Source organism: Castor canadensis, chromosome 6, assembly GCF_047511655.1.
Source record: "Castor canadensis chromosome 6, mCasCan1.hap1v2, whole genome shotgun sequence".
NCBI lineage: Eukaryota > Metazoa > Chordata > Mammalia > Rodentia > Castoridae > Castor > Castor canadensis.
The window spans coordinates 50,856,745-50,928,833 of record NC_133391.1 but is presented as its reverse complement, the minus strand read 5'-3'; positions in this window follow the sequence as shown (position 1 = coordinate 50,928,833).

The window sequence follows — 72,089 nt, the reverse complement described above, 5'->3', positions numbered from 1 at the left end:
GGAAGTATTCCCTTCAAACACAAATTCAATTCTCACAGGGAAAAAAATGTGCTAGATGCTGCCTCTTGCAACATCAATGGTGTCTGTTGGAGAGACACATGTGTTTCTTTATCTGAGCCGACAATGCCTGGTAGGATCCAACAGGGTGTATATATAGCTTGGGACACCTGAGTTGCATTGAGGATTCCTTTCAAAACTACCTCGATTCTCACAGTAAAAGAATGTGCAAGATGCTCCTGCATCTAACAATGAAGGATTTCCTTGGGAGATACATGTGTTTCATCACCTCCCCTGAATAGGCTGATTTCGAGCACAATGAGCCTTTCTCCACTTTTTAAACATTGGTTTGCAGGATATATTCCTTTCAAAACATAACGCAAGTCTCACGTGGAAAAAAAGTGTTAGATGCTCCTCCTTCTAACACAATAGTTTTCTTTTGAAGGCTATCTGTGTTCCTTCAACTTAGCTGAATAGGCCTATTTGCAACCAAATGAATCTTTCTCCACCTTGAAAACTGTGGTTTGCAGCAAGTCTTCCTTTCAAAACTAATTCAATTCTCAGAGGGAGAAAATGCGTTAGATGCTGCACCTTCTATCATAGACGGTTTTCTTTGCAATGATACGTGTGTTCCCTCCCCTCAGTAGAATAGACATATTTGGATCTAAAAGTGCCCATGTCCACCTTCAATCACCTAATTATCAGGAAGCATTTCTTTCAAAAACTACCTCAACTCTCACAGAGAAACAATGTGTTACTTGCTTCCGCTTCGGCCACAGATGTATTTCCGTCGAGAGATACAAGTGTTTCTTCAACTTAGCTGAATAGGCCTATTTGGCGCAAACAGAGCCTATTTCCACCTTGAAAATCCGTGGATGCAGGCACTATTCCTTTCCCAAACTAATGCAATTCTGGCAGGAAAACAATCTGCTAGATGCTCCTGGTGCAAACACGGATGGTTTTCTTTTGAGAAACATCTGTGTTTCATCAACTTAGCTGAATAGGGCTCTTTGCAATAAAATGAGCCTAACCAACCTTGCACTTGGGATATGCAGGAATGACTCATTTCAAAAACCTTTTCTACTCTCAGAGAGGAACAATGTCCTTGATGCTACAACTTCTAGCATACATGCTTTTCTTTGTAGATGTATATGTATATCTTCAACTCAGCTGAATAGCCGTAATTGAGCAAACGCAGCCTATCTCCCCTTTAAAACACCTGAGAATGAGGATGTATTACTTTCCGTACTAAAACAATTCTCACATGAAAACAGTGTGCTTCTAACATGAATCGTTTTCTTTTGAAAAATACATGTTTCTTCATCTTAGCTGGATAGGGGTATTTGGAACAAGGTGAGTCTCTTCTACTTTGAAAATTGAGATTTGCAGGGTGTATTCCTTTCACAAACAAACTGAATTCTCACAGGGACACACTGTGCTAGATGTGGCCGCTACAATAATAGATGGATTTCTTCGGAGATATACATGTGGATCTTCAACTCAGCTCAATAGGCCTATTAAGAGTAAGCACAGACTATCTCCAGCTTGAAACACCTTAGTTGTAGGAAGTATTCCTTTCAAGAAATAACTGAAGTCTCACAGTGCTCACAATCTCACAATGTGCTAAATGCACCTGCTTCCAACACAGATGTTTCCTTTCCAGATATGAACGTGTTACATCTACTGAGGGGAATAGTCCTATTTGAAACCAAATGATCCTTTCTCCACATTGAAAACTATGATGTGCAGGAAGTATTCCTTTCAAAAAGTGAGTCAAGTCTCTCATGGAAACAGTGTACTTGAATCCCGTACCTCTCACACGGATGGTTTTCTTTCTAGCAATGCATGTGTTTCTTCAACTTAGGTGAATAGGCCCACTTGGAACACAATGAGCCCATCTCCAACTTGAGACCTATGCTAGGCAGGAAGTATTCCTTTCAAAAACCGACTCAGTTCTCCAAGGGAAACAATGTGCTAGAAGCGGCAGCTTACAACATAAATGGTTTCTTTGCAGGCATGCATGGATTTCTTCAACTCACCTCAATAGGCCTAATTTGTGGACACACAGTCTACCTGCACGTTGACACACCTAAGTTGCAGGAAATACTATGTTCAAAAATTCACTCAACTTTCACAAGAAACAAGGTGCTAAATGCTGCAGCTTGTAGCATACATGGTTTTCGGTGGGGAGGAAAATCTGGTACTTCAACGGAGCTGAATAGGTGTATTTGCCACAAACACAGCCTACTCCACCTGGAAACTGCAAAGTTGCAGGAAGCATACCTTTCCAAAAGGGACACAGTTCAAACTGGAAATCGATGTGCTAGATGATACTGCTTCTCACACGGATGATTTAGTTTGAAGACATACATGTGTTTCTTCAGTTTAGCTGAGTAGGCCTATTGGGAAGAAAATGAGCCTTTTTCCATCTTGAAAGTTGTGATTTCCAAGAAGTATTCCTTTGAAAAAGTAACTCAGTTGTCACAGGGCAAGAGGTTCTAAATGCTGCAGACCCTCACATAGACTCTTTTGTTTGGAGAGATCCATGTGTTTCTTCAAATCCACTGAAGAGACCTATTTAGAGAAAACACCACCTATCTCCACCTTGGAACGCCTCTGTTGCAGGAAGTATTTCTTTCAAAAACTAACTCAATTCTCACAGGGAAACAATGTGCTACATGCTGAAGCTTTTATCATAGATTGTTTTCTTTGGAGAGACACATGTGTCTCTTTAACACTGCTCAAAAAGCATATTTGCAGCAAAGAGAGTCAAACTCCATCCTGAAAGAACTTAGTTGCAGGAAGCATTGCATTCAAAAACTAACTCAATACTCACAGGGAATGAATATTCTAGATGCTCCTGCATCTAATATCCGTGGATTTCTTTGAGAGACACACGTGTTCCTTCCACTTGGCTGAATAGGCCTAATTGGAACAAAATGAGCTTTTCTCCACTGTGAAAACTATGATTTTCAGGAAGTATTCCTTTCAAAAACTAACTCAATTCTCACAGGAAAGAAGATGCTAAATGCTGCAGCTTCTAACATAGATGGCGTTCTTTGGTGCGATACATGGGTTGCTTCTACTCAGCGGAATATACCTGAAGGGAGCAAACAGTGTCTATCTCCACCTTGAACCACCTAAGTTCCAGGAAGTATTATTTGAAAAAACTAAGCGAATTGTACAGGGAAACAATGTGGTGGAAGCTCTTGGTTCTAAGACCGATGGTTTTCTTTCGAGGGATACATGTGCTTCTTCAACTTAGCTGAAGAGACCTTTGGAACAAAATCAGACTTTCTCCACCTACAAAATTCTGACTCACAGGAAGTATTCCCTTCAAACACAAATTCAATTCTCACAGGGAAAAAAATGTGCTAGATGCTGCCTCTTGCAACATCAATGGTGTCTGTTGGAGAGACACATGTGTTTCTTTATCTGAGCCGACAATGCCTGGTAGGATCCAACATTGTGTATATATAGCTTGGGACACCTGAGTTGCATTGAGGATTCCTTTCAAAACTACCTCGATTCTCACAGTAAAAGAATGTGCAAGATGCTCCTGCATCTAACAATGAAGGATTTCCTTGGGAGATACATGTGTTTCATCACCTCCCCTGAATAGGCTGATTTCGAGCACAATGAGCCTTTCTCCACTTTTTAAACATTGGTTTGCAGGATATATTCCTTTCAAAACATAACGCAAGTCTCACGTGGAAAAAAAGTGTTAGATGCTCCTCCTTCTAACACAATAGTTTTCTTTTGAAGGCTATCTGTGTTCCTTCAACTTAGCTGAATAGGCCTATTTGCAACCAAATGAACCTTTCTCCACCTTGAAAACTGTGGTTTGCAGCAAGTCTTCCTTTCAAAACTAATTCAATTCTCAGAGGGAGAAAATGCGTTAGATGCTGCACCTTCTATCATAGACGGTTTTCTTTGCAATGATACGTGTGTTCCCTCCCCTCAGTAGAATAGACATATTTGGATCTAAAAGTGCCCATGTCCACCTTCAATCACCTAATTATCAGGAAGCATTTCTTTCAAAAACTACCTCAACTCTCACAGAGAAACAATGTGTTACTTGCTTCCGCTTCGGCCACAGATGTATTTCCGTCGAGAGATACAAGTGTTTCTTCAACTTAGCTGAATAGGCCTATTTGGCGCAAACAGTGCCTATTTCCACCTTGAAAATCCGTGGATGCAGGCACTATTCCTTTCCCAAACTAATGCAATTCTGGCAGGAAAACAATCTGCTAGATGCTCCTGGTGCAAACACGGATGGTTTTCTTTTGAGAAACATCTGTGTTTCATCAACTTAGCTGAATAGGGCTCTTTGCAATAAAATGAGCCTAACCAACCTTGCACTTGGGATATGCAGGAATGACTCATTTCAAAAACCTTTTCTACTCTCAGAGAGGAACAATGTCCTTGATGCTACAACTTCTAGCATACATGCTTTTCTTTGTAGATGTATATGTATATCTTCAACTCAGCTGAATAGCCGTAATTGAGCAAACGCAGCCTATCTCCCCTTTAAAACACCTGAGAATGAGGATGTATTACTTTCCGTACTAAAACAATTCTCACATGAAAACAGTGTGCTTCTAACATGAATCGTTTTCTTTTGAAAAATACATGTTTCTTCATCTTAGCTGGATAGGGGTATTTGGAACAAGGTGAGTCTCTTCTACTTTGAAAATTGAGATTTGCAGGGTGTATTCCTTTCACAAACAAACTGAATTCTCACAGGGACACACTGTGCTAGATGTGGCCGCTACAATAATAGATGGATTTCTTCGGAGATATACATGTGGATCTTCAACTCAGCTCAATAGGCCTATTAAGAGTAAGCACAGACTATCTCCAGCTTGAAACACCTTAGTTGTAGGAAGTATTCCTTTCAAGAAATAACTGAAGTCTCACAGTGCTCACAATCTCACAATGTGCTAAATGCACCTGCTTCCAACACAGATGTTTCCTTTCCAGATATGAACGTGTTACATCTACTGAGGGGAATAGTCCTATTTGAAACCAAATGATCCTTTCTCCACATTGAAAACTATGATGTGCAGGAAGTATTCCTTTCAAAAAGTGAGTCAAGTCTCTCATGGAAACAGTGTACTTGAATCCCGTACCTCTCACACGGATGGTTTTCTTTCTAGCAATGCATGTGTTTCTTCAACTTAGGTGAATAGGCCCACTTGGAACACAATGAGCCCATCTCCAGCTTGAGACCTATGCTAGGCAGGAAGTATTCCTTTCAAAAACCGACTCAGTTCTCCAAGGGAAACAATGTGCTAGAAGCGGCAGCTTACAACATAAATGGTTTCTTTGCAGGCATGCATGGATTTCTTCAACTCACCTCAATAGGCCTAATTTGTGGACACACAGTCTACCTGCACGTTGACACACCTAAGTTGCAGGAAATACTATGTTCAAAAATTCACTCAACTTTCACAAGAAACAAGGTGCTAAATGCTGCAGCTTGTAGCATACATGGTTTTCGGTGGGGAGGAAAATCTGGTACTTCAACGGAGCTGAATAGGTGTATTTGCCACAAACACAGCCTACTCCACCTGGAAACTGCAAAGTTGCAGGAAGCATACCTTTCCAAAAGGGACACAGTTCAAACTGGAAATCGATGTGCTAGATGATACTGCTTCTCACACGGATGATTTAGTTTGAAGACATACATGTGTTTCTTCAGTTTAGCTGAGTAGGCCTATTGGGAAGAAAATGAGCCTTTTTCCATCTTGAAAGTTGTGATTTCCAAGAAGTATTCCTTTGAAAAAGTAACTCAGTTGTCACAGGGCAAGAGGTTCTAAATGCTGCAGACCCTCACATAGACTCTTTTGTTTGGAGAGATCCATGTGTTTCTTCAAATCCACTGAAGAGACCTATTTAGAGAAAACACCACCTATCTCCACCTTGGAACGCCTCTGTTGCAGGAAGTATTTCTTTCAAAAACTAACTCAATTCTCACAGGGAAACAATGTGCTACATGCTGAAGCTTTTATCATAGATTGTTTTCTTTGGAGAGACACATGTGTCTCTTTAACACTGCTCAAAAGGCATATTTGCAGCAAAGAGAGTCAAACTCCATCCTGAAAGAACTTAGTTGCAGGAAGCATTGCATTCAAAAACTAACTCAATACTCACAGGGAATGAATATTCTAGATGCTCCTGCATCTAATATCCGTGGATTTCTTTGAGAGACACACGTGTTCCTTCCACTTGGCTGAATAGGCCTAATTGGAACAAAATGAGCTTTTCTCCACTGTGAAAACTATGATTTTCAGGAAGTATTCCTTTCAAAAACTAACTCAATTCTCACAGGAAAGAAGATGCTAAATGCTGCAGCTTCTAACATAGATGGCGTTCTTTGGTGCGATACATGGGTTGCTTCTACTCAGCGGAATATACCTGAAGGGAGCAAACAGTGTCTATCTCCACCTTGAACCACCTAAGTTCCAGGAAGTATTATTTGAAAAAACTAAGCGAATTGTACAGGGAAACAATGTGGTGGAAGCTCTTGGTTCTAAGACCGATGGTTTTCTTTCGAGGGATACATGTGCTTCTTCAACTTAGCTGAAGAGACCTTTGGAACAAAATCAGACTTTCTCCACCTACAAAATTCTGACTCACAGGAAGTATTCCCTTCAAACACAAATTCAATTCTCACAGGGAAAAAAATGTGCTAGATGCTGCCTCTTGCAACATCAATGGTGTCTGTTGGAGAGACACATGTGTTTCTTTATCTGAGCCGACAATGCCTGGTAGGATCCAACATTGTGTATATATAGCTTGGGACACCTGAGTTGCATTGAGGATTCCTTTCAAAACTACCTCGATTCTCACAGTAAAAGAATGTGCAAGATGCTCCTGCATCTAACAATGAAGGATTTCCTTGGGAGATACATGTGTTTCATCACCTCCCCTGAATAGGCTGATTTCGAGCACAATGAGCCTTTCTCCACTTTTTAAACATTGGTTTGCAGGATATATTCCTTTCAAAACATAACGCAAGTCTCACGTGGAAAAAAAGTGTTAGATGCTCCTCCTTCTAACACAATAGTTTTCTTTTGAAGGCTATCTGTGTTCCTTCAACTTAGCTGAATAGGCCTATTTGCAACCAAATGAACCTTTCTCCACCTTGAAAACTGTGGTTTGCAGCAAGTCTTCCTTTCAAAACTAATTCAATTCTCAGAGGGAGAAAATGCGTTAGATGCTGCACCTTCTATCATAGACGGTTTTCTTTGCAATGATACGTGTGTTCCCTCCCCTCAGTAGAATAGACATATTTGGATCTAAAAGTGCCCATGTCCACCTTCAATCACCTAATTATCAGGAAGCATTTCTTTCAAAAACTACCTCAACTCTCACAGAGAAACAATGTGTTACTTGCTTCCGCTTCGGCCACAGATGTATTTCCGTCGAGAGATACAAGTGTTTCTTCAACTTAGCTGAATAGGCCTATTTGGCGCAAACAGAGCCTATTTCCACCTTGAAAATCCGTGGATGCAGGCACTATTCCTTTCCCAAACTAATGCAATTCTGGCAGGAAAACAATCTGCTAGATGCTCCTGGTGCAAACACGGATGGTTTTCTTTTGAGAAACATCTGTGTTTCATCAACTTAGCTGAATAGGGCTCTTTGCAATAAAATGAGCCTAACCAACCTTGCACTTGGGATATGCAGGAATGACTCATTTCAAAAACCTTTTCTACTCTCAGAGAGGAACAATGTCCTTGATGCTACAACTTCTAGCATACATGCTTTTCTTTGTAGATGTATATGTATATCTTCAACTCAGCTGAATAGCCGTAATTGAGCAAACGCAGCCTATCTCCCCTTTAAAACACCTGAGAATGAGGATGTATTACTTTCCGTACTAAAACAATTCTCACATGAAAACAGTGTGCTTCTAACATGAATCGTTTTCTTTTGAAAAATACATGTTTCTTCATCTTAGCTGGATAGGGGTATTTGGAACAAGGTGAGTCTCTTCTACTTTGAAAATTGAGATTTGCAGGGTGTATTCCTTTCACAAACAAACTGAATTCTCACAGGGACACACTGTGCTAGATGTGGCCGCTACAATAATAGATGGATTTCTTCGGAGATATACATGTGAATCTTCAACTCAGCTGAATAGGCCTATTAAGAGTAAGCACAGACTATCTCCAGCTTGAAACACCTTAGTTGTAGGAAGTATTCCTTTCAAGAAATAACTGAAGTCTCACAGTGCTCACAATCTCACAATGTGCTAAATGCACCTGCTTCCAACACAGATGTTTCCGTTCCAGATATGAACGTGTTACATCTACTGAGGGGAATAGTCCTATTTGAAACCAAATGATCCTTTCTCCACATTGAAAACTATGATGTGCAGGAAGTATTCCTTTCAAAAAGTGAGTCAAGTCTCTCATGGAAACAGTGTACTTGAATCCCGTACCTCTCACACGGATGGTTTTCTTTCTAGCAATGCATGTGTTTCTTCAACTTAGGTGAATAGGCCCACTTGGAACACAATGAGCCCATCTCCAGCTTGAGACCTATGCTAGGCAGGAAGTATTCCTTTCAAAAACCGACTCAGTTCTCCAAGGGAAACAATGTGCTAGAAGCGGCAGCTTACAACATAAATGGTTTCTTTGCAGGCATGCATGGATTTCTTCAACTCACCTCAATAGGCCTAATTTGTGGACACACAGTCTACCTGCACGTTGACACACCTAAGTTGCAGGAAATACTCCGTTCAAAAATTCACTCAACTTTCACAAGAAACAAGGTGCTAAATGCTGCAGCTTGTAGCATACATGGTTTTCGGTGGGGAGGAAAATCTGGTACTTCAACGGAGCTGAATAGGTGTATTTGATACAAACACAGCCTACTCCACCTGGAAACTGCAAAGTTGCAGGAAGCATACCTTTCTAAAAGGGACACAGTTCAAACTGGAAATCGATGTGCTAGATGATACTGCTTCTCACACGGATGATTTAGTTTGAAGACATACATGTGTTTCTTCAGTTTAGCTGAGTAGGCCTATTGGGAAGAAAATGAGCCTTTTTCCATCTTGAAAGTTGTGATTTCCAAGAAGTATTCCTTTGAAAAAGTAACTCAGTTGTCGCAGGGCAAGAGGTTCTAAATGCTGCAGACCCTCACATAGACTCTTTTGTTTGGAGAGATCCATGTGTTTCTTCAAATCCACTGAAGAGACCTATTTAGAGAAAACACCACCTATCTCCACCTTGGAACGCCTCTGTTGCAGGAAGTATTTCTTTCAAAAACTAACTCAATTCTCACAGGGAAACAATGTGCTACATGCTGAAGCTTTTATCATAGATTGTTTTCATTGGAGAGACACATGTGTCTCTTTAACACTGCTCAAAAGGCATATTTGGAGCAAAGAGAGTCAAACTCCATCCTGAAAGAACTTAGTTGCAGGAAGCATTGCATTCAAAAACTAACTCAATACTCACAGGGAATGAATATTCTAGATGCTCCTGCATCTAATATCCGTGGATTTCTTTGAGAGACACACGTGTTCCTTCCACTTGGCTGAATAGGCCTAATTGGAACAAAATGAGCTTTTCTCCACTGTGAAAACTATGATTTTCAGGAAGTATTCCTTTCAAAAACTAACTCAATTCTCACAGGAAAGAAGATGCTAAATGCTGCAGCTTCTAACATAGATGGCGTTCTTTGGTGCGATACATGGGTAGGTTCTACTCAGCGGAATATACCTGAAGGGAGCAAACAGTGTCTATCTCCACCTTGAACCACCTAAGTTCCAGGAAGTATTATTTGAAAAAACTAAGCGAATTGTACAGGGAAACAATGTGGTGGAAGCTCTTGGTTCTAAGACCGATGGTTTTCTTTCGAGGGATACATGTGCTTCTTCAACTTAGCTGAAGAGACCTTTGGAACAAAATCAGACTTTCTCCACCTACAAAATTCTGACTCGCAGGAAGTATTCCCTTCAAACACAAATTCAATTCTCACAGGGAAAAAAATGTGCTAGATGCTGCCTCTTGCAACATCAATGGTGTCTGTTGGAGAGACACATGTGTTTCTTTATCTGAGCCGACAATGCCTGGTAGGATCCAACAGGGTGTATATATAGCTTGGAACACCTGAGTTGCATTGAGGATTCCTTTCAAAACTACCTCGATTCTCACAGTAAAAGAATGTGCAAGATGCTCCTGCATCTAACAATGAAGGATTTCCTTGGGAGATACATGTGTTTCATCACCTCCCCTGAATAGGCTGATTTCGAGCACAATGAGCCTTTCTCCACTTTTTAAACATTGGTTTGCAGGATATATTCCTTTCAAAACATAACGCAAGTCTCACGTGGAAAAAAAGTGTTAGATGCTCCTCCTTCTAACACAATAGTTTTCTTTTGAAGGCTATCTGTGTTCCTTCAACTTAGCTGAATAGGCCTATTTGCAACCAAATGAACCTTTCTCCACCTTGAAAACTGTGGTTTGCAGCAAGTCTTCCTTTCAAAACTAATTCAATTCTCAGAGGGAGAAAATGCGTTAGATGCTGCACCTTCTATCATAGACGGTTTTCTTTGCAATGATACGTGTGTTCCCTCCCCTCAGTAGAATAGACATATTTGGATCTAAAAGTGCCCATGTCCACCTTCAATCACCTAATTATCAGGAAGCATTTCTTTCAAAAACTACCTCAACTCTCACAGAGAAACAATGTGTTACTTGCTTCCGCTTCGGCCACAGATGTATTTCCGTCGAGAGATACAAGTGTTTCTTCAACTTAGCTGAATAGGCCTATTTGGCGCAAACAGAGCCTATTTCCACCTTGAAAATCCGTGGATGCAGGCACTATTCCTTTCCCAAACTAATGCAATTCTGGCAGGAAAACAATCTGCTAGATGCTCCTGGTGCAAACACGGATGGTTTTCTTTTGAGAAACATCTGTGTTTCATCAACTTAGCTGAATAGGGCTCTTTGCAATAAAATGAGCCTAACCAACCTTGCACTTGGGATATGCAGGAATGACTCATTTCAAAAACCTTTTCTACTCTCAGAGAGGAACAATGTCCTTGATGCTACAACTTCTAGCATACATGCTTTTCTTTGTAGATGTATATGTATATCTTCAACTCAGCTGAATAGCCGTAATTGAGCAAACGCAGCCTATCTCCCCTTTAAAACACCTGAGAATGAGGATGTATTACTTTCCGTACTAAAACAATTCTCACATGAAAACAGTGTGCTTCTAACATGAATCGTTTTCTTTTGAAAAATACATGTTTCTTCATCTTAGCTGGATAGGGGTATTTGGAACAAGGTGAGTCTCTTCTACTTTGAAAATTGAGATTTGCAGGGTGTATTCCTTTCACAAACAAACTGAATTCTCACAGGGACACACTGTGCTAGATGTGGCCGCTACAATAATAGATGGATTTCTTCGGAGATATACATGTGGATCTTCAACTCAGCTCAATAGGCCTATTAAGAGTAAGCACAGACTATCTCCAGCTTGAAACACCTTAGTTGTAGGAAGTATTCCTTTCAAGAAATAACTGAAGTCTCACAGTGCTCACAATCTCACAATGTGCTAAATGCACCTGCTTCCAACACAGATGTTTCCTTTCCAGATATGAACGTGTTACATCTACTGAGGGGAATAGTCCTATTTGAAACCAAATGATCCTTTCTCCACATTGAAAACTATGATGTGCAGGAAGTATTCCTTTCAAAAAGTGAGTCAAGTCTCTCATGGAAACAGTGTACTTGAATCCCGTACCTCTCACACGGATGGTTTTCTTTCTAGCAATGCATGTGTTTCTTCAACTTAGGTGAATAGGCCCACTTGGAACACAATGAGCCCATCTCCAGCTTGAGACCTATGCTAGGCAGGAAGTATTCCTTTCAAAAACCGACTCAGTTCTCCAAGGGAAACAATGTGCTAGAAGCGGCAGCTTACAACATAAATGGTTTCTTTGCAGGCATGCATGGATTTCTTCAACTCACCTCAATAGGCCTAAATTGTGGACACACAGTCTACCTGCACGTTGACACACCTAAGTTGCAGGAAATACTCCGTTCAAAAATTCACTCAACTTTCACAAGAAACAAGGTGCTAAATGCTGCAGCTTGTAGCATACATGGTTTTCAGTGGGGAGGAAAATCTGGTACTTCAACGGAGCTGAATAGGTGTATTTGCCACAAACACAGCCTACTCCACCTGGAAACTGCAAAGTTGCAGGAAGCATACCTTTCCAAAAGGGACACAGTTCAAACTGGAAATCGATGTGCTAGATGATACTGCTTCTCACACGGATGATTTAGTTTGAAGACATACATGTGTTTCTTCAGTTTAGCTGAGTAGGCCTATTGGGAAGAAAATGAGCCTTTTTCCATCTTGAAAGTTGTGATTTCCAAGAAGTATTCCTTTGAAAAAGTAACTCAGTTGTCACAGGGCAAGAGGTTCTAAATGCTGCAGACCCTCACATAGACTCTTTTGTTTGGAGAGATCCATGTGTTTCTTCAAATCCACTGAAGAGACCTATTTAGAGAAAACACCACCTATCTCCACCTTGGAACGCCTCTGTTGCAGGAAGTATTTCTTTCAAAAACTAACTCAATTCTCACAGGGAAACAATGTGCTACATGCTGAAGCTTTTATCATAGATTGTTTTCTTTGGAGAGACACATGTGTCTCTTTAACACTGCTCAAAAGGCATATTTGCAGCAAAGAGAGTCAAACTCCATCCTGAAAGAACTTAGTTGCAGGAAGCATTGCATTCAAAAACTAACTCAATACTCACAGGGAATGAATATTCTAGATGCTCCTGCATCTAATATCCGTGGATTTCTTTGAGAGACACACGTGTTCCTTCCACTTGGCTGAATAGGCCTAATTGGAACAAAATGAGCTTTTCTCCACTGTGAAAACTATGATTTTCAGGAAGTATTCCTTTCAAAAACTAACTCAATTCTCACAGGAAAGAAGATGCTAAATGCTGCAGCTTCTAACATAGATGGCGTTCTTTGGTGCGATACATGGGTTGCTTCTACTCAGCGGAATATACCTGAAGGGAGCAAACAGTGTCTATCTCCACCTTGAACCACCTAAGTTCCAGGAAGTATTATTTGAAAAAACTAAGCGAATTGTACAGGGAAACAATGTGGTGGAAGCTCTTGGTTCTAAGACCGATGGTTTTCTTTCGAGGGATACATGTGCTTCTTCAACTTAGCTGAAGAGACCTTTGGAACAAAATCAGACTTTCTCCACCTACAAAATTCTGACTCACAGGAAGTATTCCCTTCAAACACAAATTCAATTCTCACAGGGAAAAAAATGTGCTAGATGCTGCCTCTTGCAACATCAATGGTGTCTGTTGGAGAGACACATGTGTTTCTTTATCTGAGCCGACAATGCCTGGTAGGATCCAACAGGGTGTATATATAGCTTGGGACACCTGAGTTGCATTGAGGATTCCTTTCAAAACTACCTCGATTCTCACAGTAAAAGAATGTGCAAGATGCTCCTGCATCTAACAATGAAGGATTTCCTTGGGAGATACATGTGTTTCATCACCTCCCCTGAATAGGCTGATTTCGAGCACAATGAGCCTTTCTCCACTTTTTAAACATTGGTTTGCAGGATATATTCCTTTCAAAACATAACGCAAGTCTCACGTGGAAAAAAAGTGTTAGATGCTCCTCCTTCTAACACAATAGTTTTCTTTTGAAGGCTATCTGTGTTCCTTCAACTTAGCTGAATAGGCCTATTTGCAACCAAATGAACCTTTCTCCACCTTGAAAACTGTGGTTTGCAGCAAGTCTTCCTTTCAAAACTAATTCAATTCTCAGAGGGAGAAAATGCGTTAGATGCTGCACCTTCTATCATAGACGGTTTTCTTTGCAATGATACGTGTGTTCCCTCCCCTCAGTAGAATAGACATATTTGGATCTAAAAGTGCCCATGTCCACCTTCAATCACCTAATTATCAGGAAGCATTTCTTTCAAAAACTACCTCAACTCTCACAGAGAAACAATGTGTTACTTGCTTCCGCTTCGGCCACAGATGTATTTCCGTCGAGAGATACAAGTGTTTCTTCAACTTAGCTGAATAGGCCTATTTGGCGCAAACAGAGCCTATTTCCACCTTGAAAATCCGTGGATGCAGGCACTATTCCTTTCCCAAACTAATGCAATTCTGGCAGGAAAACAATCTGCTAGATGCTCCTGGTGCAAACACGGATGGTTTTCTTTTGAGAAACATCTGTGTTTCATCAACTTAGCTGAATAGGGCTCTTTGCAATAAAATGAGCCTAACCAACCTTGCACTTGGGATATGCAGGAATGACTCATTTCAAAAACCTTTTCTACTCTCAGAGAGGAACAATGTCCTTGATGCTACAACTTCTAGCATACATGCTTTTCTTTGTAGATGTATATGTATATCTTCAACTCAGCTGAATAGCCGTAATTGAGCAAACGCAGCCTATCTCCCCTTTAAAACACCTGAGAATGAGGATGTATTACTTTCCGTACTAAAACAATTCTCACATGAAAACAGTGTGCTTCTAACATGAATCGTTTTCTTTTGAAAAATACATGTTTCTTCATCTTAGCTGGATAGGGGTATTTGGAACAAGGTGAGTCTCTTCTACTTTGAAAATTGAGATTTGCAGGGTGTATTCCTTTCACAAACAAACTGAATTCTCACAGGGACACACTGTGCTAGATGTGGCCGCTACAATAATAGATGGATTTCTTCGGAGATATACATGTGAATCTTCAACTCAGCTGAATAGGCCTATTAAGAGTAAGCACAGACTATCTCCAGCTTGAAACACCTTAGTTGTAGGAAGTATTCCTTTCAAGAAATAACTGAAGTCTCACAGTGCTCACAATCTCACAATGTGCTAAATGCACCTGCTTCCAACACAGATGTTTCCGTTCCAGATATGAACGTGTTACATCTACTGAGGGGAATAGTCCTATTTGAAACCAAATGATCCTTTCTCCACATTGAAAACTATGATGTGCAGGAAGTATTCCTTTCAAAAAGTGAGTCAAGTCTCTCATGGAAACAGTGTACTTGAATCCCGTACCTCTCACACGGATGGTTTTCTTTCTAGCAATGCATGTGTTTCTTCAACTTAGGTGAATAGGCCCACTTGGAACACAATGAGCCCATCTCCAGCTTGAGACCTATGCTAGGCAGGAAGTATTCCTTTCAAAAACCGACTCAGTTCTCCAAGGGAAACAATGTGCTAGAAGCGGCAGCTTACAACATAAATGGTTTCTTTGCAGGCATGCATGGATTTCTTCAACTCACCTCAATAGGCCTAATTTGTGGACACACAGTCTACCTGCACGTTGACACACCTAAGTTGCAGGAAATACTCCGTTCAAAAATTCACTCAACTTTCACAAGAAACAAGGTGCTAAATGCTGCAGCTTGTAGCATACATGGTTTTCGGTGGGGAGGAAAATCTGGTACTTCAACGGAGCTGAATAGGTGTATTTGATACAAACACAGCCTACTCCACCTGGAAACTGCAAAGTTGCAGGAAGCATACCTTTCTAAAAGGGACACAGTTCAAACTGGAAATCGATGTGCTAGATGATACTGCTTCTCACACGGATGATTTAGTTTGAAGACATACATGTGTTTCTTCAGTTTAGCTGAGTAGGCCTATTGGGAAGAAAATGAGCCTTTTTCCATCTTGAAAGTTGTGATTTCCAAGAAGTATTCCTTTGAAAAAGTAACTCAGTTGTCGCAGGGCAAGAGGTTCTAAATGCTGCAGACCCTCACATAGACTCTTTTGTTTGGAGAGATCCATGTGTTTCTTCAAATCCACTGAAGAGACCTATTTAGAGAAAACACCACCTATCTCCACCTTGGAACGCCTCTGTTGCAGGAAGTATTTCTTTCAAAAACTAACTCAATTCTCACAGGGAAACAATGTGCTACATGCTGAAGCTTTTATCATAGATTGTTTTCATTGGAGAGACACATGTGTCTCTTTAACACTGCTCAAAAGGCATATTTGGAGCAAAGAGAGTCAAACTCCATCCTGAAAGAACTTAGTTGCAGGAAGCATTGCATTCAAAAACTAACTCAATACTCACAGGGAATGAATATTCTAGATGCTCCTGCATCTAATATCCGTGGATTTCTTTGAGAGACACACGTGTTCCTTCCACTTGGCTGAATAGGCCTAATTGGAACAAAATGAGCTTTTCTCCACTGTGAAAACTATGATTTTCAGGAAGTATTCCTTTCAAAAACTAACTCAATTCTCACAGGAAAGAAGATGCTAAATGCTGCAGCTTCTAACATAGATGGCGTTCTTTGGTGCGATACATGGGTAGGTTCTACTCAGCGGAATATACCTGAAGGGAGCAAACAGTGTCTATCTCCACCTTGAACCACCTAAGTTCCAGGAAGTATTATTTGAAAAAACTAAGCGAATTGTACAGGGAAACAATGTGGTGGAAGCTCTTGGTTCTAAGACCGATGGTTTTCTTTCGAGGGATACATGTGCTTCTTCAACTTAGCTGAAGAGACCTTTGGAACAAAATCAGACTTTCTCCACCTACAAAATTCTGACTCGCAGGAAGTATTCCCTTCAAACACAAATTCAATTCTCACAGGGAAAAAAATGTGCTAGATGCTGCCTCTTGCAACATCAATGGTGTCTGTTGGAGAGACACATGTGTTTCTTTATCTGAGCCGACAATGCCTGGTAGGATCCAACAGGGTGTATATATAGCTTGGAACACCTGAGTTGCATTGAGGATTCCTTTCAAAACTACCTCGATTCTCACAGTAAAAGAATGTGCAAGATGCTCCTGCATCTAACAATGAAGGATTTCCTTGGGAGATACATGTGTTTCATCACCTCCCCTGAATAGGCTGATTTCGAGCACAATGAGCCTTTCTCCACTTTTTAAACATTGGTTTGCAGGATATATTCCTTTCAAAACATAACGCAAGTCTCACGTGGAAAAAAAGTGTTAGATGCTCCTCCTTCTAACACAATAGTTTTCTTTTGAAGGCTATCTGTGTTCCTTCAACTTAGCTGAATAGGCCTATTTGCAACCAAATGAACCTTTCTCCACCTTGAAAACTGTGGTTTGCAGCAAGTCTTCCTTTCAAAACTAATTCAATTCTCAGAGGGAGAAAATGCGTTAGATGCTGCACCTTCTATCATAGACGGTTTTCTTTGCAATGATACGTGTGTTCCCTCCCCTCAGTAGAATAGACATATTTGGATCTAAAAGTGCCCATGTCCACCTTCAATCACCTAATTATCAGGAAGCATTTCTTTCAAAAACTACCTCAACTCTCACAGAGAAACAATGTGTTACTTGCTTCCGCTTCGGCCACAGATGTATTTCCGTCGAGAGATACAAGTGTTTCTTCAACTTAGCTGAATAGGCCTATTTGGCGCAAACAGAGCCTATTTCCACCTTGAAAATCCGTGGATGCAGGCACTATTCCTTTCCCAAACTAATGCAATTCTGGCAGGAAAACAATCTGCTAGATGCTCCTGGTGCAAACACGGATGGTTTTCTTTTGAGAAACATCTGTGTTTCATCAACTTAGCTGAATAGGGCTCTTTGCAATAAAATGAGCCTAACCAACCTTGCACTTGGGATATGCAGGAATGACTCATTTCAAAAACCTTTTCTACTCTCAGAGAGGAACAATGTCCTTGATGCTACAACTTCTAGCATACATGCTTTTCTTTGTAGATGTATATGTATATCTTCAACTCAGCTGAATAGCCGTAATTGAGCAAACGCAGCCTATCTCCCCTTTAAAACACCTGAGAATGAGGATGTATTACTTTCCGTACTAAAACAATTCTCACATGAAAACAGTGTGCTTCTAACATGAATCGTTTTCTTTTGAAAAATACATGTTTCTTCATCTTAGCTGGATAGGGGTATTTGGAACAAGGTGAGTCTCTTCTACTTTGAAAATTGAGATTTGCAGGGTGTATTCCTTTCACAAACAAACTGAATTCTCACAGGGACACACTGTGCTAGATGTGGCCGCTACAATAATAGATGGATTTCTTCGGAGATATACATGTGGATCTTCAACTCAGCTCAATAGGCCTATTAAGAGTAAGCACAGACTATCTCCAGCTTGAAACACCTTAGTTGTAGGAAGTATTCCTTTCAAGAAATAACTGAAGTCTCACAGTGCTCACAATCTCACAATGTGCTAAATGCACCTGCTTCCAACACAGATGTTTCCTTTCCAGATATGAACGTGTTACATCTACTGAGGGGAATAGTCCTATTTGAAACCAAATGATCCTTTCTCCACATTGAAAACTATGATGTGCAGGAAGTATTCCTTTCAAAAAGTGAGTCAAGTCTCTCATGGAAACAGTGTACTTGAATCCCGTACCTCTCACACGGATGGTTTTCTTTCTAGCAATGCATGTGTTTCTTCAACTTAGGTGAATAGGCCCACTTGGAACACAATGAGCCCATCTCCAGCTTGAGACCTATGCTAGGCAGGAAGTATTCCTTTCAAAAACCGACTCAGTTCTCCAAGGGAAACAATGTGCTAGAAGCGGCAGCTTACAACATAAATGGTTTCTTTGCAGGCATGCATGGATTTCTTCAACTCACCTCAATAGGCCTAAATTGTGGACACACAGTCTACCTGCACGTTGACACACCTAAGTTGCAGGAAATACTCCGTTCAAAAATTCACTCAACTTTCACAAGAAACAAGGTGCTAAATGCTGCAGCTTGTAGCATACATGGTTTTCAGTGGGGAGGAAAATCTGGTACTTCAACGGAGCTGAATAGGTGTATTTGCCACAAACACAGCCTACTCCACCTGGAAACTGCAAAGTTGCAGGAAGCATACCTTTCCAAAAGGGACACAGTTCAAACTGGAAATCGATGTGCTAGATGATACTGCTTCTCACACGGATGATTTAGTTTGAAGACATACATGTGTTTCTTCAGTTTAGCTGAGTAGGCCTATTGGGAAGAAAATGAGCCTTTTTCCATCTTGAAAGTTGTGATTTCCAAGAAGTATTCCTTTGAAAAAGTAACTCAGTTGTCACAGGGCAAGAGGTTCTAAATGCTGCAGACCCTCACATAGACTCTTTTGTTTGGAGAGATCCATGTGTTTCTTCAAATCCACTGAAGAGACCTATTTAGAGAAAACACCACCTATCTCCACCTTGGAACGCCTCTGTTGCAGGAAGTATTTCTTTCAAAAACTAACTCAATTCTCACAGGGAAACAATGTGCTACATGCTGAAGCTTTTATCATAGATTGTTTTCTTTGGAGAGACACATGTGTCTCTTTAACACTGCTCAAAAGGCATATTTGGAGCAAAGAGAGTCAAACTCCATCCTGAAAGAACTTAGTTGCAGGAAGCATTGCATTCAAAAACTAACTCAATACTCACAGGGAATGAATATTCTAGATGCTCCTGCATCTAATATCCGTGGATTTCTTTGAGAGACACACGTGTTCCTTCCACTTGGCTGAATAGGCCTAATTGGAACAAAATGAGCTTTTCTCCACTGTGAAAACTATGATTTTCAGGAAGTATTCCTTTCAAAAACTAACTCAATTCTCACAGGAAAGAAGATGCTAAATGCTGCAGCTTCTAACATAGATGGCGTTCTTTGGTGCGATACATGGGTAGCTTCTACTCAGCGGAATATACCTGAAGGGAGCAAACAGTGTCTATCTCCACCTTGAACCACCTAAGTTCCAGGAAGTATTATTTGAAAAAACTAAGCGAATTGTACAGGGAAACAATGTGGTGGAAGCTCTTGGTTCTAACCGATGGTTTTCTTTCGAGGGATACATGTGCTTCTTCAACTTAGCTGAAGAGACCTTTGGAACAAAATCAGACTTTCTCCACCTACAAAATTCTGACTCGCAGGAAGTATTCCCTTCAAACACAAATTCAATTCTCACAGGGAAAAAAATGTGCTAGATGCTGCCTCTTGCAACATCAATGGTGTCTGTTGGAGAGACACATGTGTTTCTTTATCTGAGCCGACAATGCCTGGTAGGATCCAACAGGGTGTATATATAGCTTGGAACACCTGAGTTGCGTTGAGGATTCCTTTCAAAACTACCTCGATTCTCACAGTAAAAGAATGTGCAAGATGCTCCTGCATCTAACAATGAAGGATTTCCTTGGGAGATACATGTGTTTCATCACCTCCCCTGAATAGGCTGATTTCGAGCACAATGAGCCTTTCTCCACTTTTTAAACATTGGTTTGCAGGATATATTCCTTTCAAAACATAACGCAAGTCTCACGTGGAAAAAAGTGTTAGATGCTCCTCCTTCTAACACAATAGTTTTCTTTTGAAGGCTATCTGTGTTCCTTCAACTTAGCTGAATAGGCCTATTTGCAACCAAATGAACCTTTCTCCACCTTGAAAACTGTGGTTTGCAGCAAGTCTTCCTTTCAAAACTAATTCAATTCTCAGAGGGAGAAAATGCGTTAGATGCTGCACCTTCTATCATAGACGGTTTTCTTTGCAATGATACGTGTGTTCCCTCCCCTCAGTAGAATAGACATATTTGGATCTAAAAGTGCCCATGTCCACCTTCAATCACCTAATTATCAGGAAGCATTTCTTTCAAAAACTACCTCAACTCTCACAGAGAAACAATGTGTTACTTGCTTCCGCTTCGGCCACAGATGTATTTCCGTCGAGAGATACAAGTGTTTCTTCAACATAGCTGAATAGGCCTATTTGGCGCAAACAGAGCCTATTTCCACCTTGAAAATCCGTGGATGCAGGCACTATTCCTTTCCCAAACTAATGCAATTCTGGCAGGAAAACAATCTGCTAGATGCTCCTGGTGCAAACACGGATGGTTTTCTTTTGAGAAACATCTGTGTTTCATCAACTTAGCTGAATAGGGCTCTTTGCAATAAAATGAGCCTAACCAACCTTGCACTTGGGATATGCAGGAATGACTCATTTCAAAAACCTTTTCTACTCTCAGAGAGGAACAATGTCCTTGATGCTACAACTTCTAGCATACATGCTTTTCTTTGTAGATGTATATGTATATCTTCAACTCAGCTGAATAGCCGTAATTGAGCAAACGCAGCCTATCTCCCCTTTAAAACACCTGAGAATGAGGATGTATTACTTTCCGTACTAAAACAATTCTCACATGAAAACAGTGTGCTTCTAACATGAATCGTTTTCTTTTGAAAAATACATGTTTCTTCATCTTAGCTGGATAGGGGTATTTGGAACAAGGTGAGTCTCTTCTACTTTGAAAATTGAGATTTGCAGGGTGTATTCCTTTCACAAACAAACTGAATTCTCACAGGGACACACTGTGCTAGATGTGGCCGCTACAATAATAGATGGATTTCTTCGGAGATATACATGTGGATCTTCAACTCAGCTCAATAGGCCTATTAAGAGTAAGCACAGACTATCTCCAGCTTGAAACACCTTAGTTGTAGGAAGTATTCCTTTCAAGAAATAACTGAAGTCTCACAGTGCTCACAATCTCACAATGTGCTAAATGCACCTGCTTCCCACACAGATGTTTCCTTTCCAGATATGAACGTGTTACATCTACTGAGGGGAATAGTCCTATTTGAAACCAAATGATCCTTTCTCCACATTGTAAACTATGATGTGCAGGAAGTATTCCTTTCAAAAAGTGAGTCAAGTCTCTCATGGAAACAGTGTACTTGAATCCCGTACCTCTCACACGGATGGTTTTCTTTCTAGCAATGCATGTGTTTCTTCAACTTAGGTGAATAGGCCCACTTGGAACACAATGAGCCCATCTCCAGCTTGAGACCTATGCTAGGCAGGAAGTATTCCTTTCAAAAACCGACTCAGTTCTCCAAGGGAAACAATGTGCTAGAAGCGGCAGCTTACAACATAAATGGTTTCTTTGCAGGCATGCATGGATTTCTTCAACTCACCTCAATAGGCCTAAATTGTGGACACACAGTCTACCTGCACGTTGACACACCTAAGTTGCAGGAAATACTCCGTTCAAAAATTCACTCAACTTTCACAAGAAACAAGGTGCTAAATGCTGCAGCTTGTAGCATACATGGTTTTCAGTGGGGAGGAAAATCTGGTACTTCAACGGAGCTGAATAGGTGTATTTGCCACAAACACAGCCTACTCCACCTGGAAACTGCAAAGTTGCAGGAAGCATACCTTTCCAAAAGGGACACAGTTCAAACTGGAAATCGATGTGCTAGATGATACTGCTTCTCACACGGATGATTTAGTTTGAAGACATACATGTGTTTCTTCAGTTTAGCTGAGTAGGCCTATTGGGAAGAAAATGAGCCTTTTTCCATCTTGAAAGTTGTGATTTCCAAGAAGTATTCCTTTGAAAAAGTAACTCAGTTGTCACAGGGCAAGAGGTTCTAAATGCTGCAGACCCTCACATAGACTCTTTTGTTTGGAGAGATCCATGTGTTTCTTCAAATCCACTGAAGAGACCTATTTAGAGAAAACACCACCTATCTCCACCTTGGAACGCCTCTGTTGCAGGAAGTATTTCTTTCAAAAACTAACTCAATTCTCACAGGGAAACAATGTGCTACATGCTGAAGCTTTTATCATAGATTGTTTTCTTTGGAGAGACACATGTGTCTCTTTAACACTGCTCAAAAGGCATATTTGGAGCAAAGAGAGTCAAACTCCATCCTGAAAGAACTTAGTTGCAGGAAGCATTGCATTCAAAAACTAACTCAATACTCACAGGGAATGAATATTCTAGATGCTCCTGCATCTAATATCCGTGGATTTCTTTGAGAGACACACGTGTTCCTTCCACTTGGCTGAATAGGCCTAATTGGAACAAAATGAGCTTTTCTCCACTGTGAAAACTATGATTTTCAGGAAGTATTCCTTTCAAAAACTAACTCAATTCTCACAGGAAAGAAGATGCTAAATGCTGCAGCTTCTAACATAGATGGCGTTCTTTGGTGCGATACATGGGTAGCTTCTACTCAGCGGAATATACCTGAAGGGAGCAAACAGTGTCTATCTCCACCTTGAACCACCTAAGTTCCAGGAAGTATTATTTGAAAAAACTAAGCGAATTGTACAGGGAAACAATGTGGTGGAAGCTCTTGGTTCTAACCGATGGTTTTCTTTCGAGGGATACATGTGCTTCTTCAACTTAGCTGAAGAGACCTTTGGAACAAAATCAGACTTTCTCCACCTACAAAATTCTGACTCGCAGGAAGTATTCCCTTCAAACACAAATTCAATTCTCACAGGGAAAAAAATGTGCTAGATGCTGCCTCTTGCAACATCAATGGTGTCTGTTGGAGAGACACATGTGTTTCTTTATCTGAGCCGACAATGCCTGGTAGGATCCAACAGGGTGTATATATAGCTTGGAACACCTGAGTTGCGTTGAGGATTCCTTTCAAAACTACCTCGATTCTCACAGTAAAAGAATGTGCAAGATGCTCCTGCATCTAACAATGAAGGATTTCCTTGGGAGATACATGTGTTTCATCACCTCCCCTGAATAGGCTGATTTCGAGCACAATGAGCCTTTCTCCACTTTTTAAACATTGGTTTGCAGGATATATTCCTTTCAAAACATAACGCAAGTCTCACGTGGAAAAAAAGTGTTAGATGCTCCTCCTTCTAACACAATAGTTTTCTTTTGAAGGCTATCTGTGTTCCTTCAACTTAGCTGAATAGGCCTATTTGCAACCAAATGAACCTTTCTCCACCTTGAAAACTGTGGTTTGCAGCAAGTCTTCCTTTCAAAACTAATTCAATTCTCAGAGGGAGAAAATGCGTTAGATGCTGCACCTTCTATCATAGACGGTTTTCTTTGCAATGATACGTGTGTTCCCTCCCCTCAGTAGAATAGACATATTTGGATCTAAAAGTGCCCATGTCCACCTTCAATCACCTAATTATCAGGAAGCATTTCTTTCAAAAACTACCTCAACTCTCACAGAGAAACAATGTGTTACTTGCTTCCGCTTCGGCCACAGATGTATTTCCGTCGAGAGATACAAGTGTTTCTTCAACATAGCTGAATAGGCCTATTTGGCGCAAACAGAGCCTATTTCCACCTTGAAAATCCGTGGATGCAGGCACTATTCCTTTCCCAAACTAATGCAATTCTGGCAGGAAAACAATCTGCTAGATGCTCCTGGTGCAAACACGGATGGTTTTCTTTTGAGAAACATCTGTGTTTCATCAACTTAGCTGAATAGGGCTCTTTGCAATAAAATGAGCCTAACCAACCTTGCACTTGGGATATGCAGGAATGACTCATTTCAAAAACCTTTTCTACTCTCAGAGAGGAACAATGTCCTTGATGCTACAACTTCTAGCATACATGCTTTTCTTTGTAGATGTATATGTATATCTTCAACTCAGCTGAATAGCCGTAATTGAGCAAACGCAGCCTATCTCCCCTTTAAAACACCTGAGAATGAGGATGTATTACTTTCCGTACTAAAACAATTCTCACATGAAAACAGTGTGCTTCTAACATGAATCGTTTTCTTTTGAAAAATACATGTTTCTTCATCTTAGCTGGATAGGGGTATTTGGAACAAGGTGAGTCTCTTCTACTTTGAAAATTGAGATTTGCAGGGTGTATTCCTTTCACAAACAAACTGAATTCTCACAGGGACACACTGTGCTAGATGTGGCCGCTACAATAATAGATGGATTTCTTCGGAGATATACATGTGGATCTTCAACTCAGCTCAATAGGCCTATTAAGAGTAAGCACAGACTATCTCCAGCTTGAAACACCTTAGTTGTAGGAAGTATTCCTTTCAAGAAATAACTGAAGTCTCACAGTGCTCACAATCTCACAATGTGCTAAATGCACCTGCTTCCCACACAGATGTTTCCTTTCCAGATATGAACGTGTTACATCTACTGAGGGGAATAGTCCTATTTGAAACCAAATGATCCTTTCTCCACATTGTAAACTATGATGTGCAGGAAGTATTCCTTTCAAAAAGTGAGTCAAGTCTCTCATGGAAACAGTGTACTTGAATCCCGTACCTCTCACACGGATGGTTTTCTTTCTAGCAATGCATGTGTTTCTTCAACTTAGGTGAATAGGCCCACTTGGAACACAATGAGCCCATCTCCAGCTTGAGACCTATGCTAGGCAGGAAGTATTCCTTTCAAAAACCGACTCAGTTCTCCAAGGGAAACAATGTGCTAGAAGCGGCAGCTTACAACATAAATGGTTTCTTTGCAGGCATGCATGGATTTCTTCAACTCACCTCAATAGGCCTAATTTGTGGACACACAGTCTACCTGCACGTTGACACACCTAAGTTGCAGGAAATACTCCGTTCAAAAATTCACTCAACTTTCACAAGAAACAAGGTGCTAAATGCTGCAGCTTGTAGCATACATGGTTTTCGGTGGGGAGGAAAATCTGGTACTTCAACGGAGCTGAATAGGTGTATTTGCCACAAACACAGCCTACTCCACCTGGAAACTGCAAAGTTGCAGGAAGCATACCTTTCCAAAAGGGACACAGTTCAAACTGGAAATCGATGTGCTAGATGATACTGCTTCTCACACGGATGATTTAGTTTGAAGACATACATGTGTTTCTTCAGTTTAGCTGAGTAGGCCTATTGGGAAGAAAATGAGCCTTTTTCCATCTTGAAAGTTGTGATTTCCAAGAAGAATTCCTTTGAAAAAGTAACTCAGTTGTCGCAGGGCAAGAGGTTCTAAATGCTGCAGACCCTCACATAGACTCTTTTGTTTGGAGAGATCCATGTGTTTCTTCAAATCCACTGAAGAGACCTATTTAGAGAAAACACCACCTATCTCCACCTTGGAACGCCTCTGTTGCAGGAAGTATTTCTTTCAAAAACTAACTCAATTCTCACAGGGAAACAATGTGCTACATGCTGAAGCTTTTATCATAGATTGTTTTCTTTGGAGAGACACATGTGTCTCTTTAACACTGCTCAAAAGGCATATTTGGAGCAAAGAGAGTCAAACTCCATCCTGAAAGAACTTAGTTGCAGGAAGCATTGCATTCAAAAACTAACTCAATACTCACAGGGAATGAATATTCTAGATGCTCCTGCATCTAATATCCGTGGATTTCTTTGAGAGACACACGTGTTCCTTCCACTTGGCTGAATAGGCCTAATTGGAACAAAATGAGCTTTTCTCCACTGTGAAAACTATGATTTTCAGGAAGTATTCCTTTCAAAAACTAACTCAATTCTCACAGGAAAGAAGATGCTAAATGCTGCAGCTTCTAACATAGATGGCGTTCTTTGGTGCGATACATGGGTTGCTTCTACTCAGCGGAATATACCTGAAGGGAGCAAACAGTGTCTATCTCCACCTTGAACCACCTAAGTTCCAGGAAGTATTATTTGAAAGAACTAAGCGAATTGTACAGGGAAACAATGTGGTGGAAGCTCTTGGTTCTAAGACCGATGGTTTTCTTTCGAGGGATACATGTGCTTCTTCAACTTAGCTGAAGAGACCTTTGGAACAAAATCAGACTTTCTCCACCTACAAAATTCTGGCTCGCAGGAAGTATTCCCTTCAAACACAAATTCAATTCTCACAGGGAAAAAAATGTGCTAGATGCTGCCTCTTGCAACATCAATGGTGTCTGTTGGAGAGACACATGTGTTTCTTTATCTGAGCCGACAATGCCTGGTAGGATCCAACAGGGTGTATATATAGCTTGGAACACCTGAGTTGCATTGAGGATTCCTTTCAAAACTACCTCGATTCTCACAGTAAAAGAATGTGCAAGATGCTCCTGCATCTAACAATGAAGGATTTCCTTGGGAGATACATGTGTTTCATCACCTCCCCTGAATAGGCTGATTTCGAGCACAATGAGCCTTTCTCCACTTTTTAAACATTGGTTTGCAGGATATATTCCTTTCAAAACATAACGCAAGTCTCACGTGGAAAAAAAGTGTTAGATGCTCCTCCTTCTAACACAATAGTTTTCTTTTGAAGGCTATCTGTGTTCCTTCAACTTAGCTGAATAGGCCTATTTGCAACCAAATGAACCTTTCTCCACCTTGAAAACTGTGGTTTGCAGCAAGTCTTCCTTTCAAAACTAATTCAATTCTCAGAGGGAGAAAATGCGTTAGATGCTGCACCTTCTATCATAGACGGTTTTCTTTGCAATGATACGTGTGTTCCCTCCCCTCAGTAGAATAGACATATTTGGATCTAAAAGTGCCCATGTCCACCTTCAATCACCTAATTATCAGGAAGCATTTCTTTCAAAAACTACCTCAACTCTCACAGAGAAACAATGTGTTACTTGCTTCCGCTTTGGCCACAGATGTATTTCCGTCGAGAGATACAAGTGTTTCTTCAACTTAGCTGAATAGGCCTATTTGGCGCAAACAGAGCCTATTTCCACCTTGAAAATCCGTGGATGCAGGCAGTATTCCTTTCCCAAACTAATACAATTCTGGCAGGAAAACAATCTGCTAGATGCTCCTGGTGCAAACACGGATGGTTTTCTTTTGAGAAACATCTGTGTTTCATCAACTTAGCTGAATAGGGCTCTTTGCAATAAAATGAGCCTAAGCAACCTTGCACTTGGGATATGCAGGAATGACTCATTTCAAAAACCTTTTCTACTCTCAGAGAGGAACAATGTCCTTGATGCTACAACTTCTAGCATACATGCTTTTCTTTGTAGATGTATATGTATATCTTCAACTCAGCTGAATAGCCGTAATTGAGCAAACGCAGCCTATCTCCCCTTTAAAACACCTGAGAATGAGGATGTATTACTTTCCGTACTAAAACAATTCTCACATGAAAACAGTGTGCTTCTAACATAAATCGTTTTCTTTTGAAAAATACATGTTTCTGCATCTTAGCTGGATAGGGGTATTTGGAACAAGGTGAGTCTCTTCTACTTTGAAAATTGAGATTTGCAGGGTGTATTCCTTTCACAAACAAACTGAATTCTCACAGGGACACACTGTGCTAGATGTGGCCGCTACAATAATAGATGGATTTCTTCGGAGATATACATGTGGATCTTCAACTCAGCTCAATAGGCCTATTAAGAGTAAGCACAGACTATCTCCAGCTTGAAACACCTTAGTTGTAGGAAGTATTCCTTTCAAGAAATAACTGAAGTCCCACAGTGCTCACAATCTCACAATGTGCTAAATGCACCTGCTTCCAACACAGATGTTTCCTTTCCAGATATGAACGTGTTACATCTACTGAGGGGAATAGTCCTATTTGAAACCAAATGATCCTTTCTCCACATTGAAAACTATGATGTGCAGGAAGTATTCCTTTCAAAAAGTGAGTCAAGTCTCTCATGGAAACAGTGTACTTGAATCCCGTACCTCTCACACGGATGGTTTTCTTTCTAGCAATGCATGTGTTTCTTCAACTTAGGTGAATAGGCCCACTTGGAACACAATGAGCCCATCTCCAGCTTGAGACCTATGCTAGGCAGGAAGTATTCCTTTCAAAAACCGACTCAGTTCTCCAAGGGAAACAATGTGCTAGAAGCGGCAGCTTACAACATAAATGGTTTCTTTGCAGGCATGCATGGATTTCTTCAACTCACCTCAATAGGCCTAATTGGTGGACACACAGTCTACCTGCACGTTGACACACCTAAGTTGCAGGAAATACTCCGTTCAAAAATTCACTCAACTTTCACAAGAAACAAGGTGCTAAATGCTGCAGCTTGTAGCATACATGGTTTTCGGTGGGGAGGAAAATCTGGTACTTCAACGGAGCTGAATAGGTGTATTTGCCACAAACACAGCGTACTCCACCTGGAAACTGCAAAGTTGCAGGAAGCATACCTTTCCAAAAGGGACACAGTTCAAACTGGAAATCGATGTGCTAGATGATACTGCTTCTCACACGGATGATTTAGTTTGAAGACATACATGTGTTTCTTCAGTTTAGCTGAGTAGGCCTATTGGGAAGAAAATGAGCCTTTTTCCATCTTGAAAGTTGTGATTTCCAAGAAGAATTCCTTTGAAAAAGTAACTCAGTTGTCGCAGGGCAAGAGGTTCTAAATGCTGCAGACCCTCACATAGACTCTTTTGTTTGGAGAGATCCATGTGTTTCTTCAAATCCACTGAAGAGACCTATTTAGAGAAAACACCACCTATCTCCACCTTGGAACGCCTCTGTTGCAGGAAGTATTTCTTTCAAAAACTAACTCAATTCTCACAGGGAAACAATGTGCTACATGCTGAAGCTTTTATCATAGATTGTTTTCTTTGGAGAGACACATGTGTCTCTTTAACACTGCTCAAAAGGCATATTTGGAGCAAAGAGAGTCAAACTCCATCCTGAAAGAACTTAGTTGCAGGAAGCATTGCATTCAAAAACTAACTCAATACTCACAGGGAATGAATATTCTAGATGCTCCTGCATCTAATATCCGTGGATTTCTTTGAGAGACACACGTGTTCCTTCCACTTGGCTGAATAGGCCTAATTGGAACAAAATGAGCTTTTCTCCACTGTGAAAACTATGATTTTCAGGAAGTATTCCTTTCAAAAACTAACTCAATTCTCACAGGAAAGAAGATGCTAAATGCTGCAGCTTCTAACATAGATGGCGTTCTTTGGTGCGATACATGGGTAGCTTCTACTCAGCGGAATATACCTGAAGGGAGCAAACAGTGTCTATCTCCACCTTGAACCACCTAAGTTCCAGGAAGTATTATTTGAAAAAACTAAGCGAATTGTACAGGGAAACAATGTGGTGGAAGCTCTTGGTTCTAAGACCGATGGTTTTCTTTCGAGGGATACATGTGCTTCTTCAACTTAGCTGAAGAGACCTTTGGAACAAAATCAGACTTTCTCCACCTACAAAATTCTGACTCGCAGGAAGTATTCCCTTCAAACACAAATTCAATTCTCACAGGGAAAAAAATGTGCTAGATGCTGCCTCTTGCAACATCAATGGTGTCTGTTGGAGAGACACATGTGTTTCTTTATCTGAGCCGACAATGCCTGGTAGGATCCAACAGGGTGTATATATAGCTTGGAACACCTGAGTTGCATTGAGGATTCCTTTCAAAACTACCTCGATTCTCACAGTAAAAGAATGTGCAAGATGCTCCTGCATCTAACAATGAAGGATTTCCTTGGGAGATACATGTGTTTCATCACCTCCCCTGAATAGGCTGATTTCGAGCACAATGAGCCTTTCTCCACTTTTTAAACATTGGTTTGCAGGATATATTCCTTTCAAAACATAACGCAAGTCTCACGTGGAAAAAAAGTGTTAGATGCTCCTCCTTCTAACACAATAGTTTTCTTTTGAAGGCTATCTGTGTTCCTTCAACTTAGCTGAATAGGCCTATTTGCAACCAAATGAACCTTTCTCCACCTTGAAAACTGTGGTTTGCAGCAAGTCTTCCTTTCAAAACTAATTCAATTCTCAGAGGGAGAAAATGCGTTAGATGCTGCACCTTCTATCATAGACGGTTTTCTTTGCAATGATACGTGTGTTCCCTCCCCTCAGTAGAATAGACATATTTGGATCTAAAAGTGCCCATGTCCACCTTCAATCACCTAATTATCAGGAAGCATTTCTTTCAAAAACTACCTCAACTCTCACAGAGAAACAATGTGTTACTTGCTTCCGCTTCGGCCACAGATGTATTTCCGTCGAGAGATACAAGTGTTTCTTCAACTTAGCTGAATAGGCCTATTTGGCGCAAACAGAGCCTGTTTCCACCTTGAAAATCCGTGGATGCAGGCACTATTCCTTTCCCAAACTAATGCAATTCTGGCAGGAAAACAATCTGCTAGATGCTCCTGGTGCAAACACGGATGGTTTTCTTTTGAGAAACATCTGTGTTTCATCAACTTAGCTGAATAGGGCTCTTTGCAATAAAATGAGCCTAACCAACCTTGCACTTGGGATATGCAAGAATGACTCATTTCAAAAACCTTTTCTACTCTCAGAGAGGAACAATGTCCTTGATGCTACAACTTCTAGCATACATGCTTTTCTTTGTAGATGTATATGCATATCTTCAACTCAGCTGAATAGCCGTAATTGAGCAAACGCAGCCTATCTCCCCTTTAAAACACCTGAGAATGAGGATGTATTACTTTCCGTACTAAAACAATTCTCACATGAAAACAGTGTGCTTCTAACATGAATCGTTTTCTTTTGAAAAATACATGTTTCTTCATCTTAGCTGGATAGGGGTATTTGGAACAAGGTGAGTCTCTTCTACTTTGAAAATTGAGATTTGCAGGGTGTATTCCTTTCACAAACAAACTGAATTCTCACAGGGACACACTGTGCTAGATGTGGCCGCTACAATAATAGATGGATTTCTTCGGAGATATACATGTGGATCTTCAACTCAGCTCAATAGGCCTATTAAGAGTAAGCACAGACTATCTCCAGCTTGAAACACCTTAGTTGTAGGAAGTATTCCTTTCAAGAAATAACTGAAGTCTCACAGTGCTCACAATCTCACAATGTGCTAAATGCACCTGCTTCCAACACAGATGTTTCCTTTCCAGATATGAACGTGTTACATCTACTGAGGGGAATAGTCCTATTTGAAACCAAATGATCCTTTCTCCACATTGAAAACTATGATGTGCAGGAAGTATTCCTTTCAAAAAGTGAGTCAAGTCTCTCATGGAAACAGTGTACTTGAATCCCGTACCTCTCACACGGATGGTTTTCTTTCTAGCAATGCATGTGTTTCTTCAACTTAGGTGAATAGGCCCACTTGGAACACAATGAGCCCATCTCCAGCTTGAGACCTATGCTAGGCAGGAAGTATTCCTTTCAAAAACCGACTCAGTTCTCCAAGGGAAACAATGTGCTAGAAGCGGCAGCTTACAACATAAATGGTTTCTTTGCAGGCATGCATGGATTTCTTCAACTCACCTCAATAGGCCTAATTTGTGGACACACAGTCTACCTGCACGTTGACACACCTAAGTTGCAGGAAATACTCCGTTCAAAAATTCACTCAACTTTCACAAGAAACAAGGTGCTAAATGCTGCAGCTTGTAGCATACATGGTTTTCGGTGGGGAGGAAAATCAGGTACTTCAACGGAGCTGAATAGGTGTATTTGCCACAAACACAGCCTACTCCACCTGGAAACTGCAAAGTTGCAGGAAGCATACCTTTCCAAAAGGGACACAGTTCAAACTGGAAATCGATGTGCTAGATGATACTGCTTCTCACACGGATGATTTAGTTTGAAGACATACATGTGTTTCTTCAGTTTAGCTGAGTAGGCCTATTGGGAAGAAAATGAGCCTTTTTCCATCTTGAAAGTTGTGATTTCCAAGAAGTATTCCTTTGAAAAAGTAACTCAGTTGTCACAGGGCAAGAGGTTCTAAATGCTGCAGACCCTCACATAGACTCTTTTGTTTGGAGAGATCCATGTGTTTCTTCAAATCCACTGAAGAGACCTATTTAGAGAAAACACCACCTATCTCCACCTTGGAACGCCTCTGTTGCAGGAAGTATTTCTTTCAAAAACTAACTCAATTCTCACAGGGAAACAATGTGCTACATGCTGAAGCTTTTATCATAGATTGTTTTCTTTGGAGAGACACATGTGTCTCTTTAACACTGCTCAAAAGGCATATTTGGAGCAAAGAGAGTCAAACTCCATCCTGAAAGAACTTAGTTGCAGGAAGCATTGCATTCAAAAACTAACTCAATACTCACAGGGAATGAATATTCTAGATGCTCCTGCATCTAATATCCGTGGATTTCTTTGAGAGACACACGTGTTCCTTCCACTTGGCTGAATAGGCCTAATTGGAACAAAATGAGCTTTTCTCCACTGTGAAAACTATGATTTTCAGGAAGTATTCCTTTCAAAAACTAACTCAATTCTCACAGGAAAGAAGATGCTAAATGCTGCAGCTTCTAACATAGATGGCATTCTTTGGTGCGATACATGGGTAGCTTCTACTCAGCGGAATATACCTGAAGGGAGCAAACAGTGTCTATCTCCACCTTGAACCACCTAAGTTCCAGGAAGTATTATTTGAAAAAACTAAGCGAATTGTACAGGGAAACAATGTGGTGGAAGCTCTTGGTTCTAAGACCGATGGTTTTCTTTCGAGGGATACATGTGCTTCTTCAACTTAGCTGAAGAGACCTTTGGAACAAAATCAGACTTTCTCCACCTACAAAATTCTGACTCGCAGGAAGTATTCCCTTCAAACACAAATTCAATTCTCACAGGGAAAAAAATGTGCTAGATGCTGCCTCTTGCAACATCAATGGTGTCTGTTGGAGAGACACATGTGTTTCTTTATCTGAGCCGACAATGCCTGGTAGGATCCAACAGGGTGTATATATAGCTTGGGACACCAGAGTTGCATTGAGGATTCCTTTCAAAACTACCTCGATTCTCACAGTAAAAGAATGTGCAAGATGCTCCTGCATCTAACAATGAAGGATTTCCTTGGGAGATACATGTGTTTCATCACCTCCCCTGAATAGGCTGATTTCGAGCACAATGAGCCTTTCTCCACTTTTTAAACATTGGTTTGCAGGATATATTCCTTTCAAAACATAACGCAAGTCTCACGTGGAAAAAAAGTGTTAGATGCTCCTCCTTCTAACACAATAGTTTTCTTTTGAAGGCTATCTGTGTTCCTTCAACTTAGCTGAATAGGCCTATTTGCAACCAAATGAACCTTTCTCCACCTTGAAAACTGTGGTTTGCAGCAAGTCTTCCTTTCAAAACTAATTCAATTCTCAGAGGGAGAAAATGCGTTAGATGCTGCACCTTCTATCATAGACGGTTTTCTTTGCAATGATACGTGTGTTCCCTCCCCTCAGTAGAATAGACATATTTGGATCTAAAAGTGCCCATGTCCACCTTCAATCACCTAATTATCAGGAAGCATTTCTTTCAAAAACTACCTCAACTCTCACAGAGAAACAATGTGTTACTTGCTTCCGCTTCGGCCACAGATGTATTTCCGTCGAGAGATACAAGTGTTTCTTCAACTTAGCTGAATAGGCCTATTTGGCGCAAACAGAGCCTATTTCCACCTTGAAAATCCGTGGATGCAGGCACTATTTCTTTCCCAAACTAATGCAATTCTGGCAGGAAAACAATCTGCTAGATGCTCCTGGTGCAAACACGGATGGTTTTCTTTTGAGAAACATCTGTGTTTCATCAACTTAGCTGAATAGGGCTCTTTGCAATAAAATGAGCCTAACCAACCTTGCACTTGGGATATGCAGGAATGACTCATTTCAAAAACCTTTTCTACTCTCAGAGAGGAACAATGTCCTTGATGCTACAACTTCTAGCATACATGCTTTTCTTTGTAGATGTATATGTATATCTTCAACTCAGCTGAATAGCCGTAATTGAGCAAACGCAGCCTATCTCCCCTTTAAAACACCTGAGAATGAGGATGTATTACTTTCCGTACTAAAACAATTCTCACATGAAAACAGTGTGCTTCTAACATGAATCGTTTTCTTTTGAAAAATACATGTTTCTTCATCTTAGCTGGATAGGGGTATTTGGAACAAGGTGAGTCTCTTCTACTTTGAAAATTGAGATTTGCAGGGTGTATTCCTTTCACAAACAAACTGAATTCTCACAGGGACACACTGTGCTAGATGTGGCCGCTACAATAATAGATGGATTTCTTCGGAGATATACATGTGGATCTTCAACTCAGCTCAATAGGCCTATTAAGAGTAAGCACAGACTATCTCCAGCTTGAAACACCTTAGTTGTAGGAAGTATTCCTTTCAAGAAATAACTGAAGTCTCACAGTGCTCACAATCTCACAATGTGCTAAATGCACCTGCTTCCAACACAGATGTTTCCTTTCCAGATATGAACGTGTTACATCTACTGAGGGGAATAGTCCTATTTGAAACCAAATGATCCTTTCTCCACATTGAAAACTATGATGTGCAGGAAGTATTCCTTTCAAAAAGTGAGTCAAGTCTCTCATGGAAACAGTGTACTTGAATCCCGTACCTCTCACACGGATGGTTTTCTTTCTAGCAATGCATGTGTTTCTTCAACTTAGGTGAATAGGCCCACTTGGAACACAATGAGCCCATCTCCAGCTTGAGACCTATGCTAGGCAGGAAGTATTCCTTTCAAAAACCGACTCAGTTCTCCAAGGGAAACAATGTGCTAGAAGCGGCAGCTTACAACATAAATGGTTTCTTTGCAGGCATGCATGGATTTCTTCAACTCACCTCAATAGGCCTAATTTGTGGACACACAGTCTACCTGCACGTTGACACACCTAAGTTGCAGGAAATACTCCGTTCAAAAATTCACTCAACTTTCACAAGAAACAAGGTGCTAAATGCTGCAGCTTGTAGCATACATGGTTTTCGGTGGGGAGGAAAATCTGGTACTTCAACGGAGCTGTATAGGTGTATTTGATACAAACACAGCCTACTCCTCCTGGAAACTGCAAAGTTGCAGGAAGCATACCTTTCCAAAAGGGACACAGTTCAAACTGGAAATCGATGTGCTAGATGATACTGCTTCTCACACGGATGATTTAGTTTGAAGACATACATGTGTTTCTTCAGTTTAGCTGAGTAGGCCTATTGGGAAGAAAATGAGCCTTTTTCCATCTTGAAAGTTGTGATTTCCAAGAAGTATTCCTTTGAAAAAGTAACTCAGTTGTCACAGGGCAAGAGGTTCTAAATGCTGCAGACCCTCACATAGACTCTTTTGTTTGGAGAGATCCATGTGTTTCTTCAAATCCACTGAAGAGACCTATTTAGAGAAAACACCACCTATCTCCACCTTGGAACGCCTCTGTTGCAGGAAGTATTTCTTTCAAAAACTAACTCAATTCTCACAGGGAAACAATGTGCTACATGCTGAAGCTTTTATCATAGATTGTTTTCTTTGGAGAGACACATGTGTCTCTTTAACACTGCTCAAAAGGCATATTTGGAGCAAAGAGAGTCAAACTCCATCCTGAAAGAACTTAGTTGCAGGAAGCATTGCATTCAAAAACTAACTCAATACTCACAGGGAATGAATATTCTAGATGCTCCTGCATCTAATATCCGTGGATTTCTTTGAGAGACACACGTGTTCCTTCCACTTGGCTGAATAGGCCTAATTGGAACAAAATGAGCTTTTCTCCACTGTGAAAACTATGATTTTCAGGAAGTATTCCTTTCAAAAACTAACTCAATTCTCACAGGAAAGAAGATGCTAAATGCTGCAGCTTCTAACATAGATGGCGTTCTTTGGTGCGATACATGGGTTGCTTCTACTCAGCGGAATATACCTGAAGGGAGCAAACAGTGTCTATCTCCACCTTGAACCACCTAAGTTCCAGGAAGTATTATTTGAAAAAACTAAGCGAATTGTACAGGGAAACAATGTGGTGGAAGCTCTTGGTTCTAAGACCGATGGTTTTCTTTCGAGGGATACATGTGCTTCTTCAACTTAGCTGAAGAGACCTTTGGAACAAAATCAGACTTTCTCCACCTACAAAATTCTGACTCACAGGAAGTATTCCCTTCAAACACAAATTCAATTCTCACAGGGAAAAAAATGTGCTAGATGCTGCCTCTTGCAACATCAATGGTGTCTGTTGGAGAGACACATGTGTTTCTTTATCTGAGCCGACAATGCCTGGTAGGATCCAACAGGGTGTATATATAGCTTGGGACACCTGAGTTGCATTGAGGATTCCTTTCAAAACTACCTCGATTCTCACAGTAAAAGAATGTGCAAGATGCTCCTGCATCTAACAATGAAGGATTTCCTTGGGAGATACATGTGTTTCATCACCTCCCCTGAATAGGCTGATTTCGAGCACAATGAGCCTTTCTCCACTTTTTAAACATTGGTTTGCAGGATATATTCCTTTCAAAACATAACGCAAGTCTCACGTGGAAAAAAAGTGTTAGATGCTCCTCCTTCTAACACAATAGTTTTCTTTTGAAGGCTATCTGTGTTCCTTCAACTTAGCTGAATAGGCCTATTTGCAACCAAATGAACCTTTCTCCACCTTGAAAACTGTGGTTTGCAGCAAGTCTTCCTTTCAAAACTAATTCAATTCTCAGAGGGAGAAAATGCGTTAGATGCTGCACCTTCTATCATAGACGGTTTTCTTTGCAATGATACGTGTGTTCCCTCCCCTCAGTAGAATAGACATATTTGGATCTAAAAGTGCCCATGTCCACCTTCAATCACCTAATTATCAGGAAGCATTTCTTTCAAAAACTACCTCAACTCTCACAGAGAAACAATGTGTTACTTGCTTCCGCTTCGGCCACAGATGTATTTCCGTCGAGAGATACAAGTGTTTCTTCAACTTAGCTGAATAGGCCTATTTGGCGCAAACAGTGCCTATTTCCACCTTGAAAATCCGTGGATGCAGGCACTATTCCTTTCCCAAACTAATGCAATTCTGGCAGGAAAACAATCTGCTAGATGCTCCTGGTGCAAACACGGATGGTTTTCTTTTGAGAAACATCTGTGTTTCATCAACTTAGCTGAATAGGGCTCTTTGCAATAAAATGAGCCTAACCAACCTTGCACTTGGGATATGCAGGAATGACTCATTTCAAAAACCTTTTCTACTCTCAGAGAGGAACAATGTCCTTGATGCTACAACTTCTAGCATACATGCTTTTCTTTGTAGATGTATATGTATATCTTCAACTCAGCTGAATAGCCGTAATTGAGCAAACGCAGCCTATCTCCCCTTTAAAACACCTGAGAATGAGGATGTATTACTTTCCGTACTAAAACAATTCTCACATGAAAACAGTGTGCTTCTAACATGAATCGTTTTCTTTTGAAAAATACATGTTTCTTCATCTTAGCTGGATAGGGGTATTTGGAACAAGGTGAGTCTCTTCTACTTTGAAAATTGAGATTTGCAGGGTGTATTCCTTTCACAAACAAACTGAATTCTCACAGGGACACACTGTGCTAGATGTGGCCGCTACAATAATAGATGGATTTCTTCGGAGATATACATGTGGATCTTCAACTCAGCTCAATAGGCCTATTAAGAGTAAGCACAGACTATCTCCAGCTTGAAACACCTTAGTTGTAGGAAGTATTCCTTTCAAGAAATAACTGAAGTCTCACAGTGCTCACAATCTCACAATGTGCTAAATGCACCTGCTTCCAACACAGATGTTTCCTTTCCAGATATGAACGTGTTACATCTACTGAGGGGAATAGTCCTATTTGAAACCAAATGATCCTTTCTCCACATTGAAAACTATGATGTGCAGGAAGTATTCCTTTCAAAAAGTGAGTCAAGTCTCTCATGGAAACAGTGTACTTGAATCCCGTACCTCTCACACGGATGGTTTTCTTTCTAGCAATGCATGTGTTTCTTCAACTTAGGTGAATAGGCCCACTTGGAACACAATGAGCCCATCTCCAGCTTGAGACCTATGCTAGGCAGGAAGTATTCCTTTCAAAAACCGACTCAGTTCTCCAAGGGAAACAATGTGCTAGAAGCGGCAGCTTACAACATAAATGGTTTCTTTGCAGGCATGCATGGATTTCTTCAACTCACCTCAATAGGCCTAATTTGTGGACACACAGTCTACCTGCACGTTGACACACCTAAGTTGCAGGAAATACTATGTTCAAAAATTCACTCAACTTTCACAAGAAACAAGGTGCTAAATGCTGCAGCTTGTAGCATACATGGTTTTCGGTGGGGAGGAAAATCTGGTACTTCAACGGAGCTGAATAGGTGTATTTGCCACAAACACAGCCTACTCCACCTGGAAACTGCAAAGTTGCAGGAAGCATACCTTTCCAAAAGGGACACAGTTCAAACTGGAAATCGATGTGCTAGATGAAACTGCTTCTCACACGGATGATTTAGTTTGAAGACATACATGTGTTTCTTCAGTTTAGCTGAGTAGGCCTATTGGGAAGAAAATGAGCCTTTTTCCATCTTGAAAGTTGTGATTTCCAAGAAGTATTCCTTTGAAAAAGTAACTCAGTTGTCACAGGGCAAGAGGTTCTAAATGCTGCAGACCCTCACATAGACTCTTTTGTTTGGAGAGATCCATGTGTTTCTTCAAATCCACTGAAGAGACCTATTTAGAGAAAACACCACCTATCTCCACCTTGGAACGCCTCTGTTGCAGGAAGTATTTCTTTCAAAAACTAACTCAATTCTCACAGGGAAACAATGTGCTACATGCTGAAGCTTTTATCATAGATTGTTTTCTTTGGAGAGACACATGTGTCTCTTTAACACTGCTCAAAAGGCATATTTGCAGCAAAGAGAGTCAAACTCCATCCTGAAAGAACTTAGTTGCAGGAAGCATTGCATTCAAAAACTAACTCAATACTCACAGGGAATGAATATTCTAGATGCTCCTGCATCTAATATCCGTGGATTTCTTTGAGAGACACACGTGTTCCTTCCACTTGGCTGAATAGGCCTAATTGGAACAAAATGAGCTTTTCTCCACTGTGAAAACTATGATTTTCAGGAAGTATTCCTTTCAAAAACTAACTCAATTCTCACAGGAAAGAAGATGCTAAATGCTGCAGCTTCTAACATAGATGGCGTTCTTTGGTGCGATACATGGGTTGCTTCTACTCAGCGGAATATACCTGAAGGGAGCAAACAGTGTCTATCTCCACCTTGAACCACCTAAGTTCCAGGAAGTATTATTTGAAAAAACTAAGCGAATTGTACAGGGAAACAATGTGGTGGAAGCTCTTGGTTCTAAGACCGATGGTTTTCTTTCGAGGGATACATGTGCTTCTTCAACTTAGCTGAAGAGACCTTTGGAACAAAATCAGACTTTCTCCACCTACAAAATTCTGACTCACAGGAAGTATTCCCTTCAAACACAAATTCAATTCTCACAGGGAAAAAAATGTGCTAGATGCTGCCTCTTGCAACATCAATGGTGTCTGTTGGAGAGACACATGTGTTTCTTTATCTGAGCCGACAATGCCTGGTAGGATCCAACAGGGTGTATATATAGCTTGGGACACCTGAGTTGCATTGAGGATTCCTTTCAAAACTACCTCGATTCTCACAGTAAAAGAATGTGCAAGATGCTCCTGCATCTAACAATGAAGGATTTCCTTGGGAGATACATGTGTTTCATCACCTCCCCTGAATAGGCTGATTTCGAGCACAATGAGCCTTTCTCCACTTTTTAAACATTGGTTTGCAGGATATATTCCTTTCAAAACATAACGCAAGTCTCACGTGGAAAAAAAGTGTTAGATGCTCCTCCTTCTAACACAATAGTTTTCTTTTGAAGGCTATCTGTGTTCCTTCAACTTAGCTGAATAGGCCTATTTGCAACCAAATGAACCTTTCTCCACCTTGAAAACTGTGGTTTGCAGCAAGTCTTCCTTTCAAAACTAATTCAATTCTCAGAGGGAGAAAATGCGTTAGATGCTGCACCTTCTATCATAGACGGTTTTCTTTGCAATGATACGTGTGTTCCCTCCCCTCAGTAGAATAGACATATTTGGATCTAAAAGTGCCCATGTCCACCTTCAATCACCTAATTATCAGGAAGCATTTCTTTCAAAAACTACCTCAACTCTCACAGAGAAACAATGTGTTACTTGCTTCCGCTTCGGCCACAGATGTATTTCCGTCGAGAGATACAAGTGTTTCTTCAACTTAGCTGAATAGGCCTATTTGGCGCAAACAGTGCCTATTTCCACCTTGAAAATCCGTGGATGCAGGCACTATTCCTTTCCCAAACTAATGCAATTCTGGCAGGAAAACAATCTGCTAGATGCTCCTGGTGCAAACACGGATGGTTTTCTTTTGAGAAACATCTGTGTTTCATCAACTTAGCTGAATAGGGCTCTTTGCAATAAAATGAGCCTAACCAACCTTGCACTTGGGATATGCAGGAATGACTCATTTCAAAAACCTTTTCTACTCTCAGAGAGGAACAATGTCCTTGATGCTACAACTTCTAGCATACATGCTTTTCTTTGTAGATGTATATGTATATCTTCAACTCAGCTGAATAGCCGTAATTGAGCAAACGCAGCCTATCTCCCCTTTAAAACACCTGAGAATGAGGATGTATTACTTTCCGTACTAAAACAATTCTCACATGAAAACAGTGTGCTTCTAACATGAATCGTTTTCTTTTGAAAAATACATGTTTCTTCATCTTAGCTGGATAGGGGTATTTGGAACAAGGTGAGTCTCTTCTACTTTGAAAATTGAGATTTGCAGGGTGTATTCCTTTCACAAACAAACTGAATTCTCACAGGGACACACTGTGCTAGATGTGGCCGCTACAATAATAGATGGATTTCTTCGGAGATATACATGTGAATCTTCAACTCAGCTGAATAGGCCTATTAAGAGTAAGCACAGACTATCTCCAGCTTGAAACACCTTAGTTGTAGGAAGTATTCCTTTCAAGAAATAACTGAAGTCTCACAGTGCTCACAATCTCACAATGTGCTAAATGCACCTGCTTCCAACACAGATGTTTCCGTTCCAGATATGAACGTGTTACATCTACTGAGGGGAATAGTCCTATTTGAAACCAAATGATCCTTTCTCCACATTGAAAACTATGATGTGCAGGAAGTATTCCTTTCAAAAAGTGAGTCAAGTCTCTCATGGAAACAGTGTACTTGAATCCCGTACCTCTCACACGGATGGTTTTCTTTCTAGCAATGCATGTGTTTCTTCAACTTAGGTGAATAGGCCCACTTGGAACACAATGAGCCCATCTCCAGCTTGAGACCTATGCTAGGCAGGAAGTATTCCTTTCAAAAACCGACTCAGTTCTCCAAGGGAAACAATGTGCTAGAAGCGGCAGCTTACAACATAAATGGTTTCTTTGCAGGCATGCATGGATTTCTTCAACTCACCTCAATAGGCCTAATTTGTGGACACACAGTCTACCTGCACGTTGACACACCTAAGTTGCAGGAAATACTCCGTTCAAAAATTCACTCAACTTTCACAAGAAACAAGGTGCTAAATGCTGCAGCTTGTAGCATACATGGTTTTCGGTGGGGAGGAAAATCTGGTACTTCAACGGAGCTGAATAGGTGTATTTGCCACAAACACAGCCTACTCCACCTGGAAACTGCAAAGTTGCAGGAAGCATACCTTTCTAAAAGGGACACAGTTCAAACTGGAAATCGATGTGCTAGATGATACTGCTTCTCACACGGATGATTTAGTTTGAAGACATACATGTGTTTCTTCAGTTTAGCTGAGTAGGCCTATTGGGAAGAAAATGAGCCTTTTTCCATCTTGAAAGTTGTGATTTCCAAGAAGAATTCCTTTGAAAAAGTAACTCAGTTGTCGCAGGGCAAGAGGTTCTAAATGCTGCAGACCCTCACATAGACTCTTTTGTTTGGAGAGATCCATGTGTTTCTTCAAATCCACTGAAGAGACCTATTTAGAGAAAACACCACCTATCTCCACCTTGGAACGCCTCTGTTGCAGGAAGTATTTCTTTCAAAAACTAACTCAATTCTCACAGGGAAACAATGTGCTACATGCTGAAGCTTTTATCATAGATTGTTTTCTTTGGAGAGACACATGTGTCTCTTTAACACTGCTCAAAAGGCATATTTGGAGCAAAGAGAGTCAAACTCCATCCTGAAAGAACTTAGTTGCAGGAAGCATTGCATTCAAAAACTAACTCAATACTCACAGGGAATGAATATTCTAGATGCTCCTGCATCTAATATCCGTGGATTTCTTTGAGAGACACACGTGTTCCTTCCACTTGGCTGAATAGGCCTAATTGGAACAAAATGAGCTTTTCTCCACTGTGAAAACTATGATTTTCAGGAAGTATTCCTTTCAAAAACTAACTCAATTCTCACAGGAAAGAAGATGCTAAATGCTGCAGCTTCTAACATAGATGGCGTTCTTTGGTGCGATACATGGGTAGGTTCTACTCAGCGGAATATACCTGAAGGGAGCAAACAGTGTCTATCTCCACCTTGAACCACCTAAGTTCCAGGAAGTATTATTTGAAAAAACTAAGCGAATTGTACAGGGAAACAATGTGGTGGAAGCTCTTGGTTCTAAGACCGATGGTTTTCTTTCGAGGGATACATGTGCTTCTTCAACTTAGCTGAAGAGACCTTTGGAACAAAATCAGACTTTCTCCACCTACAAAATTCTGACTCGCAGGAAGTATTCCCTTCAAACACAAATTCAATTCTCACAGGGAAAAAAATGTGCTAGATGCTGCCTCTTGCAACATCAATGGTGTCTGTTGGAGAGACACATGTGTTTCTTTATCTGAGCCGACAATGCCTGGTAGGATCCAACAGGGTGTATATATAGCTTGGAACACCTGAGTTGCATTGAGGATTCCTTTCAAAACTACCTCGATTCTCACAGTAAAAGAATGTGCAAGATGCTCCTGCATCTAACAATGAAGGATTTCCTTGGGAGATACATGTGTTTCATCACCTCCCCTGAATAGGCTGATTTCGAGCACAATGAGCCTTTCTCCACTTTTTAAACATTGGTTTGCAGGATATATTCCTTTCAAAACATAACGCAAGTCTCACGTGGAAAAAAAGTGTTAGATGCTCCTCCTTCTAACACAATAGTTTTCTTTTGAAGGCTATCTGTGTTCCTTCAACTTAGCTGAATAGGCCTATTTGCAACCAAATGAACCTTTCTCCACCTTGAAAACTGTGGTTTGCAGCAAGTCTTCCTTTCAAAACTAATTCAATTCTCAGAGGGAGAAAATGCGTTAGATGCTGCACCTTCTATCATAGACGGTTTTCTTTGCAATGATACGTGTGTTCCCTCCCCTCAGTAGAATAGACATATTTGGATCTAAAAGTGCCCATGTCCACCTTCAATCACCTAATTATCAGGAAGCATTTCTTTCAAAAACTACCTCAACTCTCACAGAGAAACAATGTGTTACTTGCTTCCGCTTCGGCCACAGATGTATTTCCGTCGAGAGATACAAGTGTTTCTTCAACTTAGCTGAATAGGCCTATTTGGCGCAAACAGAGCCTATTTCCACCTTGAAAATCCGTGGATGCAGGCACTATTCCTTTCCCAAACTAATGCAATTCTGGCAGGAAAACAATCTGCTAGATGCTCCTGGTGCAAACACGGATGGTTTTCTTTTGAGAAACATCTGTGTTTCATCAACTTAGCTGAATAGGGCTCTTTGCAATAAAATGAGCCTAACCAACCTTGCACTTGGGATATGCAGGAATGACTCATTTCAAAAACCTTTTCTACTCTCAGAGAGGAACAATGTCCTTGATGCTACAACTTCTAGCATACATGCTTTTCTTTGTAGATGTATATGTATATCTTCAACTCAGCTGAATAGCCGTAATTGAGCAAACGCAGCCTATCTCCCCTTTAAAACACCTGAGAATGAGGATGTATTACTTTCCGTACTAAAACAATTCTCACATGAAAACAGTGTGCTTCTAACATGAATCGTTTTCTTTTGAAAAATACATGTTTCTTCATCTTAGCTGGATAGGGGTATTTGGAACAAGGTGAGTCTCTTCTACTTTGAAAATTGAGATTTGCAGGGTGTATTCCTTTCACAAACAAACTGAATTCTCACAGGGACACACTGTGCTAGATGTGGCCGCTACAATAATAGATGGATTTCTTCGGAGATATACATGTGGATCTTCAACTCAGCTCAATAGGCCTATTAAGAGTAAGCACAGACTATCTCCAGCTTGAAACACCTTAGTTGTAGGAAGTATTCCTTTCAAGAAATAACTGAAGTCTCACAGTGCTCACAATCTCACAATGTGCTAAATGCACCTGCTTCCAACACAGATGTTTCCTTTCCAGATATGAACGTGTTACATCTACTGAGGGGAATAGTCCTATTTGAAACCAAATGATCCTTTCTCCACATTGAAAACTATGATGTGCAGGAAGTATTCCTTTCAAAAAGTGAGTCAAGTCTCTCATGGAAACAGTGTACTTGAATCCCGTACCTCTCACACGGATGGTTTTCTTTCTAGCAATGCATGTGTTTCTTCAACTTAGGTGAATAGGCCCACTTGGAACACAATGAGCCCATCTCCAGCTTGAGACCTATGCTAGGCAGGAAGTATTCCTTTCAAAAACCGACTCAGTTCTCCAAGGGAAACAATGTGCTAGAAGCGGCAGCTTACAACATAAATGGTTTCTTTGCAGGCATGCATGGATTTCTTCAACTCACCTCAATAGGCCTAAATTGTGGACACACAGTCTACCTGCACGTTGACACACCTAAGTTGCAGGAAATACTCCGTTCAAAAATTCACTCAACTTTCACAAGAAACAAGGTGCTAAATGCTGCAGCTTGTAGCATACATGGTTTTCAGTGGGGAGGAAAATCTGGTACTTCAACGGAGCTGAATAGGTGTATTTGCCACAAACACAGCCTACTCCACCTGGAAACTGCAAAGTTGCAGGAAGCATACCTTTCCAAAAGGGACACAGTTCAAACTGGAAATCGATGTGCTAGATGATACTGCTTCTCACACGGATGATTTAGTTTGAAGACATACATGTGTTTCTTCAGTTTAGCTGAGTAGGCCTATTGGGAAGAAAATGAGCCTTTTTCCATCTTGAAAGTTGTGATTTCCAAGAAGTATTCCTTTGAAAAAGTAACTCAGTTGTCACAGGGCAAGAGGTTCTAAATGCTGCAGACCCTCACATAGACTCTTTTGTTTGGAGAGATCCATGTGTTTCTTCAAATCCACTGAAGAGACCTATTTAGAGAAAACACCACCTATCTCCACCTTGGAACGCCTCTGTTGCAGGAAGTATTTCTTTCAAAAACTAACTCAATTCTCACAGGGAAACAATGTGCTACATGCTGAAGCTTTTATCATAGATTGTTTTCTTTGGAGAGACACATGTGTCTCTTTAACACTGCTCAAAAGGCATATTTGGAGCAAAGAGAGTCAAACTCCATCCTGAAAGAACTTAGTTGCAGGAAGCATTGCATTCAAAAACTAACTCAATACTCACAGGGAATGAATATTCTAGATGCTCCTGCATCTAATATCCGTGGATTTCTTTGAGAGACACACGTGTTCCTTCCACTTGGCTGAATAGGCCTAATTGGAACAAAATGAGCTTTTCTCCACTGTGAAAACTATGATTTTCAGGAAGTATTCCTTTCAAAAACTAACTCAATTCTCACAGGAAAGAAGATGCTAAATGCTGCAGCTTCTAACATAGATGGCGTTCTTTGGTGCGATACATGGGTAGCTTCTACTCAGCGGAATATACCTGAAGGGAGCAAACAGTGTCTATCTCCACCTTGAACCACCTAAGTTCCAGGAAGTATTATTTGAAAAAACTAAGCGAATTGTACAGGGAAACAATGTGGTGGAAGCTCTTGGTTCTAAGACCGATGGTTTTCTTTCGAGGGATACATGTGCTTCTTCAACTTAGCTGAAGAGACCTTTGGAACAAAATCAGACTTTCTCCACCTACAAAATTCTGACTCGCAGGAAGTATTCCCTTCAAACACAAATTCAATTCTCACAGGGAAAAAAATGTGCTAGATGCTGCCTCTTGCAACATCAATGGTGTCTGTTGGAGAGACACATGTGTTTCTTTATCTGAGCCGACAATGCCTGGTAGGATCCAACAGGGTGTATATATAGCTTGGAACACCTGAGTTGCATTGAGGATTCCTTTCAAAACTACCTCGATTCTCACAGTAAAAGAATGTGCAAGATGCTCCTGCATCTAACAATGAAGGATTTCCTTGGGAGATACATGTGTTTCATCACCTCCCCTGAATAGGCTGATTTCGAGCACAATGAGCCTTTCTCCACTTTTTAAACATTGGTTTGCAGGATATATTCCTTTCAAAACATAACGCAAGTCTCACGTGGAAAAAAAGTGTTAGATGCTCCTCCTTCTAACACAATAGTTTTCTTTTGAAGGCTATCTGTGTTCCTTCAACTTAGCTGAATAGGCCTATTTGCAACCAAATGAACCTTTCTCCACCTTGAAAACTGTGGTTTGCAGCAAGTCTTCCTTTCAAAACTAATTCAATTCTCAGAGGGAGAAAATGCGTTAGATGCTGCACCTTCTATCATAGACGGTTTTCTTTGCAATGATACGTGTGTTCCCTCCCCTCAGTAGAATAGACATATTTGGATCTAAAAGTGCCCATGTCCACCTTCAATCACCTAATTATCAGGAAGCATTTCTTTCAAAAACTACCTCAACTCTCACAGAGAAACAATGTGTTACTTGCTTCCGCTTCGGCCACAGATGTATTTCCGTCGAGAGATACAAGTGTTTCTTCAACTTAGCTGAATAGGCCTATTTGGCGCAAACAGAGCCTATTTCCACCTTGAAAATCCGTGGATGCAGGCACTATTCATTTCCCAAACTAATGCAATTCTGGCAGGAAAACAATCTGCTAGATGCTCCTGGTGCAAACACGGATGGTTTTCTTTTGAGAAACATCTGTGTTTCATCAACTTAGCTGAATAGGGCTCTTTGCAATAAAATGAGCCTAACCAACCTTGCACTTGGGATATGCAGGAATGACTCATTTCAAAAACCTTTTCTACTCTCAGAGAGGAACAATGTCCTTGATGCTACAACTTCTAGCATACATGCTTTTCTTTGTAGATGTATATGTATATCTTCAACTCAGCTGAATAGCCGTAATTGAGCAAACGCAGCCTATCTCCCCTTTAAAACACCTGAGAATGAGGATGTATTACTTTCCGTACTAAAACAATTCTCACATGAAAACAGTGTGCTTCTAACATGAATCGTTTTCTTTTGAAAAATACATGTTTCTTCATCTTAGCTGGATAGGGGTATTTGGAACAAGGTGAGTCTCTTCTACTTTGAAAATTGAGATTTGCAGGGTGTATTCCTTTCACAAACAAACTGAATTCTCACAGGGACACACTGTGCTAGATGTGGCCGCTACAATAATAGATGGATTTCTTCGGAGATATACATGTGGATCTTCAACTCAGCTCAATAGGCCTATTAAGAGTAAGCACAGACTATCTCCAGCTTGAAACACCTTAGTTGTAGGAAGTATTCCTTTCAAGAAATAACTGAAGTCTCACAGTGCTCACAATCTCACAATGTGCTAAATGCACCTGCTTCCAACACAGATGTTTCCTTTCCAGATATGAACGTGTTACATCTACTGAGGGGAATAGTCCTATTTGAAACCAAATGATCCTTTCTCCACATTGAAAACTATGATGTGCAGGAAGTATTCCTTTCAAAAAGTGAGTCAAGTCTCTCATGGAAACAGTGTACTTGAATCCCGTACCTCTCACACGGATGGTTTTCTTTCTAGCAATGCATGTGTTTCTTCAACTTAGGTGAATAGGCCCACTTGGAACACAATGAGCCCATCTCCAGCTTGAGACCTATGCTAGGCAGGAAGTATTCCTTTCAAAAACCGACTCAGTTCTCCAAGGGAAACAATGTGCTAGAAGCGGCAGCTTACAACATAAATGGTTTCTTTGCAGGCATGCATGGATTTCTTCAACTCACCTCAATAGGCCTAAATTGTGGACACACAGTCTACCTGCACGTTGACACACCTAAGTTGCAGGAAATACTCCGTTCAAAAATTCACTCAACTTTCACAAGAAACAAGGTGCTAAATGCTGCAGCTTGTAGCATACATGGTTTTCAGTGGGGAGGAAAATCTGGTACTTCAACGGAGCTGAATAGGTGTATTTGCCACAAACACAGCCTACTCCACCTGGAAACTGCAAAGTTGCAGGAAGCATACCTTTCCAAAAGGGACACAGTTCAAACTGGAAATCGATGTGCTAGATGATACTGCTTCTCACACGGATGATTTAGTTTGAAGACATACATGTGTTTCTTCAGTTTAGCTGAGTAGGCCTATTGGGAAGAAAATGAGCCTTTTTCCATCTTGAAAGTTGTGATTTCCAAGAAGTATTCCTTTGAAAAAGTAACTCAGTTGTCACAGGGCAAGAGGTTCTAAATGCTGCAGACCCTCACATAGACTCTTTTGTTTGGAGAGATCCATGTGTTTCTTCAAATCCACTGAAGAGACCTATTTAGAGAAAACACCACCTATCTCCACCTTGGAACGCCTCTGTTGCAGGAAGTATTTCTTTCAAAAACTAACTCAATTCTCACAGGGAAACAATGTGCTACATGCTGAAGCTTTTATCATAGATTGTTTTCTTTGGAGAGACACATGTGTCTCTTTAACACTGCTCAAAAGGCATATTTGGAGCAAAGAGAGTCAAACTCCATCCTGAAAGAACTTAGTTGCAGGAAGCATTGCATTCAAAAACTAACTCAATACTCACAGGGAATGAATATTCTAGATGCTCCTGCATCTAATATCCGTGGATTTCTTTGAGAGACACACGTGTTCCTTCCACTTGGCTGAATAGGCCTAATTGGAACAAAATGAGCTTTTCTCCACTGTGAAAACTATGATTTTCAGGAAGTATTCCTTTCAAAAACTAACTCAATTCTCACAGGAAAGAAGATGCTAAATGCTGCAGCTTCTAACATAGATGGCGTTCTTTGGTGCGATACATGGGTAGCTTCTACTCAGCGGAATATACCTGAAGGGAGCAAACAGTGTCTATCTCCACCTTGAACCACCTAAGTTCCAGGAAGTATTATTTGAAAAAACTAAGCGAATTGTACAGGGAAACAATGTGGTGGAAGCTCTTGGTTCTAACCGATGGTTTTCTTTCGAGGGATACATGTGCTTCTTCAACTTAGCTGAAGAGACCTTTGGAACAAAATCAGACTTTCTCCACCTACAAAATTCTGACTCGCAGGAAGTATTCCCTTCAAACACAAATTCAATTCTCACAGGGAAAAAAATGTGCTAGATGCTGCCTCTTGCAACATCAATGGTGTCTGTTGGAGAGACACATGTGTTTCTTTATCTGAGCCGACAATGCCTGGTAGGATCCAACAGGGTGTATATATAGCTTGGAACACCTGAGTTGCATTGAGGATTCCTTTCAAAACTACCTCGATTCTCACAGTAAAAGAATGTGCAAGATGCTCCTGCATCTAACAATGAAGGATTTCCTTGGGAGATACATGTGTTTCATCACCTCCCCTGAATAGGCTGATTTCGAGCACAATGAGCCTTTCTCCACTTTTTAAACATTGGTTTGCAGGATATATTCCTTTCAAAACATAACGCAAGTCTCACGTGGAAAAAAAGTGTTAGATGCTCCTCCTTCTAACACAATAGTTTTCTTTTGAAGGCTATCTGTGTTCCTTCAACTTAGCTGAATAGGCCTATTTGCAACCAAATGAACCTTTCTCCACCTTGAAAACTGTGGTTTGCAGCAAGTCTTCCTTTCAAAACTAATTCAATTCTCAGAGGGAGAAAATGCGTTAGATGCTGCACCTTCTATCATAGACGGTTTTCTTTGCAATGATACGTGTGTTCCCTCCCCTCAGTAGAATAGACATATTTGGATCTAAAAGTGCCCATGTCCACCTTCAATCACCTAATTATCAGGAAGCATTTCTTTCAAAAACTACCTCAACTCTCACAGAGAAACAATGTGTTACTTGCTTCCGCTTCGGCCACAGATGTATTTCCGTCGAGAGATACAAGTGTTTCTTCAACTTAGCTGAATAGGCCTATTTGGCGCAAACAGAGCCTATTTCCACCTTGAAAATCCGTGGATGCAGGCACTATTCCTTTCCCAAACTAATGCAATTCTGGCAGGAAAACAATCTGCTAGATGCTCCTGGTGCAAACACGGATGGTTTTCTTTTGAGAAACATCTGTGTTTCATCAACTTAGCTGAATAGGGCTCTTTGCAATAAAATGAGCCTAACCAACCTTGCACTTGGGATATGCAGGAATGACTCATTTCAAAAACCTTTTCTACTCTCAGAGAGGAACAATGTCCTTGATGCTACAACTTCTAGCATACATGCTTTTCTTTGTAGATGTATATGTATATCTTCAACTCAGCTGAATAGCCGTAATTGAGCAAACGCAGCCTATCTCCCCTTTAAAACACCTGAGAATGAGGATGTATTACTTTCCGTACTAAAACAATTCTCACATGAAAACAGTGTGCTTCTAACATGAATCGTTTTCTTTTGAAAAATACATGTTTCTTCATCTTAGCTGGATAGGGGTATTTGGAACAAGGTGAGTCTCTTCTACTTTGAAAATTGAGATTTGCAGGGTGTATTCCTTTCACAAACAAACTGAATTCTCACAGGGACACACTGTGCTAGATGTGGCCGCTACAATAATAGATGGATTTCTTCGGAGATATACATGTGGATCTTCAACTCAGCTCAATAGGCCTATTAAGAGTAAGCACAGACTATCTCCAGCTTGAAACACCTTAGTTGTAGGAAGTATTCCTTTCAAGAAATAACTGAAGTCTCACAGTGCTCACAATCTCACAATGTGCTAAATGCACCTGCTTCCAACACAGATGTTTCCTTTCCAGATATGAACGTGTTACATCTACTGAGGGGAATAGTCCTATTTGAAACCAAATGATCCTTTCTCCACATTGAAAACTATGATGTGCAGGAAGTATTCCTTTCAAAAAGTGAGTCAAGTCTCTCATGGAAACAGTGTACTTGAATCCCGTACCTCTCACACGGATGGTTTTCTTTCTAGCAATGCATGTGTTTCTTCAACTTAGGTGAATAGGCCCACTTGGAACACAATGAGCCCATCTCCAGCTTGAGACCTATGCTAGGCAGGAAGTATTCCTTTCAAAAACCGACTCAGTTCTCCAAGGGAAACAATGTGCTAGAAGCGGCAGCTTACAACATAAATGGTTTCTTTGCAGGCATGCATGGATTTCTTCAACTCACCTCAATAGGCCTAAATTGTGGACACACAGTCTACCTGCACGTTGACACACCTAAGTTGCAGGAAATACTCCGTTCAAAAATTCACTCAACTTTCACAAGAAACAAGGTGCTAAATGCTGCAGCTTGTAGCATACATGGTTTTCGGTGGGGAGGAAAATCTGGTACTTCAACGGAGCTGAATAGGTGTATTTGCCACAAACACAGCCTACTCCACCTGGAAACTGCAAAGTTGCAGGAAGCATACCTTTCCAAAAGGGACACAGTTCAAACTGGAAATCGATGTGCTAGATGATACTGCTTCTCACACGGATGATTTAGTTTGAAGACATACATGTGTTTCTTCAGTTTAGCTGAGTAGGCCTATTGGGAAGAAAATGAGCCTTTTTCCATCTTGAAAGTTGTGATTTCCAAGAAGTATTCCTTTGAAAAAGTAACTCAGTTGTCACAGGGCAAGAGGTTCTAAATGCTGCAGACCCTCACATAGACTCTTTTGTTTGGAGAGATCCATGTGTTTCTTCAAATCCACTGAAGAGACCTATTTAGAGAAAACACCACCTATCTCCACCTTGGAACGCCTCTGTTGCAGGAAGTATTTCTTTCAAAAACTAACTCAATTCTCACAGGGAAACAATGTGCTACATGCTGAAGCTTTTATCATAGATTGTTTTCTTTGGAGAGACACATGTGTCTCTTTAACACTGCTCAAAAGGCATATTTGGAGCAAAGAGAGTCAAACTCCATCCTGAAAGAACTTAGTTGCAGGAAGCATTGCATTCAAAAACTAACTCAATACTCACAGGGAATGAATATTCTAGATGCTCCTGCATCTAATATCCGTGGATTTCTTTGAGAGACACACGTGTTCCTTCCACTTGGCTGAATAGGCCTAATTGGAACAAAATGAGCTTTTCTCCACTGTGAAAACTATGATTTTCAGGAAGTATTCCTTTCAAAAACTAACTCAATTCTCACAGGAAAGAAGATGCTAAATGCTGCAGCTTCTAACATAGATGGCGTTCTTTGGTGCGATACATGGGTAGCTTCTACTCAGCGGAATATACCTGAAGGGAGCAAACAGTGTCTATCTCCACCTTGAACCACCTAAGTTCCAGGAAGTATTATTTGAAAAAACTAAGCGAATTGTACAGGGAAACAATGTGGTGGAAGCTCTTGGTTCTAACCGATGGTTTTCTTTCGAGGGATACATGTGCTTCTTCAACTTAGCTGAAGAGACCTTTGGAACAAAATCAGACTTTCTCCACCTACAAAATTCTGACTCGCAGGAAGTATTCCCTTCAAACACAAATTCAATTCTCACAGGGAAAAAAATGTGCTAGATGCTGCCTCTTGCAACATCAATGGTGTCTGTTGGAGAGACACATGTGTTTCTTTATCTGAGCCGACAATGCCTGGTAGGATCCAACAGGGTGTATATATAGCTTGGAACACCTGAGTTGCGTTGAGGATTCCTTTCAAAACTACCTCGATTCTCACAGTAAAAGAATGTGCAAGATGCTCCTGCATCTAACAATGAAGGATTTCCTTGGGAGATACATGTGTTTCATCACCTCCCCTGAATAGGCTGATTTCGAGCACAATGAGCCTTTCTCCACTTTTTAAACATTGGTTTGCAGGATATATTCCTTTCAAAACATAACGCAAGTCTCACGTGGAAAAAAAGTGTTAGATGCTCCTCCTTCTAACACAATAGTTTTCTTTTGAAGGCTATCTGTGTTCCTTCAACTTAGCTGAATAGGCCTATTTGCAACCAAATGAACCTTTCTCCACCTTGAAAACTGTGGTTTGCAGCAAGTCTTCCTTTCAAAACTAATTCAATTCTCAGAGGGAGAAAATGCGTTAGATGCTGCACCTTCTATCATAGACGGTTTTCTTTGCAATGATACGTGTGTTCCCTCCCCTCAGTAGAATAGACATATTTGGATCTAAAAGTGCCCATGTCCACCTTCAATCACCTAATTATCAGGAAGCATTTCTTTCAAAAACTACCTCAACTCTCACAGAGAAACAATGTGTTACTTGCTTCCGCTTCGGCCACAGATGTATTTCCGTCGAGAGATACAAGTGTTTCTTCAACTTAGCTGAATAGGCCTATTTGGCGCAAACAGAGCCTATTTCCACCTTGAAAATCCGTGGATGCAGGCACTATTCCTTTCCCAAACTAATGCAATTCTGGCAGGAAAACAATCTGCTAGATGCTCCTGGTGCAAACACGGATGGTTTTCTTTTGAGAAACATCTGTGTTTCATCAACTTAGCTGAATAGGGCTCTTTGCAATAAAATGAGCCTAACCAACCTTGCACTTGGGATATGCAGGAATGACTCATTTCAAAAACCTTTTCTACTCTCAGAGAGGAACAATGTCCTTGATGCTACAACTTCTAGCATACATGCTTTTCTTTGTAGATGTATATGTATATCTTCAACTCAGCTGAATAGCCGTAATTGAGCAAACGCAGCCTATCTCCCCTTTAAAACACCTGAGAATGAGGATGTATTACTTTCCGTACTAAAACAATTCTCACATGAAAACAGTGTGCTTCTAACATGAATCGTTTTCTTTTGAAAAATACATGTTTCTTCATCTTAGCTGGATAGGGGTATTTGGAACAAGGTGAGTCTCTTCTACTTTGAAAATTGAGATTTGCAGGGTGTATTCCTTTCACAAACAAACTGAATTCTCACAGGGACACACTGTGCTAGATGTGGCCGCTACAATAATAGATGGATTTCTTCGGAGATATACATGTGGATCTTCAACTCAGCTCAATAGGCCTATTAAGAGTAAGCACAGACTATCTCCAGCTTGAAACACCTTAGTTGTAGGAAGTATTCCTTTCAAGAAATAACTGAAGTCTCACAGTGCTCACAATCTCACAATGTGCTAAATGCACCTGCTTCCAACACAGATGTTTCCTTTCCAGATATGAACGTGTTACATCTACTGAGGGGAATAGTCCTATTTGAAACCAAATGATCCTTTCTCCACATTGAAAACTATGATGTGCAGGAAGTATTCCTTTCAAAAAGTGAGTCAAGTCTCTCATGGAAACAGTGTACTTGAATCCCGTACCTCTCACACGGATGGTTTTCTTTCTAGCAATGCATGTGTTTCTTCAACTTAGGTGAATAGGCCCACTTGGAACACAATGAGCCCATCTCCAGCTTGAGACCTATGCTAGGCAGGAAGTATTCCTTTCAAAAACCGACTCAGTTCTCCAAGGGAAACAATGTGCTAGAAGCGGCAGCTTACAACATAAATGGTTTCTTTGCAGGCATGCATGGATTTCTTCAACTCACCTCAATAGGCCTAAATTGTGGACACACAGTCTACCTGCACGTTGACACACCTAAGTTGCAGGAAATACTCCGTTCAAAAATTCACTCAACTTTCACAAGAAACAAGGTGCTAAATGCTGCAGCTTGTAGCATACATGGTTTTCAGTGGGGAGGAAAATCTGGTACTTCAACGGAGCTGAATAGGTGTATTTGCCACAAACACAGCCTACTCCACCTGGAAACTGCAAAGTTGCAGGAAGCATACCTTTCCAAAAGGGACACAGTTCAAACTGGAAATCGATGTGCTAGATGATACTGCTTCTCACACGGATGATTTAGTTTGAAGACATACATGTGTTTCTTCAGTTTAGCTGAGTAGGCCTATTGGGAAGAAAATGAGCCTTTTTCCATCTTGAAAGTTGTGATTTCCAAGAAGTATTCCTTTGAAAAAGTAACTCAGTTGTCACAGGGCAAGAGGTTCTAAATGCTGCAGACCCTCACATAGACTCTTTTGTTTGGAGAGATCCATGTGTTTCTTCAAATCCACTGAAGAGACCTATTTAGAGAAAACACCACCTATCTCCACCTTGGAACGCCTCTGTTGCAGGAAGTATTTCTTTCAAAAACTAACTCAATTCTCACAGGGAAACAATGTGCTACATGCTGAAGCTTTTATCATAGATTGTTTTCTTTGGAGAGACACATGTGTCTCTTTAACACTGCTCAAAAGGCATATTTGGAGCAAAGAGAGTCAAACTCCATCCTGAAAGAACTTAGTTGCAGGAAGCATTGCATTCAAAAACTAACTCAATACTCACAGGGAATGAATATTCTAGATGCTCCTGCATCTAATATCCGTGGATTTCTTTGAGAGACACACGTGTTCCTTCCACTTGGCTGAATAGGCCTAATTGGAACAAAATGAGCTTTTCTCCACTGTGAAAACTATGATTTTCAGGAAGTATTCCTTTCAAAAACTAACTCAATTCTCACAGGAAAGAAGATGCTAAATGCTGCAGCTTCTAACATAGATGGCGTTCTTTGGTGCGATACATGGGTAGCTTCTACTCAGCGGAATATACCTGAAGGGAGCAAACAGTGTCTATCTCCACCTTGAACCACCTAAGTTCCAGGAAGTATTATTTGAAAAAACTAAGCGAATTGTACAGGGAAACAATGTGGTGGAAGCTCTTGGTTCTAACCGATGGTTTTCTTTCGAGGGATACATGTGCTTCTTCAACTTAGCTGAAGAGACCTTTGGAACAAAATCAGACTTTCTCCACCTACAAAATTCTGACTCGCAGGAAGTATTCCCTTCAAACACAAATTCAATTCTCACAGGGAAAAAAATGTGCTAGATGCTGCCTCTTGCAACATCAATGGTGTCTGTTGGAGAGACACATGTGTTTCTTTATCTGAGCCGACAATGCCTGGTAGGATCCAACAGGGTGTATATATAGCTTGGAACACCTGAGTTGCGTTGAGGATTCCTTTCAAAACTACCTCGATTCTCACAGTAAAAGAATGTGCAAGATGCTCCTGCATCTAACAATGAAGGATTTCCTTGGGAGATACATGTGTTTCATCACCTCCCCTGAATAGGCTGATTTCGAGCACAATGAGCCTTTCTCCACTTTTTAAACATTGGTTTGCAGGATATATTCCTTTCAAAACATAACGCAAGTCTCACGTGGAAAAAAAGTGTTAGATGCTCCTCCTTCTAACACAATAGTTTTCTTTTGAAGGCTATCTGTGTTCCTTCAACTTAGCTGAATAGGCCTATTTGCAACCAAATGAACCTTTCTCCACCTTGAAAACTGTGGTTTGCAGCAAGTCTTCCTTTCAAAACTAATTCAATTCTCAGAGGGAGAAAATGCGTTAGATGCTGCACCTTCTATCATAGACGGTTTTCTTTGCAATGATACGTGTGTTCCCTCCCCTCAGTAGAATAGACATATTTGGATCTAAAAGTGCCCATGTCCACCTTCAATCACCTAATTATCAGGAAGCATTTCTTTCAAAAACTACCTCAACTCTCACAGAGAAACAATGTGTTACTTGCTTCCGCTTCGGCCACAGATGTATTTCCGTCGAGAGATACAAGTGTTTCTTCAACTTAGCTGAATAGGCCTATTTGGCGCAAACAGAGCCTATTTCCACCTTGAAAATCCGTGGATGCAGGCACTATTCCTTTCCCAAACTAATGCAATTCTGGCAGGAAAACAATCTGCTAGATGCTCCTGGTGCAAACACGGATGGTTTTCTTTTGAGAAACATCTGTGTTTCATCAACTTAGCTGAATAGGGCTCTTTGCAATAAAATGAGCCTAACCAACCTTGCACTTGGGATATGCAGGAATGACTCATTTCAAAAACCTTTTCTACTCTCAGAGAGGAACAATGTCCTTGATGCTACAACTTCTAGCATACATGCTTTTCTTTGTAGATGTATATGTATATCTTCAACTCAGCTGAATAGCCGTAATTGAGCAAACGCAGCCTCTCCCCTTTAAAACACCTGAGAATGAGGATGTATTACTTTCCGTACTAAAACAATTCTCACATGAAAACAGTGTGCTTCTAACATGAATCGTTTTCTTTTGAAAAATACATGTTTCTTCATCTTAGCTGGATAGGGGTATTTGGAACAAGGTGAGTCTCTTCTACTTTGAAAATTGAGATTTGCAGGGTGTATTCCTTTCACAAACAAACTGAATTCTCACAGGGACACACTGTGCTAGATGTGGCCGCTACAATAATAGATGGATTTCTTCGGAGATATACATGTGGATCTTCAACTCAGCTCAATAGGCCTATTAAGAGTAAGCACAGACTATCTCCAGCTTGAAACACCTTAGTTGTAGGAAGTATTCCTTTCAAGAAATAACTGAAGTCTCACAGTGCTCACAATCTCACAATGTGCTAAATGCACCTGCTTCCAACACAGATGTTTCCTTTCCAGATATGAACGTGTTACATCTACTGAGGGGAATAGTCCTATTTGAAACCAAATGATCCTTTCTCCACATTGAAAACTATGATGTGCAGGAAGTATTCCTTTCAAAAAGTGAGTCAAGTCTCTCATGGAAACAGTGTACTTGAATCCCGTACCTCTCACACGGATGGTTTTCTTTCTAGCAATGCATGTGTTTCTTCAACTTAGGTGAATAGGCCCACTTGGAACACAATGAGCCCATCTCCAGCTTGAGACCTATGCTAGGCAGGAAGTATTCCTTTCAAAAACCGACTCAGTTCTCCAAGGGAAACAATGTGCTAGAAGCGGCAGCTTACAACATAAATGGTTTCTTTGCAGGCATGCATGGATTTCTTCAACTCACCTCAATAGGCCTAATTTGTGGACACACAGTCTACCTGCACGTTGACACACCTAAGTTGCAGGAAATACTATGTTCAAAAATTCACTCAACTTTCACAAGAAACAAGGTGCTAAATGCTGCAGCTTGTAGCATACATGGTTTTCGGTGGGGAGGAAAATCTGGTACTTCAACGGAGCTGAATAGGTGTATTTGCCACAAACACAGCCTACTCCACCTGGAAACTGCAAAGTTGCAGGAAGCATACCTTTCCAAAAGGGACACAGTTCAAACTGGAAATCGATGTGCTAGATGATACTGCTTCTCACACGGATGATTTAGTTTGAAGACATACATGTGTTTCTTCAGTTTAGCTGAGTAGGCCTATTGGGAAGAAAATGAGCCTTTTTCCATCTTGAAAGTTGTGATTTCCAAGAAGTATTCCTTTGAAAAAGTAACTCAGTTGTCACAGGGCAAGAGGTTCTAAATGCTGCAGACCCTCACATAGACTCTTTTGTTTGGAGAGATCCATGTGTTTCTTCAAATCCACTGAAGAGACCTATTTAGAGAAAACACCACCTATCTCCACCTTGGAACGCCTCTGTTGCAGGAAGTATTTCTTTCAAAAACTAACTCAATTCTCACAGGGAAACAATGTGCTACATGCTGAAGCTTTTATCATAGATTGTTTTCTTTGGAGAGACACATGTGTCTCTTTAACACTGCTCAAAAGGCATATTTGCAGCAAAGAGAGTCAAACTCCATCCTGAAAGAACTTAGTTGCAGGAAGCATTGCATTCAAAAACTAACTCAATACTCACAGGGAATGAATATTCTAGATGCTCCTGCATCTAATATCCGTGGATTTCTTTGAGAGACACACGTGTTCCTTCCACTTGGCTGAATAGGCCTAATTGGAACAAAATGAGCTTTTCTCCACTGTGAAAACTATGATTTTCAGGAAGTATTCCTTTCAAAAACTAACTCAATTCTCACAGGAAAGAAGATGCTAAATGCTGCAGCTTCTAACATAGATGGCGTTCTTTGGTGCGATACATGGGTTGCTTCTACTCAGCGGAATATACCTGAAGGGAGCAAACAGTGTCTATCTCCACCTTGAACCACCTAAGTTCCAGGAAGTATTATTTGAAAAAACTAAGCGAATTGTACAGGGAAACAATGTGGTGGAAGCTCTTGGTTCTAAGACCGATGGTTTTCTTTCGAGGGATACATGTGCTTCTTCAACTTAGCTGAAGAGACCTTTGGAACAAAATCAGACTTTCTCCACCTACAAAATTCTGACTCACAGGAAGTATTCCCTTCAAACACAAATTCAATTCTCACAGGGAAAAAAATGTGCTAGATGCTGCCTCTTGCAACATCAATGGTGTCTGTTGGAGAGACACATGTGTTTCTTTATCTGAGCCGACAATGCCTGGTAGGATCCAACAGGGTGTATATATAGCTTGGGACACCTGAGTTGCATTGAGGATTCCTTTCAAAACTACCTCGATTCTCACAGTAAAAGAATGTGCAAGATGCTCCTGCATCTAACAATGAAGGATTTCCTTGGGAGATACATGTGTTTCATCACCTCCCCTGAATAGGCTGATTTCGAGCACAATGAGCCTTTCTCCACTTTTTAAACATTGGTTTGCAGGATATATTCCTTTCAAAACATAACGCAAGTCTCACGTGGAAAAAAAGTGTTAGATGCTCCTCCTTCTAACACAATAGTTTTCTTTTGAAGGCTATCTGTGTTCCTTCAACTTAGCTGAATAGGCCTATTTGCAACCAAATGAACCTTTCTCCACCTTGAAAACTGTGGTTTGCAGCAAGTCTTCCTTTCAAAACTAATTCAATTCTCAGAGGGAGAAAATGCGTTAGATGCTGCACCTTCTATCATAGACGGTTTTCTTTGCAATGATACGTGTGTTCCCTCCCCTCAGTAGAATAGACATATTTGGATCTAAAAGTGCCCATGTCCACCTTCAATCACCTAATTATCAGGAAGCATTTCTTTCAAAAACTACCTCAACTCTCACAGAGAAACAATGTGTTACTTGCTTCCGCTTCGGCCACAGATGTATTTCCGTCGAGAGATACAAGTGTTTCTTCAACTTAGCTGAATAGGCCTATTTGGCGCAAACAGTGCCTATTTCCACCTTGAAAATCCGTGGATGCAGGCACTATTCCTTTCCCAAACTAATGCAATTCTGGCAGGAAAACAATCTGCTAGATGCTCCTGGTGCAAACACGGATGGTTTTCTTTTGAGAAACATCTGTGTTTCATCAACTTAGCTGAATAGGGCTCTTTGCAATAAAATGAGCCTAACCAACCTTGCACTTGGGATATGCAGGAATGACTCATTTCAAAAACCTTTTCTACTCTCAGAGAGGAACAATGTCCTTGATGCTACAACTTCTAGCATACATGCTTTTCTTTGTAGATGTATATGTATATCTTCAACTCAGCTGAATAGCCGTAATTGAGCAAACGCAGCCTATCTCCCCTTTAAAACACCTGAGAATGAGGATGTATTACTTTCCGTACTAAAACAATTCTCACATGAAAACAGTGTGCTTCTAACATGAATCGTTTTCTTTTGAAAAATACATGTTTCTTCATCTTAGCTGGATAGGGGTATTTGGAACAAGGTGAGTCTCTTCTACTTTGAAAATTGAGATTTGCAGGGTGTATTCCTTTCACAAACAAACTGAATTCTCACAGGGACACACTGTGCTAGATGTGGCCGCTACAATAATAGATGGATTTCTTCGGAGATATACATGTGGATCTTCAACTCAGCTCAATAGGCCTATTAAGAGTAAGCACAGACTATCTCCAGCTTGAAACACCTTAGATGTAGGAAGTATTCCTTTCAAGAAATAACTGAAGTCTCACAGTGCTCACAATCTCACAATGTGCTAAATGCACCTGCTTCCAACCCAGATGTTTCCTTTCCAGATATGAACGTGTTACATCTACTGAGGGGAATAGTCCTATTTGAAACCAAATGATCCTTTCTCCACATTGAAAACTATGATGTGCAGGAAGTATTCCTTTCAAAAAGTGAGTCAAGTCTCTCATGGAAACAGTGTACTTGAATCCCGTACCTCTCACACGGATGGTTTTCTTTCTAGCAATGCATGTGTTTCTTCAACTTAGGTGAATAGGCCCACTTGGAACACAATGAGCCCATCTCCAGCTTGAGACCTATGCTAGGCAGGAAGTATTCCTTTCAAAAACCGACTCAGTTCTCCAAGGGAAACAATGTGCTAGAAGCGGCAGCTTACAACATAAATGGTTTCTTTGCAGGCATGCATGGATTTCTTCAACTCACCTCAATAGGCCTAATTTGTGGACACACAGTCTACCTGCACGTTGACACACCTAAGTTGCAGGAAATACTATGTTCAAAAATTCACTCAACTTTCACAAGAAACAAGGTGCTAAATGCTGCAGCTTGTAGCATACATGGTTTTCGGTGGGGAGGAAAATCTGGTACTTCAACGGAGCTGAATAGGTGTATTTGCCACAAACACAGCCTACTCCACCTGGAAACTGCAAAGTTGCAGGAAGCATACCTTTCCAAAAGGGACACAGTTCAAACTGGAAATCGATGTGCTAGATGATACTGCTTCTCACACGGATGATTTAGTTTGAAGACATACATGTGTTTCTTCAGTTTAGCTGAGTAGGCCTATTGGGAAGAAAATGAGCCTTTTTCCATCTTGAAAGTTGTGATTTCCAAGAAGTATTCCTTTGAAAAAGTAACTCAGTTGTCACAGGGCAAGAGGTTCTAAATGCTGCAGACCCTCACATAGACTCTTTTGTTTGGAGAGATCCATGTGTTTCTTCAAATCCACTGAAGAGACCTATTTAGAGAAAACACCACCTATCTCCACCTTGGAACGCCTCTGTTGCAGGAAGTATTTCTTTCAAAAACTAACTCAATTCTCACAGGGAAACAATGTGCTACATGCTGAAGCTTTTATCATAGATTGTTTTCTTTGGAGAGACACATGTGTCTCTTTAACACTGCTCAAAAGGCATATTTGCAGCAAAGAGAGTCAAACTCCATCCTGAAAGAACTTAGTTGCAGGAAGCATTGCATTCAAAAACTAACTCAATACTCACAGGGAATGAATATTCTAGATGCTCCTGCATCTAATATCCGTGGATTTCTTTGAGAGACACACGTGTTCCTTCCACTTGGCTGAATAGGCCTAATTGGAACAAAATGAGCTTTTCTCCACTGTGAAAACTATGATTTTCAGGAAGTATTCCTTTCAAAAACTAACTCAATTCTCACAGGAAAGAAGATGCTAAATGCTGCAGCTTCTAACATAGATGGCGTTCTTTGGTGCGATACATGGGTTGCTTCTACTCAGCGGAATATACCTGAAGGGAGCAAACAGTGTCTATCTCCACCTTGAACCACCTAAGTTCCAGGAAGTATTATTTGAAAAAACTAAGCGAATTGTACAGGGAAACAATGTGGTGGAAGCTCTTGGTTCTAAGACCGATGGTTTTCTTTCGAGGGATACATGTGCTTCTTCAACTTAGCTGAAGAGACCTTTGGAACAAAATCAGACTTTCTCCACCTACAAAATTCTGACTCACAGGAAGTATTCCCTTCAAACACAAATTCAATTCTCACAGGGAAAAAAATGTGCTAGATGCTGCCTCTTGCAACATCAATGGTGTCTGTTGGAGAGACACATGTGTTTCTTTATCTGAGCCGACAATGCCTGGTAGGATCCAACAGGGTGTATATATAGCTTGGGACACCTGAGTTGCATTGAGGATTCCTTTCAAAACTACCTCGATTCTCACAGTAAAAGAATGTGCAAGATGCTCCTGCATCTAACAATGAAGGATTTCCTTGGGAGATACATGTGTTTCATCACCTCCCCTGAATAGGCTGATTTCGAGCACAATGAGCCTTTCTCCACTTTTTAAACATTGGTTTGCAGGATATATTCCTTTCAAAACATAACGCAAGTCTCACGTGGAAAAAAAGTGTTAGATGCTCCTCCTTCTAACACAATAGTTTTCTTTTGAAGGCTATCTGTGTTCCTTCAACTTAGCTGAATAGGCCTATTTGCAACCAAATGAACCTTTCTCCACCTTGAAAACTGTGGTTTGCAGCAAGTCTTCCTTTCAAAACTAATTCAATTCTCAGAGGGAGAAAATGCGTTAGATGCTGCACCTTCTATCATAGACGGTTTTCTTTGCAATGATACGTGTGTTCCCTCCCCTCAGTAGAATAGACATATTTGGATCTAAAAGTGCCCATGTCCACCTTCAATCACCTAATTATCAGGAAGCATTTCTTTCAAAAACTACCTCAACTCTCACAGAGAAACAATGTGTTACTTGCTTCCGCTTCGGCCACAGATGTATTTCCGTCGAGAGATACAAGTGTTTCTTCAACTTAGCTGAATAGGCCTATTTGGCGCAAACAGTGCCTATTTCCACCTTGAAAATCCGTGGATGCAGGCACTATTCCTTTCCCAAACTAATGCAATTCTGGCAGGAAAACAATCTGCTAGATGCTCCTGGTGCAAACACGGATGGTTTTCTTTTGAGAAACATCTGTGTTTCATCAACTTAGCTGAATAGGGCTCTTTGCAATAAAATGAGCCTAACCAACCTTGCACTTGGGATATGCAGGAATGACTCATTTCAAAAACCTTTTCTACTCTCAGAGAGGAACAATGTCCTTGATGCTACAACTTCTAGCATACATGCTTTTCTTTGTAGATGTATATGTATATCTTCAACTCAGCTGAATAGCCGTAATTGAGCAAACGCAGCCTATCTCCCCTTTAAAACACCTGAGAATGAGGATGTATTACTTTCCGTACTAAAACAATTCTCACATGAAAACAGTGTGCTTCTAACATGAATCGTTTTCTTTTGAAAAATACATGTTTCTTCATCTTAGCTGGATAGGGGTATTTGGAACAAGGTGAGTCTCTTCTACTTTGAAAATTGAGATTTGCAGGGTGTATTCCTTTCACAAACAAACTGAATTCTCACAGGGACACACTGTGCTAGATGTGGCCGCTACAATAATAGATGGATTTCTTCGGAGATATACATGTGAATCTTCAACTCAGCTGAATAGGCCTATTAAGAGTAAGCACAGACTATCTCCAGCTTGAAACACCTTAGTTGTAGGAAGTATTCCTTTCAAGAAATAACTGAAGTCTCACAGTGCTCACAATCTCACAATGTGCTAAATGCACCTGCTTCCAACACAGATGTTTCCGTTCCAGATATGAACGTGTTACATCTACTGAGGGGAATAGTCCTATTTGAAACCAAATGATCCTTTCTCCACATTGAAAACTATGATGTGCAGGAAGTATTCCTTTCAAAAAGTGAGTCAAGTCTCTCATGGAAACAGTGTACTTGAATCCCGTACCTCTCACACGGATGGTTTTCTTTCTAGCAATGCATGTGTTTCTTCAACTTAGGTGAATAGGCCCACTTGGAACACAATGAGCCCATCTCCAGCTTGAGACCTATGCTAGGCAGGAAGTATTCCTTTCAAAAACCGACTCAGTTCTCCAAGGGAAACAATGTGCTAGAAGCGGCAGCTTACAACATAAATGGTTTCTTTGCAGGCATGCATGGATTTCTTCAACTCACCTCAATAGGCCTAATTTGTGGACACACAGTCTACCTGCACGTTGACACACCTAAGTTGCAGGAAATACTCCGTTCAAAAATTCACTCAACTTTCACAAGAAACAAGGTGCTAAATGCTGCAGCTTGTAGCATACATGGTTTTCAGTGGGAAGGAAAATCTGGTACTTCAACGGAGCTGAATAGGTGTATTTGCCACAAACACAGCCTACTCCACCTGGAAACTGCAAAGTTGCAGGAAGCATACCTTTCCAAAAGGGACACAGTTCAAACTGGAAATCGATGTGCTAGATGATACTGCTTCTCACACGGATGATTTAGTTTTAAGACATACATGTGTTTCTTCAGTTTAGCTGAGTAGGCCTATTGGGAAGAAAATGAGCCTTTTTCCATCTTGAAAGTTGTGATTTCCAAGAAGTATTCCTTTGAAAAAGTAACTCAGTTGTCACAGGGCAAGAGGTTCTAAATGCTGCAGACCCTCACATAGACTCTTTTGTTTGGAGAGATCCATGTGTTTCTTCAAATCCACTGAAGAGACCTATTTAGAGAAAACACCACCTATCTCCACCTTGGAACGCCTCTGTTGCAGGAAGAATTTCTTTCAAAAACTAACTCAATTCTCACAGGGAAACAATGTGCTACATGCTGAAGCTTTTATCATAGATTGTTTTCTTTGGAGAGACACATGTGTCTCTTTAACACTGCTCAAAAGGCATATTTGGAACAAAGAGAGTCAAACTCCATCCTGAAAGAACTTAGTTGCAGGAAGCATTGCATTCAAAAACTAACTCAATACTCACAGGGAATGAATATTCTAGATGCTCCTGCATCTAATATCCGTGGATTTCTTTGAGAGACACACGTGTTCCTTCCACTTGGCTGAATAGGCCTAATTGGAACAAAATGAGCTTTTCTCCACTGTGAAAACTATGATTTTCAGGAAGTATTCCTTTCAAAAACTAACTCAATTCTCACAGGAAAGAAGATGCTAAATGCTGCAGCTTCTAACATAGATGGCGTTCTTTGGTGCGATACATGGGTAGCTTCTACTCAGCGGAATATACCTGAAGGGAGCAAACAGTGTCTATCTCCACCTTGAACCACCTAAGTTCCAGGAAGTATTATTTGAAAAAACTAAGCGAATTGTACAGGGAAACAATGTGGTGGAAGCTCTTGGTTCTAACCGATGGTTTTCTTTCGAGGGATACATGTGCTTCTTCAACTTAGCTGAAGAGACCTTTGGAACAAAATCAGACTTTCTCCACCTACAAAATTCTGACTCGCAGGAAGTATTCCCTTCAAACACAAATTCAATTCTCACAGGGAAAAAAATGTGCTAGATGCTGCCTCTTGCAACATCAATGGTGTCTGTTGGAGAGACACATGTGTTTCTTTATCTGAGCCGACAATGCCTGGTAGGATCCAACAGGGTGTATATATAGCTTGGAACACCTGAGTTGCGTTGAGGATTCCTTTCAAAACTACCTCGATTCTCACAGTAAAAGAATGTGCAAGATGCTCCTGCATCTAACAATGAAGGATTTCCTTGGGAGATACATGTGTTTCATCACCTCCCCTGAATAGGCTGATTTCGAGCACAATGAGCCTTTCTCCACTTTTTAAACATTGGTTTGCAGGATATATTCCTTTCAAAACATAACGCAAGTCTCACGTGGAAAAAAAGTGTTAGATGCTCCTCCTTCTAACACAATAGTTTTCTTTTGAAGGCTATCTGTGTTCCTTCAACTTAGCTGAATAGGCCTATTTGCAACCAAATGAACCTTTCTCCACCTTGAAAACTGTGGTTTGCAGCAAGTCTTCCTTTCAAAACTAATTCAATTCTCAGAGGGAGAAAATGCGTTAGATGCTGCACCTTCTATCATAGACGGTTTTCTTTGCAATGATACGTGTGTTCCCTCCCCTCAGTAGAATAGACATATTTGGATCTAAAAGTGCCCATGTCCACCTTCAATCACCTAATTATCAGGAAGCATTTCTTTCAAAAACTACCTCAACTCTCACAGAGAAACAATGTGTTACTTGCTTCCGCTTCGGCCACAGATGTATTTCCGTCGAGAGATACAAGTGTTTCTTCAACTTAGCTGAATAGGCCTATTTGGCGCAAACAGAGCCTATTTCCACCTTGAAAATCCGTGGATGCAGGCAGTATTCCTTTCCCAAACTAATACAATTCTGGCAGGAAAACAATCTGCTAGATGCTCCTGGTGCAAACACGGATGGTTTTCTTTTGAGAAACATCTGTGTTTCATCAACTTAGCTGAATAGGGCTCTTTGCAATAAAATGAGCCTAACCAACCTTGCACTTGGGATATGCAGGAATGACTCATTTCAAAAACCTTTTCTACTCTCAGAGAGGAACAATGTCCTTGATGCTACAACTTCTAGCATACATGCTTTTCTTTGTAGATGTATATGTATATCTTCAACTCAGCTGAATAGCCGTAATTGAGCAAACGCAGCCTATCTCCCCTTTAAAACACCTGAGAATGAGGATGTATTACTTTCCGTACTAAAACAATTCTCACATGAAAACAGTGTGCTTCTAACATGAATCGTTTTCTTTTGAAAAATACATGTTTCTTCATCTTAGCTGGATAGGGGTATTTGGAACAAGGTGAGTTTCTTCTACTTTGAAAATTGAGATTTGCAGGGTGTATTCCTTTCACAAACAAACTGAATTCTCACAGGGACACACTGTGATAGATGTGGCCGCTACAATAATAGATGGATTTCTTCGGAGATATACATGTGGATCTTCAACTCAGCTCAATAGGCCTATTAAGAGTAAGCACAGACTATCTCCAGCTTGAAACACCTTAGTTGTAGGAAGTATTCCTTTCAAGAAATAACTGAAGTCTCACAGTGCTCACAATCTCACAATGTGCTAAATGCACCTGCTTCCCACACAGATGTTTCCTTTCCAGATATGAACGTGTTACATCTACTGAGGGGAATAGTCCTATTTGAAACCAAATGATCCTTTCTCCACATTGTAAACTATGATGTGCAGGAAGTATTCCTTTCAAAAAGTGAGTCAAGTCTCTCATGGAAACAGTGTACTTGAATCCCGTACCTCTCACACGGATGGTTTTCTTTCTAGCAATGCATGTGTTTCTTCAACTTAGGTGAATAGGCCCACTTGGAACACAATGAGCCCATCTCCAGCTTGAGACCTATGCTAGGCAGGAAGTATTCCTTTCAAAAACCGACTCAGTTCTCCAAGGGAAACAATGTGCTAGAAGCGGCAGCTTACAACATAAATGGTTTCTTTGCAGGCATGCATGGATTTCTTCAACTCACCTCAATAGGCCTAATTTGTGGACACACAGTCTACCTGCACGTTGACACACCTAAGTTGCAGGAAATACTCCGTTCAAAAATTCACTCAACTTTCACAAGAAACAAGGTGCTAAATGCTGCAGCTTGTAGCATACATGGTTTTCGGTGGGGAGGAAAATCTTGTACTTCAACGGAGCTGAATAGGTGTATTTGCCACAAACACAGCCTACTCCACCTGGAAACTGCAAAGTTGCAGGAAGCATACCTTTCCAAAAGGGACACAGTTCAAACTGGAAATCGATGTGCTAGATGATACTGCTTCTCACACGGATGATTTAGTTTGAAGACATACATGTGTTTCTTCAGTTTAGGTGAGTAGGCCTATTGGGAAGAAAATGAGCCTTTTTCCATCTTGAAAGTTGTGATTTCCAAGAAGAATTCCTTTGAAAAAGTAACTCAGTTGTCGCAGGGCAAGAGGTTCTAAATGCTGCAGACCCTCACATAGACTCTTTTGTTTGGAGAGATCCATGTGTTTCTTCAAATCCACTGAAGAGACCTATTTAGAGAAAACACCACCTATCTCCACCTTGGAACGCCTCTGTTGCAGGAAGTATTTCTTTCAAAAACTAACTCAATTCTCACAGGGAAACAATGTGCTACATGCTGAAGCTTTTATCATAGATTGTTTTCTTTGGAGAGACACATGTGTCTCTTTAACACTGCTGAAAAGGCATATTTGGAGCAAAGAGAGTCAAACTCCATCCTGAAAGAACTTAGTTGCAGGAAGCATTGCATTCAAAAACTAACTCAATACTCACAGGGAATGAATATTCTAGATGCTCCTGCATCTAATATCCGTGGATTTCTTTGAGAGACACACGTGTTCCTTCCACTTGGCTGAATAGGCCTAATTGGAACAAAATGAGCTTTTCTCCACTGTGAAAACTATGATTTTCAGGAAGTATTCCTTTCAAAAACTAACTCAATTCTCACAGGAAAGAAGATGCTAAATGCTGCAGCTTCTAACATAGATGGCGTTCTTTGGTGCGATACATGGGTAGCTTCTACTCAGCGGAATATACCTGAAGGGAGCAAACAGTGTCTATCTCCACCTTGAACCACCTAAGTTCCAGGAAGTATTATTTGAAAAAACTAAGCGAATTGTACAGGGAAACAATGTGGTGGAAGCTCTTGGTTCTAAGACCGATGGTTTTCTTTCGAGGGATACATGCGCTTCTTCAACTTAGCTGAAGAGACCTTTGGAACAAAATCAGACTTTCTCCACCTACAAAATTCTGACTCGCAGGAAGTATTCCCTTCAAACACAAATTCAATTCTCACAGGGAAAAAAATGTGCTAGATGCTGCCTCTTGCAACATCAATGGTGTCTGTTGGAGAGACACATGTGTTTCTTTATCTGAGCCGACAATGCCTGGTAGGATCCAACAGGGTGTATATATAGCTTGGAACACCTGAGTTGCATTGAGGATTCCTTTCAAAACTACCTCGATTCTCACAGTAAAAGAATGTGCAAGATGCTCCTGCATCTAACAATGAAGGATTTCCTTGGGAGATACATGTGTTTCATCACCTCCCCTGAATAGGCTGATTTCGAGCACAATGAGCCTTTCTCCACTTTTTAAACATTGGTTTGCAGGATATATTCCTTTCAAAACATAACGCAAGTCTCACGTGGAAAAAAAGTGTTAGATGCTCCTCCTTCTAACACAATAGTTTTCTTTTGAAGGCTATCTGTGTTCCTTCAACTTAGCTGAATAGGCCTATTTGCAACCAAATGAACCTTTCTCCACCTTGAAAACTGTGGTTTGCAGCAAGTCTTCCTTTCAAAACTAATTCAATTCTCAGAGGGAGAAAATGCGTTAGATGCTGCACCTTCTATCATAGACGGTTTTCTTTGCAATGATACGTGTGTTCCCTCCCCTCAGTAGAATAGACATATTTGGATCTAAAAGTGCCCATGTCCACCTTCAATCACCTAATTATCAGGAAGCATTTCTTTCAAAAACTACCTCAACTCTCACAGAGAAACAATGTGTTACTTGCTTCCGCTTCGGCCACAGATGTATTTCCGTCGAGAGATACAAGTGTTTCTTCAACTTAGCTGAATAGGCCTATTTGGCGCAAACAGAGCCTGTTTCCACCTTGAAAATCCGTGGATGCAGGCACTATTCCTTTCCCAAACTAATGCAATTCTGGCAGGAAAACAATCTGCTAGATGCTCCTGGTGCAAACACGGATGGTTTTCTTTTGAGAAACATCTGTGTTTCATCAACTTAGCTGAATAGGGCTCTTTGCAATAAAATGAGCCTAACCAACCTTGCACTTGGGATATGCAAGAATGACTCATTTCAAAAACCTTTTCTACTCTCAGAGAGGAACAATGTCCTTGATGCTACAACTTCTAGCATACATGCTTTTCTTTGTAGATGTATATGCATATCTTCAACTCAGCTGAATAGCCGTAATTGAGCAAACGCAGCCTATCTCCCCTTTAAAACACCTGAGAATGAGGATGTATTACTTTCCGTACTAAAACAATTCTCACATGAAAACAGTGTGCTTCTAACATGAATCGTTTTCTTTTGAAAAATACATGTTTCTTCATCTTAGCTGGATAGGGGTATTTGGAACAAGGTGAGTCTCTTCTACTTTGAAAATTGAGATTTGCAGGGTGTATTCCTTTCACAAACAAACTGAATTCTCACAGGGACACACTGTGCTAGATGTGGCCGCTACAATAATAGATGGATTTCTTCGGAGATATACATGTGGATCTTCAACTCAGCTCAATAGGCCTATTAAGAGTAAGCACAGACTATCTCCAGCTTGAAACACCTTAGTTGTAGGAAGTATTCCTTTCAAGAAATAACTGAAGTCTCACAGTGCTCACAATCTCACAATGTGCTAAATGCACCTGCTTCCAACACAGATGTTTCCTTTCCAGATATGAACGTGTTACATCTACTGAGGGGAATAGTCCTATTTGAAACCAAATGATCCTTTCTCCACATTGAAAACTATGATGTGCAGGAAGTATTCCTTTCAAAAAGTGAGTCAAGTCTCTCATGGAAACAGTGTACTTGAATCCCGTACCTCTCACACGGATGGTTTTCTTTCTAGCAATGCATGTGTTTCTTCAACTTAGGTGAATAGGCCCACTTGGAACACAATGAGCCCATCTCCAGCTTGAGACCTATGCTAGGCAGGAAGTATTCCTTTCAAAAACCGACTCAGTTCTCCAAGGGAAACAATGTGCTAGAAGCGGCAGCTTACAACATAAATGGTTTCTTTGCAGGCATGCATGGATTTCTTCAACTCACCTCAATAGGCCTAATTTGTGGACACACAGTCTACCTGCACGTTGACACACCTAAGTTGCAGGAAATACTCCGTTCAAAAATTCACTCAACTTTCACAAGAAACAAGGTGCTAAATGCTGCAGCTTGTAGCATACATGGTTTTCGGTGGGGAGGAAAATCTGGTACTTCAACGGAGCTGAATAGGTGTATTTGCCACAAACACAGCCTACTCCACCTGGAAACTGCAAAGTTGCAGGAAGCATACCTTTCCAAAAGGGACACAGTTCAAACTGGAAATTGATGTGCTAGATGATACTGCTTCTCACACGGATGATTTAGTTTGAAGACATACATGTGTTTCTTCAGTTT